Raw genomic sequence first — 72,089 nt, 5'->3', positions numbered from 1 at the left:
GCTTTCGTTGTTTTTTTTTGTTCCAAACATAATGTTCAAATGTATCGTATGAAAGACAGCACAGTAAGACCCTGCAGTACGTCGTTCTAATCCTCTCTGAGAAGCACAATTAAAAAACGATAAGTGGCAAAAAAAATAAATAATCAATTAAGTTTGCACTGCCGGGATGGGATCATTATTTCATCGGCAATAATTTGAATGATAGCATAATAAAGAGCATTTTATTTAGAATTAGGCCAGAGCCCATTCAGCAGGAGAAGATGAATGTGTGCAGATAGACGGATCTAATTAGCGGCATGTTCGTTTGCCGCATCACTCTCGGCGGCTTTCTGAGCCGCTCTCTGCAGCACGACTTAGCGCAGCTAATCCATGTCCACTCCTTAATGACTGCAAATCGCAACGATCACGAGCTGATGAAACACTGAGGAGATTAATCCTGCGCTCGTTCGCTGGAGGAGAAGGACCTCAGTGCTGGATGGAGTGGAACAATGTGGATCGTTTTTATCTTGTTGGGAATCCGTAAATTTTTTTGATCTGACTTTACAGACCTACAAGTACTAATAAACTGAAAACAAAAACCCTGCATGTTAACCCCGCCCCCTAACCTGAACCTTATTCGTTGTCACGTGTTGTGGTGTGTGTTTAAAGTTGTTCGTCAATCAACATACAAACACGGCATGTTCAAAAAATAGCATGGAGAGAACTGGATAACCTGGAGAAAACCATGTGGACATGAAGAGACGCCACAGAGACCGGAATCTGAGGTCAGGACTGAACCAGAGACTCTGATAAGTCATTTAAATAAAAAAATATATAAATAAATTATAAAATATATATATATATATATATATATATATATATATATATATATATATGTGTGTGTGTGCATGTGTGTGTAAGAAATTTAGGGGAAAAAAAAGCACAAAAAAAAGTTAAATAGATTTATGTTCATTATAAGTAACCATATTTATTTATTTATTTATTTATTTATTTATTTATTGATAGTAGTATTTCTAATAAACATATAAATATTATAATATGCTATAAGTAATATTTGTAACCTTTTAAAAAAATTTCTCTTTTGAGTGAAAAAACATTTTAAGAAAAAATAAAACATCATATGTGTACACATTTTTGAGAAAAAAATCACAATGGCTCTAGAAAAAACTCCATTATTTTGAGATTAAGCTCATAACACTGTAACAGAAAGTGAGTATATATATATATATATATATATATATATATATATATATATATATATATTTTTTTTTTTTTTTTTTTTTTTTTTTTTTTTTTTTTCCTCCCACTCATATCTGTTTTATAAAAAAACTACATTTTCAAAAATGTTCTTAACATGGTGATAAAACGTAGTTGGGTGGAGCTTAAAAAAGTAATAATCATAAATATGAAGGTGGAAACAAGGAAGTGAACTCGCACCACGTTTAAATTTAAGGGTTAAAATAAAAACGAAAAAAAAAGATGAGACTTTGGCCCCGTGCCAAGATCTGCTCTTCTTCAAATTTACATCTGCCTACTCTGCTTCTTAAATCTACTCATTTCTGTGCGGCTGAGCTTTGCTGACCCCTGCACACACACACACACACACACACACACACACACCGGCCGACTGCATCGTGGCTTTTCAGGAGAATAAATTATTATAATGTCGCTCTTCAAATGATGCTGTAGCGGTATTTCCGGTCCGCTAGGACGTTTTTTCTCTCTCAGACATTTCATCTCACTGTAACCACAGTCCAATTTTTTTCTTTTACTTTTAATTATCTTTTCTTCCTATAAAGTGCTTAGCAGTTCACGCATGATCGTGGCTTTCACCTGACCCTCATTTGGCTGTTTGTATCTCCTTTTTTTTCCTTTCGGAAAGACAGAACTTAATTCCGCTGCTTTCGAATGCTAATGCGTGGCCTCGCCGGAGAGAGAGAACGTATTAAAGTGATTCATTTTTTATTACCCGGCGTCCTCATTACAGCCGCGGTGAGAGCCCCGGCCGCTGCGTGGAGATAATGAGGGAGCATTAAGCCACCAGGGGGAGGTAGGGGCAGCTGTTTGAGACACAGAGACGTCTCGTACGGGGGTTAGACTCACCTGGAAAGCCTCCAGGATGGCCTCGGCTGCTAAGTCAGGATTACGGATATGCTAATAGTACGCCTTGTGTGTTGAAGCGTCTTTAACCCTCGCTGGCTTTAATTGCTATTTTTGTGGATGAAGCCGGGAATGCGGCGAAGCCCCTCAAACTACGTTGTCAAACTCGCTTTGTCTTGCAGCTGTAATTATGCGTCGGCGTCTCAGAAGTTCGCGGGAAAATAACGCGAACGCAAAACATATTAAAAGAAAAAATTTCCCAGGCTCCGTCGAAAATCACAACATCTTGATGTAACCCTCTGTCTGGCTTCCGTTTTCTCAATAACTGTAATCCTTCTTACATTATATAATGCTGAGATATTATTACCTCACAGTGCGCTGGAATCTGATTGGTCAACACAGTGAGAAAGTGTCAAACTGTTCATTTGAATTTGTATAACAGACTGCGGATTGAAAACCTGTGCAAGTTCCGGTTTCTGTAAAATGGTGTTACTTTCACATTCAGGGAGTCTTCAGTGTCAGTGCTTTGTTCTTTTGGTCCCCTTACCAGAAAATCAAGAAGCTACCTAGAGCAAAAAAGAGTTTGGTTCATCATTATATAATAGTGAGTTATAATTACATCAGAGTGTGCTCAAATCTGATTGGTCAAGACAGCGAGGTGTCGATATTTTTAGGTTTTTGTTCTGCGCATGCGCAAAACCGCTGCCACCTCCTGTCATCATCAACGTTTTACACCGTCAACAACAGTCTAGAGATATGAATTCTTTCGCGTTTTATGTGCAGCTTCAAAGTTTTCTGTACGAATAAGTGAAGAAATTTAAAATCTTTTCACGAATAAGTAATTATCTTGTGTGTTACTTAAATGCAGACATTTCTTAAAGTATACTAGGTCCCCTGGTGGTCTAGTGGTTAAGATGCAGCGCTCCCACCGCTGCGACCCGGGTTCGATTCCCGGTCAGAGAACCAGAACCATCCCCAGCCACTCTTAGTGCCGGTCCCAAGCCCGGATAAATTGGGGAGGGTTGCATTAGGAAGGGCATCCAGCGTAAAACATGTGCCAAATCAAACGTGCGGAGGATCCGCTGTGGTGACCCCTAACGGGAGAAGCCGAAAAGAAACTTTTTTTCTTAAAGTATACTGAAAAAAATTTGAACATTTAAGCATCTTTAGAAAAATAAATATTAAATGTTAACTATTTAATCAAATTTGTCTATTTATTTCATTTTAGTTAATACATTTTATCTATGACAATTTAACCAATTACTCAATTTAATCGATTAGATCTGGTCCACTGTATTATAAATACCGGTAACGACAGTAAATTATTTCGACATACTTCAGACAGGTACAAGACGCATTTACACATATGCGTAAAAGGAGAAAGGAGTCTGCAGTGTCAGCACTTTGTTCTGTCTGTAACTTCAGTTTACTAGAAAGTCAATAAACTGCGTTTTTGGTTTCTTAATAACTTCAGAGAGAAAAAAAAGAGGTTTGTAGAGAAAATAGTTGAGAGAAAGCTTCTTGTTGATTCTTTTTTGATAACAGCACAACGCTGTTTGCATTCTAGCTGGAATTGTTCCTAGCATGCCACGTCTCAGACTCGAAGCCCCGCCCCCTTTAGATTTACTGTATTTCAGGGTCCGGCCCATGGTGCGACGGAATGACAGCTGGATAAATGATTGTTGTTTGTGTTCCTTGAGAAGAGCGAGAGTGATAATTCTGCCCCTTTAAGCTTTAAGACACACAAACACACACACACACACACACACACACACACACATACCACACCACCAGCAGTATTACCTGTCCTCTCCGAGTCACAGGCCTCGGTGCTTCTGTCTGCATGTCATAATTAGAGTTTGTCATTTTCACACTGCACTCTTTAATTACAGCCTTTTAAAGCTCGTCTCCGGGACCCACAGGCTTGTGAGAAAAGTTCCGCAGCTCCTTCGCAGAGCGCTGACAGCCGAGCGCCGCTAAATGGGTGTAAAGCGACTGAAAATTTTCAACTCGGCCCGGCAAATTAGACGTCTCTGCGCTGGCCGCAGATGGGTGCCATTAACCTTCCCGGACACAGTGTCACGGCGTGGCGGCAGATCCGGCGCACCTTGCACACCTCGCGCTGTCAGCAGCCTTCATTTCAAACCGACGTAATTAGGGAAGCTCTCTCTGTGAAGAACAGATTACGGGAGTCACTTCACACTCTCAAACATTTCCATAATTCCGCAGGCCGGAGAGCCTGACATTTCCCTCGGCTCCACGTGTGCCACTGATAGAAACAAGTGCAAGAACTTCCTTTTTTTCCCCTTGTGTGTGTTCACTCTTTCACTTTTTCTCTCGTTTTGGGGTTTGTCTCAGTGAGAAGGGTAATACATAGAGCACAGAGGTCATGCTTTAGCTTTAGGATTAGCTTATTAATTGTAAGGGTGTAATATTTCCATCAACACCACTCATTAATATAATATGACAAAAAAAGACTAAAAAAAAAAATCTCATAAAAGCTGCTACCGGCTTCGATAACCAGTCCGGTCTCATGGCATTACGTGTTCATAGACACGAATTTCCCACTTTTTTTTCTATATACTATATAATATAATGTATTTCAATAAGAAGTATTTTTGGTGCCTCCGCCAAAGTTCTCTTTCGGCTGCCGGATGCCACAGACGCTGTATAGTTTTTCCTCCTGTTTGTTATTGATTGTTTAATCAACAAGCACTATAACCCAACATTTAATCAGGAGATTTTCATCCTTGTTTTTATTGCTTTATATTCAGTAAACTACTCGCTATTATAAACCGTCCTCAGTGGACACACATTTATTACAGTATCACTCTAACTTTTACCCTAACCATATATTTTCTGCCTTATTCTCTGATAAAAAGGGGGGAAAAAGATTACCTTTGGCATTTCTGTCAGCATTACCCATGATCCTCTGCCTCCGTTGCTATGGAGAGGGAGCCAGACGGTGCCAGTCGTGCCGAGTGACATGAAAAAAGAGGGAAATTCGTGTTCATGAACACGAATCACTACATTAAAGTTTGTGACTAGAAATGCCATGAGACTGTGTTGCGATAACACCAATATGACCAATTCCACCTAGCATCCTTCTTCTTTTCTGATTGATTTGTCACATCAATGTTCGCTCATATATCCCTTCTAATCTACTTCCTGTTTGGTCTGGTGGCAAAAAAAAGTCTGAAATATCTCCACTGTAAAAGCCAAAGCAAAAGCACTTAGTCACTGCTAATTATAACCTGGCTAACAGTTTGAATGCTAGTTAGCTTGATGAGGCCTCATGCTACTGGTAGATAAATATGAGCACATTTGCTAGCAACTTTGGTTTTACACAGTCAACATTAAGCTAGCATGAGTTCATGCTCAACTCAGACATAACAATTAGGCTTTGTTTTGTTGGTGATTTTGGATAATTGTTAACCATGCCTAAGAAGTACAGCCAATGAGGGAGCATTGGTTAGCTGAGTTAGCTCCTGATCACAGTCATCAGACAACCCATGATACAGCTCCCTAGAGCAGATAGGGTTAAGGTGCCTTGCTCAAGGGTCCAACAGTTGCAGCTTAATGAGGTATTTGGTGGTTTGGACCCCTGACCTTCTGATCAGTAAACCAGAGCTTTAAGCTAATGTTTCACCCTCGTAGATGTAGCTTGTATATAGCAGCTAGGTGTAGCTAATAAAAGTACAGTGATGTTCAAGAAAGTTTAAAGGTTTACACAAATATACAAATGAAATATATACTGTATATATTTTAATATTTTTGAAAGGAGTCTCCAGTACTAGTGCTGTGTAAAATTTAGATTTAAGCCTGTGCATCTTCAATGCAGCATCTTTTCTTATTTAACTTTTTTTTATTATTTAACCATTGTTTAAGAGAAATTACACTTTATATTGTTGTTGTTTTTTTATTAAATAAAAATAACTGCAAAGGAAAAAACACATTAAAAACACTGTCAAGTTTATTTCTGTAGTGCTTTTTACAATGGACATTGTCTTAAGGCACCTTTACATAATTTAAGGTGAACGATGTGTATTTATCGCTGATTAGTAGCCATGGCGACTGTGGCGAGATTATGAAACCAGGAGCTACTGAACAACTCATCATAGATAAAATCATCATAGATCCAACATCAGCTTCTTAACTCTCAACTCTACATGAAGTCTACATGAACATTAATATGATTATCATTCATAAATAATAATTCTTTATTAGGAAGTTTAATATAAAAAAAAACATGAAATAATTAAATAAAATCATTGGGTATTTTTCAAAAACAAATAATTAGAATAGTTGCATTAAATCAAATAACAATCATTTCAAAATATTTCAAAATATTAAAAAAGCTAAGAATTTTATTAATAATATTAATAATTGCTAAGAAAAATTTGTTTAATTATGTTTAATCCAGACTTTGTAAATTGAATGTTTTGCAAAAATTCATGTTAAATGTTCCTTCATCATAATTATATACCACACACTTATGTTACACAGTCCAAGCCACGCCCACTTGCCTCTTTCATTTGCAGATTTTTTTTTCTTTTTTTCTGAAATGTCAAGCGTGCTACGTCCAAACATTTGGGTTTGATTTGTGTCCAGGTTTTCTAACATTGCGTTATAAATCTGTCACCTCCGGGACATTCCAGTGCGAGAATTCATCCACCTTAGACATCTCTGGTTGAGAGCGTTTTGGAGCGAGTCCAGGAAAAGCCACTTGAGGATAATCTTAAGGTTTAGCAGGAATGATGGGTGAATTACTGGCGTCTGGAGTGAGGAGACGTATCACAGCGGCGGCTTTAATCTCCTCGCTCACACTGCTTTCTCCTTTCGCTTTCACATACTGCACTCTCACACACTCACACATGTGGAGGAAATATGATCCTGGCCAGTTTCAGCCATTCGTTAGTTGACTTGGGGGTAATCACGCTGGTGATTTATTTCCTGACGTCAGCGGTAAGTGGAGCAGAAGGTGCTCGGGCTTGTCCGGCGGGTTTCCTCTGGCTCACGCTCGCTCACGTTCACGCAGAGACTCGGGTTTTAATCACTCAGCGTGAGGCCGCCTACAAAGGTCAGCTTTCGGTGATTAACTGGAGGAAGCAGGACTTGTCATCTCTCATATGACAGATAGATACAGCGTCCAGGGAGAGACACTAATCAAGCGGCCCGGGTTTTTAGAAGCGCGTTAGACCACAATAGTGAGGAAAACTGTTCCAAGAAGAATTTCTCTAATTGGAAATGTCATTACTAATTGACTCGTAGTGCAGCTCGTGGAAAATAATCAACAACGATGTTGAGAGAGAGTTTGATTCCACTGAAATGCCGGGACAGAAGTAACCCATGTTTAGTTTTTATTTTTATTTTTTTTACATTTCCATTAAACATGTCTTACTTTTTCTCCATGCTGTGGAACATCAAAGAAACCTCATCTTTCTTTCTTTCTTTCTTTCTTTCTTTCTTTCTTTCTTTCTTTCTTTCTTTCTTTCTTTCTTTCTTTCTTTCTCTGTCTCTATTTGTCTCTCAATCTCTGTCTCACTGCCTCTGTCTGTCTCTTTCTGCTTCTTTGCTTTGGCCTCTGTCTTCCTCTGTATTTGTCTCTTTGCCTCTCACTCTCATTCTCTGTCCCCTTCTCCTCTCTGTCAGTCTCTCTCTCTTTCTGTCTCTCACTCTGTCTCTCTCTCTTTCCTTCCCTTTCTTGAAAGTTAATAGTAGGACAGAAAACATATTTTATATTACTAAAAATGTGTTTCAGCTGTTACACAATATTGACACTGGAGACTCCTTCCATTAATGTTATAAATGTCTGGGTTTGTGACGTGAACACAGTTTGTTTCTGTAGGATTTTAAAGCAAATATTGCAAAGATTAAACTGCACTGTAACCCTTAAGTGTAAAAGTTCAGACACTGGACTTTTCCAGCAATATTTGTTATTTCTGAAATTGTTAGCATTAACATGGAGACACAATTGTATCGGACATCTTTGGATGTGGTAGCATGAAATTTGCCCTTTACCCCTGGCATGAACCCTACTGAGCACCTTGATTGAATGAATTAATGAATGAATGACACCTACATCACTACCTGACTTTACTAACACTCTTGTGGCTGAATGAATCTCCACAACACTCCAACATCTAGTGAAACATCTTCGCTGAAGAGTGGGGCTCATTATAAGAGCAAATGAAGACTAAATGTGGATGGGACGTTCAAAAAGAAGCTCATACCATTCTTATAGTCAGGTGTCCACAAACGTTTGTAGAACACTTTTATCATCCCGGAAGGAAATGTATATTTTTAATAGCAGCTATAAACGCTCTGTATGCACCAGTGTCTCTTTTTTCGGGTCCCTGGTAAAAAAATTCAGCTTGTCATGTTTCTGAGAAAAAAAAAAAAAAAACGTCCGCGCTGGGAAGCACTTTGTTCTATTTTCCATACTGTCATTATTTCAGACATTAAGCAGTGAACTTGCTTTTACGCGATGTTCGTCGTGCTCACTTAACATTTATCACACCAGAAAGGACAAGTCCAAAAAAGACGACGACGCCATAAATTACAGCACTTACTAGCAGTTAGCATGGACTTGACCTTTTCACAGATACGGATACCTCGCCTTGATGTTTCAGAAACTTCATTCATGTACGTTTTCAGATACGGATTGTCTGATTCCTGAAATTCCCGATATTCCTTGTTAGAAAGGAAGAAGAAAAAAAAACACTACATTGAACCTTGCTTGATAACGAAATGAACGCGATTCTCTGAGCTTCCTGTACTTCGTCTTTCTCTCGTTAGGTCTCTTGAGGGTTTTTTTTGTGAAAATTCATTAGGAATGCAATCACACTCTCGAGTGAATGACCATATCGGCTTACCAAATGCAAATACCAAAACATCTGTAGAGAAGGGGGAAAGGATTATGTGGTTGGTCTATTAACCTCCTGGAGAGATAACTGACACCTTATCTCGCCAAAATGGCAGGAAGTGCTCGACTGCCATCAGGCCCAAAGGTTTGACACAGACAAAAAAGGAAAATTCGACAATAATTAATGGGATCAGATGAAATTTTAAATAGGCCTTTAGGTTTCTATTATGGGTCCCCAGGGGTTGAGGAAGCAGGAGCCGGAGAGCTTTCTTTTTTTCCTCCAGCGCTCACTCTCTACGTCCTCTGGCTTGCGATTACATGAAGCAGATTAGATGGAGAAGGAGTGTCTTTGGTCGATTTCAAGCCAGGTCAAGGTCACAGGCAGCCTGGAGGACATTTTAGTTATCGGAGGATTGGTCAAGTGACACCGATCGATAACAAGACTGTGAGTAGCTTGGGCTTTAGGGTCACATGCGGTCAGGTGGACACTGGAAAGGAGCATCTCTGACTAGCGAAACGTTGCTGGAAAAGAATATAACCTATGTGTGTTGTGCAAATAGACACGCATATAGTATTTGACTTAAGAAATACATTAAACATTTCACCGTTTTTACCCATTTAATGTTGCATGACATGTCAGTTCCTGTTCTTGTTTACACTGCAGCAACTGCGAACAAGTTGTTCCATCAAAAAGTCTCCTGTTTCTCCTGTTCTCTCGCTCTCAAAATGAATAAATTGCATCTCAATTAGAAAATGTGGACATTATTATTATTACCTCTGACACTGGAGATTCCTTCCGTAAACATTAAATAAACATCTTACAGACAAAAAAAAAACAACCAACATCAACAGCCTTTAGTTCTTCGCATTGTGTTTTTTTAATCCCTCAAAAATTTTGGAAGCGCATCAATAATAGAATTTTGTCTTTCAGTCATCCCCGATTCCAAACGATTCCATTTCCTACTCGTAACGTGGAGATCCACATGTTCCCACACCACGTTTCTCTACGCCGTGAGACACTGCTGACACACTGGAGGAACATTCTGGAAAATAGCTCACACTGCTTTTCTTTTTTTTGCTTTCTTTCTTCTTTTTTTCCCCTAAAGGTAAAAGCAAATGTGTGTGTGTTTGAGTGTGTGGCCTTCATTCAATGAAATGTTAGACAAAACAAAAAACTTGTCCATGCAGGTCTGTTCTTTCAGTCTCACTGTCTTTCTTTCTTTCTCAAATCACACATCTAATTATCTATCTATCTATCTATCTATCTATCTATCTATCTATCTATCTATCTATCTATCTATCTATCTATCTATCTATCTATCTATCTATCTATCCATCCATCCATCCATCCATCCATCCATCCATCCATCCATCCATCCATCCATCCATCCATCCATCCAGTCACACACCCATTATCCATCCATTCATATATCAATCCACCCATCCATCCACTCACCCACCCATCCATCTATCCATTTATTCCTCCATCCATTTATCTACTCACTCACTCACTCACTCACTCGTTTTTAGCCTTAGCTAATGCTCTCCCTTTTTGGTGCTACTTTATTATTTTCTTAATAAAACAGTATTTACATTTACATTTGGGGCATTTAGCACAAAAGTACAACGACATACAAAAGTGCTTTGAGTCTCTAGCAATGAATAAATCTACAGTGGTACGCGATTACAAACTTAAAGTAAATCAGACTACAACTCTTGATTTTTACAATGCAAACTCGGTAAGTGCTAATTTACGTGTTTCAGGAAGAGGTTGGTCTTCAACCATCTCTTAAAGAGAGCCAGGGACTTTAGGGGAACATCTAGGGGAAGTTCATTCCACGACCTCAGTGCCAGAACAGAGAAGAGCGTTGACGTATACGTACCTCTCATTCAGTATAATGCTGTTAGAATCCTCTGCTAAACACTCTGCTGACAGTACTTCATCCATTTATATCTTAATTAAACAAGGTAAAAAATCCCCCAAAACCTATTTTTTGGGGGATAAAAAAACCCCAAAACAATTTACTTGCCCCCAAAGTGGCAAGTAAATTGTACTAAAAACTTTTGTCTTGTATATATTCTTTGTAACTGCACTCGTTTAATGCTAGAGTGATTGAAACGTGTGCTCAATACAAACACAGTGCAACTTGCCAACGCACGGACGTTTTGCATCGAGAAATGTTTTTATTTTATTTTAGCGGCATTCGGTGTACCCCAGGCCGAGGGAATGCGGGGTTATCAGTGCACTCAAGCGTTGTGGAGGAGCTGTGATCAAGGCCATGCTGCGCCACTAAATAAACAGTGACAAAATGGTGGTTGTTAACCCCTGCTAGCTAATTTGCTGCCCAATTGGTTTAAAAAGACGCCGCATGGCATGAAATGATTCCTGCAACGAGCTAGGGGGAAAAAAAGAAAGGAAATCAGTATGCTCATTTACAGGGCTCATATACACACACACACACACACACACACACACACACACACACACACACATACACACACACAGGCCAGAGAGCAGCCTGGGCCTGTTTTATTTGCCGTTATCACTGCAAGAGCTAACCTTGTTATAAGTGCTGCTGAGGACAGAATCGTGTGTGTGTGTGTGTGTGTGTGTGTGTGTGTGTGTGTGTGTGTGTGTGTGTGTGTGTGTGTGTGTGTGTGTGAGACTCATTATAAGTATGCCTTCACATATTTTGCCCCAGACACGCTATTTAGAAACTTCCAAACAAAACATTTCTTTATGTCAACATAAGATGCGTGAATATTCACAACACGCTGGAGAAACAGTAGAAAAAAGAGCTCACACCGTCTTTCTTTCTTTCTTTTTCATTTTTACCAAAGGATGAGCTTGTGTGCATTTGTGTAAGTGTGTGTGTGTGAGTGTGTGTGTGAGTGTGTGACCCTCTTTCAAGCAAATTATAGACAAAACAAAGCACTTGTCCATGCAGGTCCTTTATTTCAGTCCTCCCCGATCTCACTGTAATACAGATCTATCCATCTATCCATCCATCCATCCATCTATCCATCTATCTATCCATCTATCTATCTATCTATCTATCTATTAGACGTCTGAGATATATATAGTACAAGAATAGGTTGATGTCACAGTCACGCCGACCCCACGAATAACTCTCCCCCACCCCCCCAACACCGCCACCCTTTCGTCTGTCCTCCGGCCCTGAGCCCAGACAGCCTTACAAGTCATTACACACCTGTCTAGATGCCAATGAACTTGAACACTGCTCCTGGGTCATGCACTTAGGCACACTTTAGAGCCTGGGCTTTACTGTGAACTTTCCACATTCCACAGCAGCTTAAAGGGCCAGTAAACACACACACACACACACACACACACACACACACACACACACACACACACACACACACACACACACACACACACAGACTCCAGACATGCCACCACTACAAGCTCTCATTCTTTGTGCAGGCAATGGATTAATCCATTAGTCCATTAGTCTGGTGAAGAAACAGAAGCAGACGAGTGACAGTTTTGGAATAATTTATGAATAAATAAATAATTCTCGTTTTTGGCTTTGTTTTGAATCATTGCATTGTTTTTTGAAAAAGTAATAAATGTTAACATTTAAAATAGTTGAATGAACAGTATGAAAGTTATGCAGGTACTAAGGTATGTTATGAATGGGCTAGGAGCTTTGAGTCTATGCATATTTGTAGAAAAATACTGGTAAAATTGGATAATTGTATTTTTTGTAAAAGAATATTAAAGTACATAAAATATTTTGTATAACTGTTGATTAGCTGTGTAGCATAAAGACACTTAATATATATATATATATATATATATATATATATATATATATATATATATATATATATATATATATATATTTATATATGTGTATAAATATCCTCAGTGTCAATATGTGTGTGTTCTGGCACAGTTCCTCAGCCTCAAGTACCTCACTCCAGTTCACACCTGGTCTCTGGGGATGCACGTGCAATTCACATGACATTTAGTGTAAATTCTACTTAACCAATTTTGTTGATTTTATTTACAAAAACATAAATAAATTCACAGTTCGATCTCCCTGACCAGCATTTACTAAGGATGCTGTATTTCTTCTTATGTTTCGAATGCATGAGCAGATTTGTATTTGTATCTGTTTAAACTACATTCATCTGTACATTCAGATTCAAAGAACACACACACACACACACACACACACACACACACACACACACACACACACACACACACACACACACACACACACACACACACACACACACACACACACACACACACACACACACACACACTTCCCCCTTCAGGTCTCACCTGAACCACCTCACCTGAGCCAGACTGTGTAACAGGTACTTTTCACAAGCCATAAGACTCCTTAATATAAAGGGATTGGACTGATTTACACACATAGGTTTACATGTAGACTATTTATTATTAAATGGTCAAACTCATTTCCAGTTTTAAATATATTCTGTAGTCCAGGGGTCACCAACATAGTGCCTGCGGGCACCAGGTCGCCTGCAAGGACCACATGAGTAGCCCACGGGCCTTTTCTAAAAATAGCTTTTAGTAGAAAAAATAGACGTCCACTGTATGTAGTGTCCTATTTAGTTTTGTGTTCACTGATGTTGTTTCATCTAGCCTCCTGGTCCTGGAGGAACCCGCTTCATTTTAATTCAGTTCAATTCATTTTTCTCTGTAGAGAACCTTCTAACAGTGGACATTGTCTCGAAGCAGCGTTACACAGATAACACAGTAATAAACTGTGTACTGCTCTGTATATGGGTAAAAAAACAATACTGCCACTTGTATCCATAGAACGTGGTTTGAACCAGTGTTTCCGTCTGTGCCACCACTTCGCTCCTAAAACCAGACGCCGATTAAAAGAAGTCCTCGATCGCGAGCGAGTTCGAATGAGCGAATTTACTTTTTACGAGACGGATCGGCTCGTGAGGATCCGACGCTGGGAAATTAATTATTCCCGCATTCCACGTATTAATTCTGACATTTACACACCCAAAGCTCTCGGTGTGCTCAGTGTGCCTCGGTGTGCTTGAATAAATGGCAAGACACTTAGCCGCGGCGCTCTCTCTTCAACAATCGAGGGCTTTAATTGGACGAGGTTAATTTTCTCTTTAAACCCGAAAATGAAACCTTGGAAATGAAACCTTTAACGTAACCTGTCACTAATGTAATGGGAGAGAAAGAAAGAAAGGGGAAAAAGAGAAAAACCTCTGCACGTCGGTGTGCGACTTCTCCGTCCTAATTAAAAGCGGGGGTCCTCTGAAAATCTCGGAAACTTCGCTGTTGTTCAACTGAGCTGATGGATAAATGAAGGGCGCAAAGTAGTCGGGATTTCAACACGTCATTACGGAAAAATTTGATCACGGTTTCCAACTTCACATCACGCAATCGTCCCTCCTCTTCTTTTTGTGTGTGTGTATACACATTAGAGTCACTTCATGGATACTACACAGCTCTTATATCTGATTTGTGAAATAAATATGTGTTGTAACTACACACAAAGTGTTCCCCAAACTGTCGGGATGAATTTAGAATTAAATTTTGGCCTTCACTTGAACTAGGAGATCCAAACAATGCCCCTGTGCACAAAGCCAGCTCCATTAAGCTCTTCTTTACTTGGGTTTAAGTGGAAGATCTCCTGCTATAGATCTCTGACCTCACCCCTATTAAACAAATTAATATGAACGCTGTTTGATCCATCTGTACCTGACTTTACTAACACCCTCGTGGCTGAATGTTCACACAAATCTCCACAAGCACACTCCAAAATCTAGTGGAACATCTTCCTGGAAGAGCAGAGGTTATTATGGTTATATTAACAGCAAATGGAGACTATTTGTGAAGTGGGACGTTCAAAAAGAAGCACATATCAATCTTATGTTCAGGTGTCCACAAACATTTCTTTATATAATGTATATAATCGACAAGAAGGTCACAACAAGGTGGTGTGATGAAGCAGCAGATGATTTTCAGAATGAGCCAATGAGCAATGAGTGATATCTACCATATAGAACAACCTGTCCAGACACTGCACCTACATCCTATTGAACTGCTCTGGAATGAACTGAATCGGAAAGTTAGAAAGAAATCACCAACTAGTGAAGAAGACTTTTGGCAAGTTTTACAAGAGGCACATCAAAGTGTTTCAGGTAAACGTTGAATGAATGTTGTTTATCAAATTGGGTTGTTTCTTGGTTCGTTTCTCCATTTGAGAAACAACATTTATTCAACATTTAGCTGAAATATTTTACTGTGCCTTCACTAGTTGGAGGATGTTTCACTAAAAATAAAGTGGAGCATGTGGACATTTAAAGATTTGTTTGGTCAAAATAAGTCTCGATACAAAAGGAACATGCATGTGTCTCTCAAAAACCATAAAAGACTATGTGTTTTCAAACTTTTGACAGCAGTATTTATAATTTATTTTAATTTGATTAAAATTAGCTACATTAATAGTATCTTTGATTCTTATTAGCATGGTTATGAATTTGGTTCAACCATTAAATCATTTAGTTTTTATTTTTACAGTTAAACCTAAACTTATGAAAGTGTACGAATAACCATAGATCCCCACACAGTGTTCCAGTGGTGAGTTCAGGATCTGAAAACAATGAAGTCGTCTTCAATTTAATTCTTGTTCTTTTAATGTAATTACACTTTTCACTGTTGCGTCCTGAGAAAAGTCTTGAGCCTTTCACGTTATCTTTCCCTCACACCACTACTGCAGTTTTATGTTTTTCTATATATTTATTTCTTTTTTGTTATTGTTTGTTGCTTCCTCAGGACTTTTCCTGCACAAGAACGAGCACAAGATCTATAACACCAAATTCCGTCGCACCACTTCGGCTCATGAATCTTGAGGGGGGGTTGGGTTATAGACTGAGATGAAACAGAGGTCAGAGGTTATATTAACCATGGGAATACGTGTCGAGCCGCCTCTCCCTCTGGGAGTAAACTTGACTCCTTTCTGATCCTCACTGAACTAAGGGAGGGAGAGAGAGAGAGAGAGAGAGAGAGAGAGAGAGAGAGAGAGAGTGAGTGGTCAAGAAGCTGTTGGCTGTATCTCTGTCGCTTGAACGCTCTGATCTGCCATTCATCATGCACACTCCATTTCGCTGGGCCACTAATCAGACCTGCCACCTATACACACTATTGATTTACTGTTCAGCTGAGTGTGAGGATCCCTGCATTAATCACATAAATTATTATTTTAAGTGGCGTTTCACTTAAATTATTACATTAATCACTCATTATTATTATTATTAAAATAATTTTTTATATATATATTTTAATTAATTTTTTTAGCATTTGAAATTTTCAATATTTAAAATGTGTTATTAATATTTCAAATTTAATTAAGAATTATTTATGGATTTTTTTTTTATTATTATAATCATTTTCTTTTTCAAGATGATTCATTTGAATTTTTTTTAATAAGCCCATGCATCAGAAAGCCAATTCCAGCTTTTAAATATATAAGATGTTCAAGAGTTTATGTCTATTAAAAGTTTTACCAATAACGAATATCAATGTGTTTTTCACAATAAAAAAGACCCCCTCCACCCCATCCCCCCAAAAAAAGGCCTGTTCTGTTAGCCAGGTCCCATCCTGAGCCGAGCATTTATCAGCCCCCTAAGTGGCTATAACAAAAGCAATGCTCCCTGGGAGAGAAGCTGACAGCAGTTTTCCCTCGGATCGATCTCGCCGCTGCCTCTGAGTGCTCCAGTTTATGACAAAAGAGTTCACGACACCGCAGTCAGAAAGTCAATACCGTGATAAATACTCTCCTTCTGTTGGTCCCTTGTCCGGCACTTTACCAGGCATTTGCCTTGACAGTTATTACTACTGCAGTAAATCCATGGAGTAGTTCACAACAGCTCGGAGAGATAGAGAGCAAGAGAGAGAGAGAGAGAGAGAGAGAGAGAGAGAGAGAGAGAGAGAGAGAGTGAGAGAGAGAGAGAGAGAGAGAGAGAGAGAGAGAGAGAAAGGGTGAAAAAAAATATTCACTGCAAAATTTATGAGCCCCGGCTTCTTAAGTTTACTTAATTTAAAGACTGTATATATACGACACGTGGTCAGTGTGTGTACGTGGAAAATTTACTGTGTGTGTGTGTGTGTGTGTGTGTGTGTGTGTGTGTGTGTGTGGTTTCTTCAGGGCTGGAAGGGGATTTTCCCATATTGACTCCTGGTTCACAAAAAAAAAAGCTCCAACCTGATTGAGAGGATTTTTTTCAGGTTGGAATCAGTTCATTAAATGCTGTATTTATATAACACACTTACTACTACACTACAACTACACAACCACTACACAACTACTACACTTTTAATACACAAATTCTACACAATTACTTCAATACTACTACTACATTTCTACTACAGGACCGATACTACAATACTTCTTCACTACTGTGTTGCAACTTCACTACTTGAAGTTAACACTACATTAATGCTACACTACTACAATACTGTTAGATTTCTATTACAATACTACTACACTTCTTTCTGATCCTCACTGAACTGAGAGAGAGAGAGAGAGAGAAAGAGAGAGAGAGAGAGAGAGAGAGAGAGAGAGAGAGAGAGAGAGAGAGAGAGAGAGAGAGAGAGAGAGAGAGAGAGAGAGAGAGTGGTCAAGAAGCTGTTGGCTTCTAATGCACTGCTACTGCACTACAATAAAACTACTGCTACACTACTACCATACTACCATATGCTACTCTTACTTTACACTTACTACTAATACATTACTACACTCTTAACTACTACAGTATAAATACAGTTCTATTGTATTTAATACAACTACATAACTAATACATTACAAATTAATTTACTACTACAGCTACACTGTTACTACATTACAAATAAATTTACTACTACTACACTTACTTCTACACTACAACTACACTACTATTATACTTACTACTACTACTACTACTATTACACTACAACTACACTACCCTACTACACTACAACTACACTACCCTACTACAAGACTTACTACTACACTATTACTATGCCACTACTATACTTACTACTACACTACTTCTATACTACTACTACACTACTACTATACCTACAACTACTACACTACTTCTATACTACTACTACACTACTACTATACCTACAACTACTACACTACTTCTATACTACTACTACACTACTACTATACCTACAACTACTACACTACCTCTATACTACTACTACACTACTACTATACCTACAACTACTACACTACCTCTATACTACTACTACACTACTACTATACCTACAACTACTACACTACTTCTATACTACTACTACACTACTACTATACCTACAACTACTACACTACCTCTATACTACTACTACACTACTACTATACCTACAACTACTACACTACCTCTATACTACTACTACACTACTACTATACCTACAACTACTACACTACCTCTATACTACTACACTACTACTATACCTACAACTACTACACTACCTCTATACTACTACTACACTACTACTACTATACTTCCACAACACTACTGTTAGACTGACAACTACCCCACTACTAATATAATTACAGCTACTACGCTACTACATCTGCACTACTACACTACAATTAGACTATATAAAGCATAATATACTAATACCCTTTCTGTAGCTTTACTACTGCTACACTGCAACTACACTTACTTCTAGACTTCTACTAAACTACTACTACACTGCAACTACACTTACTCCTTGACTTCTACTACACTACTACTACACTGCAACTACACTTACTCCTAGACTTCTACTACACTACTACTACACTGCAACTACACTTACTCCTAGACTTCTACTACACTACTACTACTACACTGCAACTACACTTACTCCTAGACTTCTACTACACTACTACTACACTCCAACTAAACTTACTCCTAAACTTCTACTACACTACAACTACACTGCAACTAAACTTACTCCTAGACTTCTACTACACTACTACACTACTAGACTTACTACTATTACAAATTCATTAGATTTACTACCATACTTCTATCTCCAGACTTACTGTTACTACACTACTACTACTTCTACAACACTACTTCTAGACTTAGTACAACTACACTACAGCTTCTTTCTGACTATCCGTGCTGCAAGTTTAAATATCATTTCTAACAATTTACACAATTATTTATATTTTAACGTATTTATTGTTGTTTATTTGTTTGTCTAAGCGAAACACCTAATCCCGAGCAAACTAATAAATATTCTACAGCTAGCACCACATGTCCATGGTAATACTCTTAACACATCACATGGAGTACTGGAGAAGAAAGAAAGAAAAAGAAAGAAAGAAAAAGAAAGAAAGAAAGAAAGAAAGAAAGAAAGAAAGAAAGAAAGAAAGAAAGAAAGAAAGAAAGAAAGAAAGAAAGAAAGAAAGAAAGAAATGCGGGCCTCATGGATACTCAGATTTGTACAAATATTTCACATTAATTAAGAAAACAGCCAAGCTTTAATCCAACGCAAATCCATTTAGGGTTAAAAAGTCCATGTCCCTGCGCTCGGAATCATATTAAGATTAAGCTGATGAACATAAAAAAAAAATGTAATGTATAAAAAAAAAATCATACAACGTGTGGATGTGTTTGTGGAGAAAATCACATTAGAGTGTGTGGAGTGTTTATCTAAAGCCTGCTGATCTACAGAGTAATACATGTGAGATCTTTTAGGCTGGAACATGATGTATGTGAAGATGTTAGCGTGTTCAGAGATGTGTGTGTGTGTGGAAAAGACGTGGTGAAGATCAGCTCGGTGTGTTCCTGTGGAGAGAAGCTCCTCACAGTGGATTTATTCCAGTAGAGAGGAGGGTAACTACCTGGAACGGCTTCCTGTCGGGAAAAGTGCTCTGCCTAATGTGAACCGCGCTCACACCATCACTCCGCTAAAGAGTGTGTGTGTGTGTGTGTGTGTGTGTGTGTGTGTGTGTGTGTGTGTGTGTGTGTGGAATAGAGTGGGAACACACACACACACACACACACACCAGCACACCGTCTAGACTGAATAAATCTGTTAATAATGCCGTTAAGTCCAGCACTAGACGCTGATTGATGAGATGATTCCACATGATTTGTTATGATTTATTATATTTCTTTTCCTAGTTAATCCTCACGATTCATGACGATTGTGTGACAAATCCTTCTGATTGAAATGTCGGTCAGTGTTCTAATTAAAAGGTTGTAAGTTCAAATCCCAGCTGGGCCCTTGAGCAAGGCCCTTAACCATCAAATACTGGGTTGTAATCTGGCGTCTCCTAAATACCAGATGTAAATGTTATCGCGATGGGTCCTAATAAAATCGTAATGATTTAACAGTTCCTAATAAATCTTCTCATTCTTCTAAAAGGGAAGAATTGGTTTTAGACCAACAAAACATGTCCAGACCTTTAGACCCGAACAAGTACAATGAAAATAACAGGTTTATATTAAAGTTCTCATTCTGATGTGTTAATTGTCTCTACAGTAACAATAGAAACAACGAGCACTGGTGACTCCTTCCTGTTTCTATAGTAACAACCTACACAGGAAGGAGTCTCCGGTGTCAGTAAAATTGGTCGCATTATTTTCAAGTCAGAAAAAAAAGACTGTGAATTTCCTAATTGATTTACCATATTTCGTCATTGCCAGGTTCTTTGTCCCATCAGCAGATGGATAGAGTATATACCAGGAAGGGGGAAAAAAAAGAAATAAACAAGCCGCTCCCCAGCCGAGTATTTGGTTGATCGTCAGACTGAGTGATTATTTTGCGAATGTAACAGCTGTGTGAGATGGAGTGAATAGGGCAGACGTGCGTATGGCCATTCCTGCCACGCTGCCACAATAATCTCAGAGTAATAATGGCTACAGAGCGTGTGAGGAGTGTGTGAGTAGGCGGATCAGGAGGTGCGGGGAGATTAGGCCTTCGGTGGCTCAGCCGTGCCAAAGTGTAGCCATGCGTCACACCGCCGCTGTTGTTCTCCTCCGTCTCTGGAGTGAAGAGGGACACTCATGGCTCCCACTGATAACTTGTCTCACCCGGCAGACAAGCCAGGCTTACCTCAGCTCCTCACACACGCACACACACACACACACACACACACACACACACACACACACACACACACACACACACACACACACAACACATCATGGCGTATTAACTCTCTCTCTCACACACACACACACACACACACACACACACACACACACACACACACACACACACACACACACTCCTCAAGTCAAACTACTGTACATACTTACCTTCAGCATCAGAGTTTTTAATTAAACAGTAAATGGTGAAATATTCAAACATATCAAACAAATCTGACTTTTAATCAACTCAAAATCACATCGCAATTGTTTGTAAAATAATTTTACTATATAAATTATTATTAGTAATATTAATATTTAATTCATATTATTAATTAATAATAAATAACAAATAAATATTATTTATTTATTAATAAATAATAATTAATATTTAATAAATATTATTATTTATATATAATACTTATATAAAAAATATATATATATATATATATATATATATATATATATATATATATATATAATTTACTTTTTTTTTATAAAAAAATGTCAAACAACAATGTAAAAAGTTTAATAAACAGCTTCTCATAAATTTATTAAATTGGTAATAGGGATAATTACTACTTAAAACAATATCTTTTTAATTTATTAGTAAACAAATTCATATTAATAAAAAATTTTATTTAATAAAAATATACCCTTTTTATGTATCGAAAGGGGAACACATTTTTCTTGAACAAGTTTAAACAAAATGTATTTTTTGCTAAACTAAAATAATTGTAAAATATTAGTATTATTTAATGGGAAAATAAATAAATAAATAAAGAAATAAATAAATAAATAAATAAATAAATAAATAAATAAATAAATAAATAAATAAATAAATAAATAAAAGTATTTTTCTAATTGTAAAATCACCGGTTTCATGGGAACAATCACAATATTAAAGCCTTATTCTAAATTTAACAGCTTTTTAAAAAGTTGCAATTATTATTATGATTTTTTTTATAGTAAATATTATTATTATTATTATATATTTTTTTTAATAATGGCACCCAAAAAAAACATTCCATGACATCATTTAGCACAATATCATCAGTTATATATTTATGCATTAATGTTATTAATGTGAAAACACTGGTCACTGGCAGACGGTTTGACGTTATGATTCTTTCCCTGAAGCTACTCTTTCAGAAGTGTTTTTCCTGCAGCGTAGCAGAGCAGCTAATCCACTAACCAGATCCACTCACCTCTCTAATCCTCCTGTTCTTCTTCCCCTTTGTCACGGGCGTCTGACAGCACCAGGTCCCAGAAGAGCAGACTTGCCCTCTAACGTACACCCCGTCCCCTCTGAAGGCATCCCACAATCCTGTGCACAAAGACATGGGGGTGAAGGGTCACTGTGTGAACAGAGGAAAAGCCTGAAGGAGAAGGTTTTGCTCATCACTCGCTCTTCTCTGATGAACACCAGACTTATCTGACATTTCACAGCACAACTAGGAACATTTTTTTTTCTTTTTTTTTTTTTATGTCAATCTATCAGGAACACCGTTGGTGCGGAAATCTAAAGGGGGCGGAGTTAGACTCATCCATTGTAAAAGCTGTTCCATAAACACACACATACACTTTCTTAATTTTTGATATTTTTCCACAAGAATTTGACCTAAATACAGATTTAATGTGGTACGTAATTTCTGATCTCTCTGCATTTTTTCTATGTCCATATCGTTTTTTTTACTCATTTTTGCCAGATTCCTAAAATCGATAGACTGAATACTTTACCTGTGAATTTCTGAATGATGAACTGGCAACCCATTCAGAGTGTAAATCCATTCCTGGGGATCAACCCTGACCAGGATAAAGTTCCTGAGCATGAACGAATGAAATGAAAGTGGAATGATGTTATTTTAAAATGCCACAATGAAATGGGGTGTGGTTTATGTTTAAAAAAAAAGCTAGTCACTCATCCAAAATGACCACCTTCCAATAATGTTCCATTGTCGGTTTTCCATGTGACAGTGGGAATGAAGTTTTTGAGGTTGAAATAGACCATTGGGGCCAAAGATATTGTCAAATGGCACACAAATGCATAGAAAGAATGCAATAAAAGTCAATTGCGCCTTCGCTTAAACTTAGAGCCCCAAACCTGTTCTGTCATGATGATGATGCACAAAACCAGCTTCATGCAGATATACTTTCCTGGGATGGAGTGGAAGATCTGCAACCCTAATCAACACCTTTGGGATGAATGCACCTCACCTACAATACTACCTGATTTTACTAACACCATTGTGGATGAATGAATCTCACATACATCTAGTGGAACATTTTCCCAGAAGACCCTCAATGCCAATTGAACGATGTTTAATTCTATTGAACATCTTTCTATTTTCGAAGTTCTGGTGCACATCAAACACACCTGCCCTTATTACCTGTGTATGTCGCCATACAAAGTTCCTCAGTAGACCAGGTTCTCTTTAATTACACCATGAAAAGGTTTTTAATACTTTTCTTTTTTTTCCCAAGTCAAACTATGACCCAATCTAGGTGTACTCTGTGTTTACACCCAACTCAGGTTCTCTCTATTTTTTATTGTGGCTCTCACATAGCAATTAAACCTGTCTCTTAACACTGGTTGGCAGGAGGCACTAAGACAGGTTAAAAAAAAATCTGAAAGGGAAAAAAAATGCTTCTGGCTGAAGGCTATAGCACATATAATTAATTACTCTCGACAGGTATGAATTGAAAACATGATTCGCGGCTTAGAGTTATTCCGTGGTGAGTATATAGTCAAATAGGAAAAGTTAAAGCGCCAGGTTTGTGATGATGTTTGAATGGAATGAAAACCTGAGTGGGCAGGAAGGAACGAAACACTGGTCTGGTGGATCAGTTGGTCTGTAAAGTTGCAGGGGTTGGAGTTAAAGAAATCAGTTCCCATTATTTTACATTTACTCTCTATTTGCTGTTATAATACCCTCCACTCTTCCGGGAAGATGTTCTACTAGATATTGGATTGTGTTAATAGTACCATAATTACTATACTTACATATGAAGTACTTGAGAAATCAAACTGAAGAAAAATATCTCAGAGTACAATACAGGAAATGCTAAAAATGATCAAATATTTGACCTTTACATTAATATATGTGCATGAAAGCCAACATGCCGTTCCACTAGATGTTGGAGTGTGCTTGTGCACAGGGGTATTGTGATGCTGGAACATGTTTGCTCATGTTAAGAGAGACCTTCGATACAATTATGGACCTCTAACGCTGTGGGGAAAAGAATCACACGGCTGGGAAAGTCAGGTGTTGCAATACTTTTTACCATATTGTGTATCACAAATCTTTTTTTTATTAGATTAGTCTTAAAGTAGATCCATGTGTATATATATTTAAATAAGCATATCTAAAATAATATAAAATAATGCAAATAAACAAATTTTATTACATTCAAATGAATTAGTCTGAACAGGTCAGAGCAGTTTATGGGGAACAATATCGCAAGATATTTATTGGACATTTGGGTTTTTAAACTAATGTCGAGATCAGGGGTCTTTTACACAAAGCACCGGCGTGGGTGCGGGTTTTTATTCCAACCAATCAACTGCCACAACTGATAGTCATTGGAAATGAAAATCATTAGAATGATTAGTATTTGGTGTGGACTTGTTTGGTTGGAAAGAAAACCTTCACCCACATCAGCCCTTTATGTAAACGATTGGACACTCCCTAGTTAAGATCCTTTAATTGTAAGATTTCAATCCTGGTTAAGGCCCTGATTCTTTGGTTTGTATACTAAAAGTCAATTTCTGGTATTTAACGCACAACTGTGGTCCTTATGGTTTTTATGTGCACATTAGCTAAACAATTAGGTTGCAGACTGAGTGTACTTGTGTTACGGACAAAAGAGGATAAGCAAAGGCTTTTTTTTTTTTTTTCTCCTGAGATTTACCAGACACTTCCTAAATCAATCACGTTGATTTGCAGACAAGATGAAGAGAAAGGGAAAAGCCCATTCCTCCTCCGCCACCCCTCCCCCTCCTGCACAACTTACAGGCCTACATGTTTAGAGAAAGTGTCTAGACGTTTATTTGTGTGTTGTGTCTCTGGAGTGCTCTTTGAAAGCTCGGGGTGGCCCCTCTGTCAGGTGGGCCTGTCTGCCTTTTGGCTTGGAGGTTCCAGGTGAGCTGGATGGGGGTGTGGTTCTAATGGTGGAGCTTTGATGTGGTGCCCGTCTTGGCCTGTTCTCTCCTCGAGCCTTTTGGCTGCCACTCTGTCTATAGCACCAGACCAGACCAGTCCAGACTGGACCAGGTAAACCTGAGGCCTCTTCTTACCTCCACACACACACACACACACACACACACACACACACACATTTACTTACTTGCTCTTTTTTATCCTCCTCCCTTTCTTTCCTTGCAGCATGACACAGGAGGTGCCGAGCCATTTTCGAGGCTACAATGGGAGTCTTGTTGCTCTGCCGCCCGCACTCCCATTTCTCTGGTTACTGACAAGACAGCTCGGCAGTAATTTCATAGTTATTATGCTTTGGGCAATAACCCGAGCGTCGAAAAAGAAAAAAAACGAAAGAAAGAAAGCGACGGCTCAGGTATAACTCGGGTTGAAGGTTATGTAAAAGATAGCGTGATGAATGAAGCGCAATTATACACTGTTATTCTTCTTCCAAGTCCCCTCGCTCACGGATTCCAGGGCCTCCAGTGCGCTAATAGGAAGTCGGTAGCGTCCAAGCTTTCAAACCACAGGTTAATTTCTTGACATTTCCATTCCATTAACATAACACAGATGGCCAGTGCAGAACTTAATTCCTGCTATGTTTACTCGGTTCAAGCTTCTGGTTCCCCGCTGGAATCAGCTGATCCGGTGTGGAATTCATGCACACAGGAGGGGAGGGGGTTTGGGGGTAAGGGAGAAAGGAAGGTAGCTACGTGTGCCTGGATGCAACGTTTAGCATCCAGCTGAAGAGAGCGTATATTTGGGCGTTTAGCGTATGTTGTTTTAATATGAACACCTGTACCCCTGTTCATTCACGAAAGCATCAGCACAACGCATCATATGTTGACATCCAAAATGTCTCGCAAAAATGTCTATTTTAAGCGTGACAGGATTTTTTTGGCAAAAAACTACTCTGGGATTTTTGAACGGGGCAAAAGAGGAACATTACGGCACTTTCTGGTGTTCTGAAAGGCTCCAGTATCTGACCTACTAATTACACTTTACAACCATGGTGAGTAGAAAAGCACCCCAAAAGAGGTGAAACATCACACTGGGTTATACTCCTGTCAGTCAAGATCTAAGCCTATAATGAACCTACATCAGGCTGAAAACTAGACAGTTTTTTCTCGGTTCCCAAAAAGTGCAGTAGTTCCTAATAAACTGGACGTTTGATGCACACACATGCCTTCACACTTCCACTGCAATTTTTTTTTGCACAATAAAGATGCAGAGACAGCAGATGTGCATCTTCCAGATATCTCACGAGTCTTACAAAGTATGAGCACTAACATTTTCAACTTTTTTTTTTTCCCTTCTCACCTCTACTTAAAGATGCCTGGAAGATGAAAGCGTTCTGGTCTTGCCTTATCACTGTCTTTAGAGCTTCCCAAAACCTTTGGCAGTTCCCCTCTTCCAGGAGAAGCAGCGTTTAGGATTATAGTTCTAAGGACAACCCTGACTATTCACACTTGGCATTAGCGAGACAGCCTCACTACAAGAAGGATATTTTTTATTCCTTCAATTTAACTTTAATTACCCAAATCTCTGTGAGGGCACACAAGAAAAGCCCAGGCATTTGTGTCAAGGAGATTACCAGACTGCCCTGCCAAGTCCGCGCGACGCTGCATCGTTAGATAGAATTCAAATTCAAATCCAAGCTAAAGACAGTGCAGCTGTCGCCCCCCCGGCCTGCAAAGCCCCGTTTGGATCAAAAATTAGCTGTCCTCCCTCTGCCTGCTCCTTCCTCTCATCTTCTTCCTCTTCCCCCCAAGGACTTTAATCCCCCTCCCTCAAAGCAGTCTGACAGCTAAAATAAAGCCATAAAAATGCCAAAATAATTAGTAATTAAAAATAAATTTCAGTGTTTGTTTTTATATCTATTCCTAGTCAGCTGGTTAGAACTGCATAGGTGTCCTGCTACATTAGCCCCCAACCATGTTTGATTCAACTCAAGTGATATGTCTGTGGTAGGATCATCTATATCTTACGGTTATTTGAAGACAGGTGCCCAAAAACATGTCAAGGGGACATGGGGAGGTAAAACATGGAAGCACTTCAAGATATGAATCTTTGTTGTCTCCAGTACAAGAAATGGATCGTATACAATTGATAAAAAAACCTCTCATCTTTGCAATCATGAGAGAACGGGATGGATTAACATTTGCATTTGGATTATCTACATCCCAGAGCCTGGTAAAGGTAGCTTTGCTGCCTCATAGCTCTCGAACCACTGGTTCTGGGAAGTGCTAGCTCAGGGGTTTAAAAGTTGGACTGATAATTTGTTGGTTTCGAGTTCAATAACCAACACCATGAATTTCCACTACCGCTCAGCTGTATAAATGAGATAACTGTCGCTCTTATATTTAGATTTACAGCATTTAGCAGACGCCCTTATCCAGAGCGACGTACAAAAGTGCTTTGAGTTTTTATCAATGAATAAATCAAAACTCGCCAGATTATAAATTTAAGATATCAACCTAAAACTCTGTTGAGAGGATTTCTAGCATGTTTTTTGTAATAAATAGAAACAAAGACAAAACAAAAAAAAGTGCTAGTTTAAGTGTGTTTTACAAAGAGGTAGGTCTTCACCAGTCGCTTGAAGATAGATCTGGAGAACAGCATCTGCAAAATGCTGTGATTGCATACGAAAGAGTCACTATCTATGTGAACTTGATCATGTCCATGTGTCTTTTCTCTGGGTTTTCTGGTTTTCTCCAACCTCCAAAGAACATAACATGGCTATTCTAGATCACCCCGTGTGTAAGGGTGTGTAAGGTGTTCTCAACCAGGGACCCTGTATGAAATAAAGCATCTGCAACATCTACATACAACATTTTATTTCGCATTTTTGGGACCCCTGTTTGTTTTGGTTTCAAGCTCAAATACCTGCAGTGGACCAGGTACTGAAAATTCTTCACAAACAGCCCAAATAATTGTCCTACAATATTCCAAAGACACCTTTGTGTCCCAGTCATAACTATCTAACTTACCTTATTCCCTATTTCCAGTACAATTCTTTACCATGCACCAAAAAAATTATTAGGGAACAAAATCCTAGGAATAACAGACCCGAACACCATTTGGTTAGCTTCTGAAGAAGTCGCATGTTTCCGATAATTCAAGGTTGCACTGCGAGTTCCAGGAACCTTGCAGTGTTAGTGCATGGCATGAGCTTGAGACATCGTCTGGAACAGCCAAGCATACAAGCTCTGAATACAAGTTCAAAGGGAAGCACTGACCTGGTCCTGATTAAAAAGCCACCCATCCCGGGGCATGTTTTTTTGGCTGAAGTCTTATAGGCGGCGCTAAATAGGGTAAACAGATTTGCACTATGGGACGGAGTCATGGCATGGCAAGCTGATTATAAAGTTCAACTGGCCAATCGTGGAGAAGATATGCAGTGGCAGAAATGTCATGGTGCAAATACACCATGTCAAATGAAGAAGAAGAACACGAAGAAGAAAAAGAAGAAGAAAGGAGCAATTATATCCTGGAGGAGTTTCCTTTCTGCTTTGCCTTGACTTCTAACGAGCCGCAAAAGCCAACTTAATAACCCTCCCCCTACCACACACACACACACACACACATACACACACACACCCTCGCTGTCTCTTCTGGCCTCAGGGAGGGTGGGCCGATTAATATCTGCCTACCTTGTTACCTAATTCATTATGGAATAGTAGTTAATTTGATTTGATATTATTTTAATAAAATTCTGTAATATATTAGATTGTTTCAGGCTATCAAAATAATTTTCCAATTATTACGGTTACTCAACCAAGGCTCTTTTTTTCCCCCCCTTTGTGAGCGGCAGTGGGTCTGACTTGGAATACATTAGCTCCTACAACTCCATCCCCGGCTGAAGGAAGAAGAAATATATATGCATGATTACACCAGAAATGTTATTACTGGTAATGTGCTGCCTGCAGTACTCAGCAAACGGCCTTACAGATTGATGCGTGATTGGCACAACATGGAGTCATGGGAAAAAAAAAGACAATTCGATTATGTCCTCTTGAAAAAAAAAAAACATCGGATTCACTTTTATGCTAATAAATGAGTCCTCGTGCTTTTTTGCGTTTGTTAATTAGGGGACCGCTCGAACAACTCTGCCCTTCTGGTCGCATCATGGCAATGTGAGCTTCCGCTCGAACCGATTCGGCTGATGACCATCCAGGCTCACGTTGTCAAGTCGACCGATACTGCGTTAAATCCCAACCTTCATTGAACGTTTGAGGATCGTTGCACTTACTGTGTATTTTAGAGGTAAAAACTCTACAGTGAAACTCCTCCTAAACCCTGATACTGGAGACTCCTTCCAAAAATCTGCTTTTATCTAAAAATAAATCTCTTTTCTGACAAATCAGAACTGAGTGTTGGACAATTATGTGTATGATTTTCCAGCTCACTTTCTTTTTTCGCCGGACTCTGTTCGTCCCGTCTCCCGAGGCTCTTTGGCGGACATCGCTTCCTCAACTGTCCTCACGGTATAGTTTAGTCTGAGAACTTTATTTTGTTGGATGCAGACCAGAGAACAGTGCACAATAAGTGACTACTAATTAACACCCTCTCATTGCTGTAACATTGTTGGAATCCATTTTCATTAAAACTCTTCTGCCAGACTGGGGACCAACGTTTTCGGAAAAAAGATCCTAAGAGAGCTGCTTAAGAATCGTCATGGGGAGGTCACGATCCTCCCAGTGGACACTCCCTCGCTTTCAATTCCGACCTCTGGTCTCACACAAAGAAATGCCCCCCTTCTCCAAAGCGGAAAGCGCCAATTTCCGCAAGTCTCCTGCTGAAGTACAGACCATTTGGCAATGAAGAAACGTCTTGTTTTTCTCTTTTTGATGAGTGTTAAGCTGGCACTGCGTGGACTCTAGCTCCATAAAATCTGCAAAGGAAGTGATTCTCTATCAATTAATTACATATCTTTTTTACTTTCTTGAACATTTCCTGCAAACTTTTCTCTTTTTTTTTTCAAAGATGTAATGAACTTGCAGAACCACAGATAAAATGAAGAACGGAAAATACAGTAGATTAAGGTTTTAAGGCTGAAGGAATGTCCATGCTACTTTTTTAATGGCCCAGTTTTCAGTGTTATTTTTATGCTTTTTTTTTTTTTTTTTTGCTGTGATTAATAGATAAATATCTTTTGGTTCAAACTGGGTTGTGTTCAAAATCTAAAATCAGGTCATTCATCCTGCTATCGATAGCATGCACAAGGACCTGTCTGGGTCAGCAGTATATTTACTAATGTGATCGTAAAAAATAAAGAACAAAAGATTTCAATATTTTTTTATGCCACTAACGAATCCATTTGGGTGACTTCTTAATAAAAAAATCCTGCGCTGGACAATACCTTCTCTTTTTAATACATATATTATACAATCTGAATGTTACATGAATATTCATTGCCTTTACACATGAAACAATAAGAACTGATGACTTCTAACAGAAAGTGTCGGTTATTAAGGCTCTGGTTTACTGATCAGAGAGTCAAGTTTTTAATCCCTGGCACCCCCCAAGCTGCCACTCTTTGGCCCCTGAGCAAGGCTCTTAACCCTCTGTGTTCTGTGTATTATGGCTGACCCTGTGCTCAAACCCCAGATTCCTAACATCACTGAGATATGCGAAGAAAGAATATCACTGTGCTGTAATGCACATGCCACATGTATAAAGTACCTTTAGAACAGAAAAGGAAGGTTACGATATTAAAAGCAGGACTGATTGCATGAACTTTGATAATCTCTCTAATATGGTCATAATAATACTGCTGATATCATGTCTAATTTGCCAAGTTCAACTCATGAAACTGATCAAATTAAGGTTATCTATCCAGCTCCAGAATCTTTACATCTCACCTATAACCCTATGGAGTCCAGAAAATATGTGGGACCTCATGTCCCTGTCAAGCTGGATGGGAAAAAAAAGAGCTGCAATGTATTATTCCAATGACACACTCGTTTCTAAAGTAATTTTTCCACATGGCGTGCTGTTTTTTGAAGGCAACTGCATGCTCGAGGATAAGACCCTTCGCCAGGCTTTCCTCCTCGGCCTGATTTGAATAAGGAGCTTTGAATTAAGTGGACAGGCCCCCTTAGACAACCAGGGGTGTGCTTTTAAGAAAGCGACCGTGTCAGACAAAGTAATTTTGATTGACGTTATGAGGAAATTTTCAGGCCGGCTGATTTAATTGTGAGTGCCAGGGGGTATCATTGGGGGCCAGGTAATGGCGCTTTTTTGGAGGGATGTTTTGATCTGGGCTTCTCCCTGTGGCACCCGTCCGCACGGGCACCGCAGGCCAGAGGGCAGGAGAACAAAGGCACCTTTATGTCTGTGAATTTCACGTCCTCTGCTTTGAAAACAAATGGGCAGTTGCAGTGCGGAATGGATTCCCAAGCCCATTTGATGTGAAGTCTTTAGTGTCAAGAGTAGCATATTCATTGATAAAAGGACAGCAAGGAGAGGGAAGGAGAGCAGGTGAGGGATGGGGTAAGGGGAGGCAGCTGCATCTTCTTACAAACAGGCTTACTGGGGTCTTGGACGGAAGAGGTGTGGATGGGTTTTTTTAAATGGGCCTGGAGAATTTGGGTGGAGAGTTCAATGCGAGACAGATTGAGCAAAGCTTGGATGGAGTGGAAGTGGAAAAGCTAGAAAAAAAAACCTGGACCTGATCTTTTGAGATCAACCCTGTGTCTGGAGATTATAAGTTCACAAGTCTCAACACGAATCAGGGCTGACCTTGCGATCGACTTAGTGGCCAGTCAAACAATCTTACAGCAAAGGGTTCGAGACTAGTGAGCACTTTCAGCTAGTGCTAATGCCTCAAGATACACAAGTACACTGACACATGAGCATCCAGTCCATAAACATCTATGTGGAATCGCATAGTGCTCTTGAACACTTGCCCAGAAGAGAATGGGGGTCCTTATTTGTGTAGGGTTTCTCTTAAGATCTTTTCCTTATGTCATTTTTCTTACTATCACTACCTCTTAAATGCTTATTAGACATCTTAATTTCTTTTTTTTTGATGGAGGTGCAGCTCTTAGCTAAGGGGCCAACCGCAGTTTTGCATCTTCTTCCTCTAACTATGCAGATTCCTCTTGGTTGTCTGGATGAACCCCAGCTTCTCAATTGCTCCGAGGTGTAAAGACATTCCTATGATGTTTCGCAATTGATTGGCTTCTCATGCCAGGTGTATTACCACCCATTTTCACATCTACAACTTGTACTTCACTTGTAATTAAGTGTACTTCACTGGCCCTTGTTCTGAAGAACCCCTGTCCTGCACAGTTTCTTTTCTCTAACACACATTTAATCTTTGGGAGGGCTATTAATTATTTGGTTATTTAGATCATGTGTGGTGGGAGCAGGGGACGCACTACCATACGAGGACAGAGGATCCTCCAGGACAGTTAAATTACAGTTGGTCTGTAAATGTATTTATATTCCATTTTTGTGATCTCTCATCATAGTATCATGGGAAGTAATCATTCCCGTGTGATCTGTGTTTGTTTTGAAAGAGTGGTTTTATTTTATCTCCAGTAGTCATCTCATCATGTAAAATATCAGAGCAATTTTTGACTCTAATGTTGCCAAGACCTGTGTAAGATCAATTGTGGACAAATTTCACATTTGGATGTAGATTTATGCATAGGTTTAAAAATGAGGTTTTGAGTGTATTTTGTCACAGAGACTGTTTTGTACTTATTGCAATTTCTCCATATGGAGGCTATATAAACAAGGTCTTTTGGAAAACAATCAAAAACTTAAGCAAGAGGAAACTTCATATGTGGAATCAACTTCACAAAAAATAGTTTTTACATTCAAAGAGAACTTTACAGAAGACCAGTAAGGTTGGGATGCTCATTGAAATCACATCGGGGACCCTGATCAATGGGCAGTAGTTTTTGAGAATGTGACTGGCAACCATTCCATTGCTGCAAAGAAAAAGATGCGTTGTGCACTGTTGCTTGGTCCTATGGTGTTGTAGAATTTAAGCATTAAGCAACAATATATGGTGGAAGGAAAAAATGGTTATATATGAGATACACTCTATGGGCAAAGTATTAGGACAACTGACATATTCATGTTCATATGGTCATATGTGTTTTTTCCTCTAACTGTTACCACAATGTACAAGTGTAGAGGATGCCTCTGGATCCTCTCGGACCCAAACCTGTTCCAGCATGATGGTGTTCCTGTGCACAAAGCCAGCTCCAGAAAGCAAGAAGATATGATTTACATCGGTTGAAGTGAAAGATCTCCTGCTATAAAGCTCTGACCTCAACCCTCTTAAACTCTATAGTTTTTTAATCAGTATTTGACTTTTCTAACACTGTGGCTGAATGAGCAAAAATCTCCACAAGCACACTCCAAAATCTGGTGAAACATCTTTCCAGAAATTTGGAGCTTATTTTAACAAATGGGGATTAAATGTGGAGCAGGTTGCCCAAAATGTACATACTAATCTTATGGTCAGATGTTTAGACCTTTATATAAAACCTTGACTAAAACAAAAACAACATAGGTTGATGAGAATGGACAGAAATTTACCAGAACTGGGGCCAACCTTTAGCAAACCTTTAGGGGCAGGGCTTCAGTTATTACCAGTTTGGTGGACATTGAACAACCTAGATGGTTTTACTGTTGCTGAGGGTTCATGAGACCCTAAAAGTCTATAAAAATGGAACCAATATTACACTGACGCTTTTATCCATTTTCACCTGTTGTATTCCGTCCGGGTTTATTAGATAAGAACAAAATGCAGTTAGCATTAATACACAATTTCCCAGACGTATCCTTAATTGCTTCCCATTTTGACGTGGGGAATTTGCAAAGCAGTTTTGCAAAGTGAACAAAACGTCTAACACACCCATCCCACCCGACAAAAAAAAAATCTCTTTCAAATCCATCTAACACCATCCTAAATGTGTGCCTCGACTTCAATAGAGAAATTGTCTCATTTCATTTGATTATTTTTGGATGGCAAAGATCAAAGCCTTATTGCTGGCACCGCATCGCCAACCTTGTAACGCGTGTAAATGCGTTTTGGAACGTACGATTTTAGCCTGTGATTATTTAACCGGGGCCGCGTTGTTGATTTTATTATAATAGTCAATAATCTTCTCTATTCCCCAGATTTAGTTAATCTGCCTAATTACAAATTAGCATTCTCCGCATACCAGTCCTAGATTTCCAAATTAACACCCCCGCTTCCAGGGGATGGTGAATCAACCACGCTTGCTAATTCCTCCGCAGACCGCGTGATGCACGGCAGATCGCTCTCCTCCTCCTCCTCCTACTCCTCCTCCTTCATTCATGCCCTTCTTTTCTGATTTTCTTCCCCCCCTCAATTGTTTGCTGCAGAGTGATGAAGGAAAACATGAGGAGACTCCAGTGTTGGCATCCTCACACACTCTTTTGCTCTACACACACAGACACACACACACATTAATGCATGTGAGTGCTTCGATCAGGGGCATTAATAACAATTAGGAAGCTAAGTGTTGAGGTGGGGCCTGAACGCTGCCTCTCGACTCTTAGAGGTTGGAATATTGGCAGTGACTGACGATCGTTTGGTGGCGTAGCCTCGGAAATGTCTTTAATTAGCAAGGAAAGAGGAAAATCCAGGCTGGATGAAGCCTGTGGTTCGTTCGGAAAAGGAAGATTATAACGCTGAATGCTATGAAGCTTAATCGATTTGGAGTTTAATATGTATATACACAGTGTTTGTGTGTGTATATATATATATGTATATATATATATATATATATATATATATATATATATATATATATATATATATATATATATATATATATATATATATATATATATATATATATATATACAGTGGGTACGGAAAGTATTCAGACCCCCTTAAATTTTTCACTTTTTGTTATATTGCAGCCATTTGCTAAAATCATTAAAGTTTATTGTTCTTCCTCATGAATGTACACACAGCTCCCCATACTGACAGAAAAACACAGAATTGTTGACCTTTTTGCAGATTTATTAAAAAAGAAAAACTGAAATATCACATGGTCCTAAGTATTCAGACCCTTTGCTGTGACACTCATATATTTAACTCAGGTGCTCTCCATTTCTTCTGATCATCCTTGAGATGGTTCTACACCTTCATTTGAGTCCAGAAATTTTTGATTATACTGATTGGACTTGATTAGGAAAGCCACACACCTGTTTATATAAGACCTTCCAGATCATTATGCATGTCAGAGCAAATGAGAATCATTAAGGTCAAAGGAACTGCCTGAAGAGCTCAGAGACAGAATTGTAGCAAGGCACAGATCTGGCCAAGGTTCCAAAAATTTTTTTGCTGCACTTAAGGTTCCTAAGAGCACAGTGGCCTCCATAATCCTCAAATGGAAGATGTTTGGGACGACCAGAACCCTTCCTAGAGCTGGCCGTCCGGCCAAACTGAGCTATCGGGGGAGAAGAGCCTTGGTGAGAGAGGTAAAGAAGAACCCAAAGATCACTGTGGCTGAGCTCCAGAGATGCAGTCGGGAGATGGGAGAAAGTTGTAGAAAGTCAACCATCACTGCAGCCCTTCACCAGTGGGGCTTTATAGCAGAGTGGCCCGACGGAAGCCTCTCCTCAGTGCAGGACACATGAAAACCCGCATGGAGTTCTTCAAGATGGTGAGAAATAAGATTCTCTGGTCTGATGAGACCAAGATAGAACTTTTTGGCCTTAATTCTAAGCGGTATGTGTGGAGAAAACCAGGCACTGCTCATCACCTGTCCAGTATAGTCTCAACAATGAAGCATGGTGGTGGCAGCATCATGCTGTGGGGGTGTTTTTCAGCTGCAGGGACAGGACGACTGGTTGCAATCAAGGGAAAGATGAATGCGGCCAAGCACAGGGATATCCTGGACGAAAACCTTCTCCAGAGTGCTCTGGAACTCAGACTGGGCTGAAGGTTTACCTTCCAACAAGACAATGACCCTTAGCACACAGCTAAAATATCGAAGGAGTGGCTTCACAACAACTCCGTGACTGTTCTTGAATGGCCCAGCCAGAGCCCTGACTTAAACCCAATTGAGCATCTCTGGAGAGACCTAAAAATAGCTGTCCACCAATGTTTACCGTCCAACTTGACAGAACTGGAGAGGATCTGCAAGGAGGAATGGCAGAGGATCCCTGAATCCAGGTGTGAAACACTTGTTGCTGCCTTCCCAAAAAGACTCCTGGCTGTATTAGATCAAAAGGGGGCTTCTACTTAATACTGAGCAAAGGGTCTAAATACTTAGGACCATGTGATATTTCAGTTTTTCTTTTTTAATAAATCTGCAACAGTGTCAACAATTCTGTGTTTTTCTGTCAGTATGGGGTGCTATGTGTACATTCATGAGGAAAAGAAATGAACTTAAATGATTTTAGCAAATGGCTGCAAAATAAAAAAGAGTGAAAAATTTAAGGGGGTCTGAATACTTTCCGTACCCACTGTATATATATATATATATATATATATATGGCAGCCTGAAAAGATCTTACTGCAGGTGAATTTTGGCGAAAAATAGGCGAGATGATGACGAGGCTCGTGTTTTAAACTCTCACTTCCTGTTAGAAACTAAAATTAAGTTTCTTTTACATTTGTCAGATTTTAGTGAAACTTGAAGAAAATACATTAGGATTCATTATAGAAACATGAAAATTAATAAGATGTTTATTTGACATCATTTAAAGAGTGTCCAATATCAGTGCTTCCTAACAGTCTGGAAATGTTTCAGACGAGAAGAGGCTGGTGAGGAGCTGAAACTCAAAACGTTTCGAGACTCGCTCTGTTTACAAGAAAGTACATCATTTATCTACGTTTCCACACTTTCACCTTTAAAACAGTCCCCTTGCACAGTAATATAGCGCCCCCAGCGTTCTTCTCGAATGTGTCCGGGAAGTATTCTTCTGTGTCGAGCACCTTCTGCGATTCACGCCGGATCACTGCAATCAGTGAGTTTTAAACTGGATCTCCATCTTTGGGAAGAGGGTGAAGTCCGCAAAAGAATCTGGCAAGTAAGGTGGGTGCGGAAGTGAGGTCGCATTATTTCCGGTAAGAATGGAGAAGAGCATTGGTGACAGGGTGCAGATGTTCTAAGAATAGCAGATGTGGTAACTCACGTGATCAGAATAGCACCAGTTGCACAGCTCCTGATGCACACAAGACGACTGACTTATGAAGGTCGGTGCTTCCTGTGACTGTGCATGCAGCCTAGTGCTGCCATCTGTTGGCGAATTAAAAAAGGAGTCTAGAAACATTTTAATACCGCCTCGTACTTTGAAACACTTCAGCATGCGCTGTTATAGGGAAATAATTCATTTCAACGTTATAACATCGTATTGTTCATCTTTTACTTTCACCTTGTGGATGAGATGCACATAAAGGGAAAGTAAAAATGAGTCAATCAGGTCATCCTTTTCTTTATCGGCTCAGCACTGAAATAAATAAGGAAAGCGGGGGAAAAAAAATCCTGTACACCAGTGCAGTATATGTTGCCTTGCGTTATCAAACATCAAGCATTAGCTTGGCTGTGTTTACACTGTTTGCAACATCCCTCCTGCGGCCAAAGTGTTTGATTTGCTCCAGATCTGACGGTCAAAAGATTGAGCTTTTCGCCGTTGCTCTCTGTGCAGCCACAGAGCCTCCAAATCCCCACTTACAGCATGAAAGTACGAGACGGTAGAAGGGAGTTTGAAAAAAGGGTTAGAAAAAAATCCCATCTTCGTGGTCCCACGTCAAATACAGATTCGAGGGCAACGAGAGGAGAGATAAACAGATTTGAAAAAGCAATCAACATTTCCCTAAAGCTCGGAAGCTGACTTGCATCCGATTCCGAGATCATGTTTTATTTATCAGTAATCACGACCAATCAGGGGAGAAATTAATCAATGAAGGCGCGAGCAGCAGCGATATCCGGCCATCTGGGGGGTCACACTTATCTGCCGCTCGAGCCCCAGCACAGTCGGCTCACTCCTCCTCGCTCCTGGGCGCCCACTCCTGCCTACATCACCCTCCCCCTTCTCTTTTTTCCGCTACGTTTGTCATGGGCCCATATTTAGGTGACTGATTTTTTTTTTTTTTCTTTCCCAATGAGCTCTAAGGAACTCCATATGGCCAGGATCAAAGGTGTTGCTGGGTGCATGGTTCTGCTTTATTGCCAGCCGCTGCTGTTAATTAGAAAACAAGATCAGAGGCAGTATTAAAATCCAATTAAATTGATATGAACAGATTGCCAAGTGATGTTCGCTAATGTATAATTGAGCACCATGCAAATTTCACTGGCTGCCTTTTGTTTTTCCGTGTCTCCCCGTCTATCTCTCTCGCGCAGAATGAGCAATGGAGCTTGAAAGTTTTTTTTTGTTTTTTCTTTTTCTTCTTCCTCCTTTTTCTTCATCTTCTTCTTCTTCTTTTCAAGATAAACAAGTTAATGCTTTGAGATGGGGGTGTTGCTTTCATCAGCCAGGTTATGAGTGATATCCTCCCTGATGGCAAGGTGATGCGGAGCATGCGGTGGCTCTGAGGCGGCATTAACCCAGCATTCCACGGGATCTCGCTCACAAAAACAGAGACTAAACAGAGACGTGCGTGGACATGCCTGCAGGACTGAGAGGCCAGAGAGCCCCGGGGGGACTTCGCTTGAACCGTGAAGTCGAACCCACAGACAAACAAACACACATGAATCGGATGAAACTGAGCTGATATTAGACAGGGCGCTTTTTAAAAAGAAGGGAACTTGAACTGATAGTGCACTGTGAACACTGTAATTACAGCAAACAACTGCAATGTATTAGATAATATATAATAATACAATATTGCTATAAGGTTAAGCTTCTTACTTTAGAGACACAAACCATGGCATGGATTCAATAATACAACCTTCTGATATCTAAAGCAAAGTCTTAAGCAAATCTCTTGTGTGTGTGTGTGTGTGTGTGTGTGTGTGTGTGTGTGTGTGTGTGTGTGTGTGTGTGTGTGTGTGTGTGTGTTCGTGTGTGTGTGTGTGTGTGTGTGTGTGTGTGTGTTTTAAATTAGTAAATTTAGTAAATATATTTTTTTTAACGTAGCCAATTACTACATGTTCCTAAACTACAGGTTGTCTCTCACATCGAATGACAATTTACATTTAAGCACAGCCATAACCTGAGAGAGAGAGAGAGAGAGAGAGAGAGAGAGAGAGAGAGAGAGAGAGAGAGAGAGAGAGAGAGAGAGAGAGAGAGAAAGATCACTGTAGAGGAATGAAACACATTGCAGGTGCTTTTATAGTAAAATATTTACCAACAAATTCTTTATATTACAATTGCATATTAGTGCCACGTAAAAAAAAATTAAGTCGCGGCAATATGAGAATTAATTCGATATATTATAATTTTTATATATATATATATATATATATATATATATATATATATATATATATATATATATATATATATGGTGAGGAAAATAAGTATTTTAACACCCTGCTATTTTGCAAGTTCTCCCACTTAGAAATCATGGAGGGGTCTGAAATTGTCATCGTAGGTGCATGTCCACTGTGAGAGACATAATCTAAAAAAGAAAAATCCAGAAATCACAATATTTGATTTTTAAACTATTTATTTGTATGATACAGCTGCAAATAAGTATTTGAACACCTGTCTATCAGCTAGAATTCTGACCCTCAAAGACCTGTTAGTCTGCCTTTAAAATGTCCACCTCCACTACATTTATTATCCTAAATTAGATGCACCTGTTTGAGGTCGTTAGCTGCATAAAGACACCTGTCCACCCCATACAATCAGTAAGAATCCAACTACTAACATGGCCAAGACCAAGGAGCTGTCCAAAGACACTAGAGACAAAATTGTACACCTCCACAAGGCTGGAAAGGGCTACGGGGAAATTGCCAAGCAGCTTGGTGATAAAAGGTCCACTGTTGGAGCAATCATTAGAAAATGGAAGAAGCTAAACATGACTGTCAATCTTCTTCGGACTGGGGCTCCATGCAAGATCTCACCTCGTGGGGTCTCAATGATCCTAAGGAAGGTGAGAAATCAGCCCAGAACTACACAGGAGAAGCTGGTCAATGACCTGAAAAGAGCTGGGACCACCGTTTCCAAGGTTACTGTTGTTAATACACTAAGACGTCATGGTTTGAAATCATGCATGGCACGGAAGGTTCCCCTGCTTAAACCAGCACATGTCCAGGCACGTCTTAAGTTTGCCAATGACCATTTGGATGATCCAGAGGAGTCATGGGAGAAAGTCATGTGGTCAGATGAGACCAAAATAGAACTTTTGGGTCATAATTCCACTAAATGTGTTTGGAGGAAGAAGAATGATGAGTACCATCCCAAGAACACCATCCCTACTATGAAGCATGGGGGTGGTAGCATCATGCTTTGGGGGTGTTTTTCTGCACATGGGACAGGGCGACTGCACTGTATTAAGGAGAGGATGACCGGGGCCATGTATTGCAAGATTTTGGGGAACAACCTCCTTCCCTCAGTTAGAGCATTAAAGATTGGTCGAGGCTGGGTCTTCCAACATGACAATGACCCGAAGCACACAGCCAGGATAACCAAGGAGTGGCTCTGTAAGAAGCATATCAAGGTTCTGGCGTGGCCTAGCCAGTCTCCAGACCTAAACCCAATATAGAATCTTTGAAGGGAGCTCAAACTCCGTGTTTCTCAGCGACAGGCCAGAAACCTGACTGATCTAGAGAAGATCTGTGTGGAGGAGTGGGCCAAAATCCCTCCTGCAGTGTGTGCAAACTTGGTGAAAAACTACAGGAAACGTTTGACCTCTTTAATTGCAAACAAAGGCTACTGTACCAAATATTAACATTGACTTTCTCAGGTGTTCAAATACTTATTTGCAGCTGTATCATACAAAAAAATAGTTTAAAAATCATACATTGTGATTTCTGGATTTTTTTTTTTTAGATTATGTCTCTCACAGTGGACATGCACCTACGATGACAATTTCAGACCCCTCCATGATTTCTAAGTGGGAGAACTTGCAAAATAGCAGGGTGTTCAAATACTTATTTTCCTCACTGTATATATATATATATTTATATATATATATATATATATATATATATATATATATATATATATATATATATATATATATATATATATATATAAATATATATATATATATATATATATATATATATATATATATATATATATATATATATATATATATATATAAAATTCAAAACTATGAGAAGAAATTCTAAATATTTCAAGAATAAAGTCAAGATATTTTAAAAGAAAATTCTAAATATTTTGAGAATAAAGTCAAAGATTTTTAGGAGTCAAAATTATAAGAATACATTTTAAATAGTTTGAAAAGAAAGTCGAAATTATGAGAATCAACTCAAAATATTTTTTGAATAAATTCATAGCAATACGAGATTAAAGTAGTAATATTTTGAGAAAAATCACAGAATTGCAATAAACATTTCGCTGTTTTGTATAAATTGGATGTTGAGGATTTAGTTAAATCCTATTTTAGATTCGGATTTATCAATAAGGAAATTCTTTGTCTATTGGCGTATAATCTGAACGAACATCACAGCTTTTGTGTAGAAAACTTAATTCAAAAATGTAAAAAATCTGACTGAAGGAAATTGCCTCATTTATGAAGTCTGAAATGGCGACCACTTGTTAACTCAAAGGATATCGACAGTTACATCTTTGTGCTGTTCGAAGCTTGCTTTTCAAGTGATTATGATGAATTGAAGACTTTATTTTTTTGTAAATGTGACTTTTCCTCAAAATATGAGACTTCATTCTCATATTGCTTTGACTTTAATCTCGCAATCTGTCATCATATACAACAACAACATGACGTGTGGATTTTTTTTTATTGATTACAGAGCAGCAGATTGAATTTTATATCCATTTATAGTTACGATTACTTTTGCCATGTCATTTAGGAAGATGGAGGATGTAAATGGGGATAAAATAAACAGGCAGAAAAATCTAAAGGTAATTCAAGTCCGTGAACATAAAACAAGCGTGGGTCAGGAGATGAGCAAACAACATCAACTGGGCAAAAGATGTGAACGAGAACGTGGAAACCAAAACCAAATTCAAAAACCACAATGAGGCCTTGATAAATGGTAGAAAACAAAATCCACTGAACGAATTACTTTGCAAAAATTATCATCAAACCCAAGAATATAAATACGCAAGTGAGAACAGCTGTGAATGGAAAGACGCATGAAGATGGACCAATGAAAAGACAGGGTTGCAGACATTACATAAACAAGAGTGCATGGCAATACAAAGAAAGACAGGAATATGAAAGTCGCTGCGAGCTAGCATTTGTGCTACACACTGGAGAGGACGGCGTGAGAGTTCTGAGGTTTTGACAACTTTCCCTGTTCTTTCACAAGTGTCGCTTTTTAATCGTGTTAAAAGTTTAGGTAAAAGCACATAAAAGCCATGAAGACTGGGACAAAGTTTAGACTCCTGGGCACTCTTTCCAAAAATCGCCATATTTACAATTAGTTTGTGTAGGATTACCACGTCGTAACATATTACAACAAGTAAATCGACCGGCCTCTGTGGAATCAGATGCAAAAGTTTGACGTCGCCAAGGAATTTATATGATGAGGAGATGGATCAGGGCCAAACATGAGCGCGATGTCGCTAGTGACAAAACAATTTCCAAAGCTTGTGCCTGATCAATGGATATATGAAATCGCATTAAATGTACACTATAAAGTTCGACTGGTGCTAATAAGGAGCATTGTTCAGGTGTGAATGCGGCTAGTGAAAGCCTTAATCCTAAATCTGTGTGTGTGTGTGTGTGTGTGTGTGTGTGTGTGTGTGTGTGTGTGTGTGTGTGTGTGTGTATGTATCCCTTCCCCAACGCCCCAGATCTGCCCGGGCACTGCATGAAGCCAAAGTGCATGCAGCTGGAGGGCTTTGTCTCTCCGTCCCTCCTCCACGACTGCATCTGAAAGGTCCTCGCAGTCAAGTGAAAAGGAGGCGAAGGGGAAAAAAAATCCTTCAAGTCACATAATAGCATGCTAATGTGATTGTCAGGAAATAAAACTTGAGTATCGGAAATTGCGCCAAAAGCTCCGCCGTAAATCGGCCCCAAAAAAGGGAAAGATGCTCCTCGTTTTTTATGAATAGCAATAAAAAAAAAACCTCGATAATTCGCAATAAAAGGGGATAAGGGAGTATGTAAAGCGTGTACGGGTCGACACGACGTGAGCCCAGTCAGGGTTTTTTTTTTTTTCTTTTTTCATTTACACAGTGATACGGATATCACAGAGAGAAATCAGCTCTATTCACACACTTCACTCGTTACTGTTCTGGAGCGAGCGGAGGAATAAAAGCGCGCTTGACTCGTTACATAAACGAAGGTGTATTACACTTTGAATGCCTTTAATAATAATATATTTCAATGATAAATAATGTCATAAAAATGCATTCATATTAAATGTTAAAATCATGTAAAATAACTGCGGGTACATAACAAGACATCAAATGTGTTATATGATTTAGCAGTTTTATTAAATTATTTTATAGAATCACTTTTGGAAGTGAAGTACATAATCTTCATAGATGAATTACCATGTAAATGTAAACTTAAATGAGGAAAATATATTAAATATGCTATGAAAATATATTAACAATAAAGTATATAAGTAGTGAATTATACAGATCCTGTCAGTGAATAACTGGAAGAAAGTTCCATTTTTGCTCTAAGAGAATAATTTGTGTAAGATGGAGAACAGGAGAGAAGATTTGATCACACTGCCTCACAGCTTAATGTTTTGGGCTTGTTTTGGAGCAAGGAAGTTTGGAGACTTATTCTAGGTGAGAGGAACCAACATGGCAACCATTGCTTACTTCAACATACACAATGCAATTCCGTCTAGACTGCGGCTCATTGGAACCAACTTCACTGTACAACAAGACAATGACCTGAAGCGTACTGCCGAGTTCCGTAAGCAAGAACTCAACAAACACCCCTCAAAAAAGTTATAGGCTGATTTATTTTAAATTGTAATCTAGCGTACCAGTGTAGATTTATTCATTGCTAGAAGCTCAAAGCACTTTTTGTACGTCGTTTGGACACTGGTCACAAATGTGAATGTAAATGTAGGCCTTATGTAGAGATCAAACAGTCATCTGGAGTTTTATCTATCATGGAACGACCTGCCCGGTCACTGCACCTCAATCCTATTGAACTGCTCTGGGATGAACTGGATCACAAGAAAGAAAAAAATCTCCAACTAGTGAAGAACATCTTTGCCAAGTTTTACCAAAGGCACAGCAAAGTGTTTCAGCTAAACATTTGGAGAAAAACGAACTGTCCGGATGCCAAGAGTGTGTAAAAGCTGTTCTTCATGCTAAGTGAGGATTCTTCATTGAAAATTAAGTAGAACATCTGGATATTTATCTGTAAATCTTTATAGCGTTACATTACCGATTTTGTTGCATAGAAACAAACATGCACATGTCTCTCAAAAACCATAAAAGACTTTCCAAACTTTTGACAGGCGCTGTAACTTAGTGTTATAGTGAAGTATGTTGTAAGTACAGTGTAATAGTGGTGTAATAAATTTCAGGTAACACTGAAGTATATTGTGAGTACAGCGTTTTAGTAAAATGTACCTTATGTAGAGTGCAATAGTGAAGTAAAGATAATAGATTATTGCGTTCTGTAAAACACACATTTCATTTCTCTCTCTCTCTCTCTCTCTCTCTCTCTCTCTCTCTCTCTCTCTCTCTCTCTCTCTCTCTCTCTCTCTCTCTCTCTCTCTCTCTCTCTCTCTCTCTCTCTCTCTCTCTCTCTCTCTCTCTCTCTCTCTCTCTCTCTCTCTCTCTCTCTCTCTCTCTCTCTCTCTCGCCCTAACCCTAGATAATACAAAGTATAAAGTATAGTACAAAGCCAGCTCCATGAAGATGAATGGATTTCCTGTTACAGAGCTCTGACACCCACCACCCTATTGAACACTTTTGTGATTAAGGTAAACGCTGACTGCACCCCAGGCCTCCTCACCTCACCTACCTGACTTTACTAACACACTCGTGGCTGAATGAATTGTTATGCAAATGCGAATGATGGAGCATCAGCAGGTGAGGACAATGTAATGACTGAGACTCTGCCTGTGGTGAATCCTTGTCACTGTACATCACAGGAAAAAAAAAAAAACTGTTTCTGTGGCCTCCAACTTAGCATGCATTTCACAAGTCCTAATGTATGGCTGTAGCATGACTGTACGGCCGATATCGCTAAATTATGCAGCGGAAAATTCTCTCTTTATTAAAGTCATATTTCGCCGTGGCAGATGGTTTCGCACCGGGCCAGAGCGGGGAGTGTAATTAAACGCGACACCTTTGCCTGCTCCAGTTTCCTGTGCAGGCCAACGTGACGACGTGTGTTAGCTCAGGTGCCGTCAGCTCTGTCACCGACGCCTAACGTTCCTCGCTGCACTGCGCTGCACTGCTCTGTGTGTGTGTGTGTGTGTGTGTGTGTGTGTGTGTGTGTGTGTGTGTGTGTGTGTGTGTGTGTGTGTGTGTGTGTGTGTTGTTTTTAAGAATAACTATCAGCCCATTCATGTTGTATAAACCAACCATATTACTTACTAAAGCACATTATAAAATGCTGTGTGATGAAATGTATATCGAAATATACAACCCATATCTGTTACACATTCCTAACTGCTTCCGAGGGCATTTTATAATTGAATACACCTACGATGACAATAAACGGGCTATATTTATGCAGCGTTTTTAAAATAATTGCTCCTAATTAAAGAATGTCAAGCAGCTCCCAAACTCCCCTCCACCTCCTGAGATGAAATTTCCCACCGGAGAGATGCACTTCAGAAGATGGGAACACTTTTAATAATCTGTTTTGATCTGTTAATACTGTATTATCTACCTAAATGGGGGGAAAAAACCTTACAGTTGTTATATTTTTTTGAGTTGATTAAGCAAAAGCGTTCGAAAGGCCCGCGTGGCAATAAAAGTATATTACGCACACGTTTATTGCTCTTTTTATTCAGATCATTTGACTTTCGAGACCCTGGAGCTAATAATGTGAGACTAATATTCAATAGATGGAGCTTTTTCTCAAATGAGTATTACAATGTAAAATGGTGATTGCATCAGATTTTTTTTTCCTCCCTCTCTCTCTCTCTCTCTCTCTCTCTCTCTCTCTTTCTCTCTTTCTCACTCTCTTTGCTCATCTGTGCTATATTTTTTAAATTAGTTTGTGGGGTGACCTGCTCGGCTTTGACCTTGACAGACCTGAAATGACAGTTGAGTGTTTCCTATAGCTTCAATCGTTTATATTTACTAAGTGATTCGGTGTAATTACACACACACACTCACACGCTAACACTAATTTTTCCCTACCTTACACACACACACACACACACACACACACACACACACACACACACACACACACACACACACACTGTAGCTTATTTTCTGTTTGCACAAATGTGAGACGCTCACCCCCTAAATACGGCCGAGCAGCAAACAGAGATGAGGAGAAAATGGAAATGCGAGTACGACGCGTGCTCAGGCACATGATATGACACCTGATTGGCCCAGATATCAACGGATAAAATATTCATAAAGTGACATAAAAAAAGAGAGAATTTGGTTTCGCTATAATGAGGTTGGAGTATTTTATCCTGCCATCACTGCCCCACTGACACACTTAACAAAAACCTCAGTGCCACGTCCCACCCAAAGTGTGTGTGTGTGTGTGTGTGTGTGTGTGTGTGTGTGTGTGTGTGTGTGTGTCAAGTGAGGTAACCTCACAAAGACCTAATATAACTACAGGTTTTAACACGCCAACTGCTCCTGATTGACCTGATCGCGGGAGCAACTTTTGATCAAGCTTTTTTTTTAAGGCCAAAAAATGAAGAAGATGTAATTAGTGAATCATCAGAATTCCTACAAAAAAAAGAATTCTGGGAGAAAAAAAAGACTTCAGCCCCCCAGTAGACAGTAGCTTGTTGGCTAAACAAAGTTAATACTGTTACCCTTTATTTTTATTCCACATATGGAACATCCTGAAGTGTTTTATTGGCAACTCGCGATCTAATACATGTTTATTGACATCTCATACTTTTCATCCTGCAATAGTTACATCAGTTAGATCAAGTGAGCATTGTAAAGCACTTGCATTGTAGCAGCTATAAAGTAGCAGCTGAAACCTAAAGGCCATCGCCAGACCCCAGTATTATTGTTTTTGTTCTTTTTAATTTTAACTTATAAGAGAAAAACGGGCAGGCATAAGGATTTCCCAAGGGTTTGACAACGGCCAAATTGTGGCGTCTAGACGACTGGGTCAGGGCATCTCCAATACTGTGTTTTGTTCCCGTCCTGCAGTGGTCAGTATCTATCAAAAGAGGAAGGAATTGGTCATGGGCATCCAAGGCACATTGATGCACGTGAGAAGCGAATGCTGGCCGTGTGGTCTGATCCAACAGATGAGCTCCTGTAGCTCAAATTTCTGAAGAAGTTAATGCTGTTAATTCTCGTTGAGTCGCGACTGTTTTAGCAGCAAAATATTAGGCAGGTGGCATAATGTTATGCTTGATCAGTGTATGTTGTTTATATGGTTAAAATGACAATAAAAGCTTCTTGACTTGAACATAAATCCTACTCTCCGAACTTCATTTGACTTATCAAAATCAATGATTAAACAGCAGGGGGATGGATGTGTTACTTTCCTGTAAAAAAAAAAGCACAGACCACCAACCACCACCACCAACCCTGCATATAAAGTTCATTTGTCTAGCGTACTTTAAATATGTCGTTTGAGGAAAGTTTTTTTTTTTCATGGGGTGAAGGAGACACAACAATCTCCATATATGCTTGAGCAGATTGTCTAAACTGGATGGAAATGGAGCACATTCCTTTAAAGCTTTAAAGCCCCCCTCCCCATTCTCAGTACTGTCCATGCGTTTTTATCTAAATAAAGTTTGAAGGCTTTAGAAAAAAGGAATGAAGCAAGAGGGATGGCTACCAACTGTACGTTTGGCACGGTTGGCATGTTCGGCTGTCCCCTTGTTTGCCAGCACTCGCAAGACAAGTCCGCTCGATCTCCAGGTGCCTCTGCCCAGGAATACAGTGCGTTCTTTTGGAAAGGTGTGCTGACTGAAATAACTGTGGGCATTTCTGCCACACCTCAACTGGCACGGCTTAGCGCTGCTACTTCCACAGACGAAAACAAGAAAGAAATTCTCGGAGGCTCATACTAGATCTGTCTTACACACACACACACACACACACACACACACACACACACACACACACACACACACACACACACACACTAACAGGCATCTCAGGAAGCCAACGATCCAGCGACAGTGCCAGGGATCGGGTGCGGATGCCAGACTGCCCCCTGCTGTAATAATCTGGAAGAAATACACCAAGAAGAGGGGGAGAAGGAGGGCGGCTGGAGAAAGATTTTTTTTAAAGGGATATAAAACTCTGCCTGGCAAGCGCATAAAGCTCAACATGAGTGTGTGGCTCTCTCTCGATTCTGCATCACAATGAATGACATCACGCGCACACACAAAAAAAGACCTGGCGATGGCTGAATTAGAGTCTTTTGTGAGGACAGACCTTGGCACATTTCACCTTAATGAGTGGCTTCCAGCTCTGCGTCACTCAATAACCCCCCCACCCCCCCACCCCCAACCCCCCACCCCCCAAACCCCTTCAATTTTCTTCCTTTTTTTTCTTAATGGATTATTGCTTTTCTGATTTGCCTGAATCCTTTGGATCTTGCCCCAAGCTCTCCATGTTACCAGCTTGGCCTTGGTCAGCCACAAAAAGTGTGTGAGACCAAAATTTGCTCCAAATGTACCACAGGGGAATAAAAGGGAATGCTGGGGGAAAAAGTAAAATAAAAAACCACAATGGCTAAGCTGCTTTGTTGTATCACAGTAATTAAATTCATTTTTTTTTCCCTTTGCCTTTTTTTTTGTTTCCGTAAAACCAACCATCGTAAAATTTGGCCACATAATGTGTGCCTGGTGGACACAACTGCAGCCAAAACGCACCCAAAGGAAGCTTCGGAGCTGACATCCAAACCGACATGTAGCAGAATGTTTCAGCATGAGCACTTGGCCTTGCTAACAGGGATACACGCGACATGCTATGCATATAGATTCGAAAGCGTGTCGTCGCAACCTCGTCCTTCGCCTTTGCATTTGTTGCGATCACATGATGCAGGCGAGTCGATTCACGGCAATGTTTTGACTATTTAATTGCTAGCGGTAAAGCATGGATCGGGGTGCGATGCTCAATCCAGGTTCTCCGGTGTAACACAAGGTGAGATGCTGCCTCAGCGAGTGTTCGGTCCGACACAAATCTTGGCACAAGAGCTTAACTTATAAGGGCCATTAGACGCTGCTGTGTGTGTGTGTGTGTGTGTGTGTGTGTGTGTGTGTGTGTGTGTGTGTGAGAGAAAGAGTGCGAGAGCACGGCAGGGGCAGGTGCAGCGAAAACACACTCCCGCCCAGGCCATTTCCACCTGACACTGATTTCTTCATCTGACAGTAATTTCAACCCTCCCAGTTAATGAACAATGGAATAAATGGGCTTAAATTTGGGAGGCAGAAGTCAGTTTAACATAACCACTGCCATCAACGCTGACATTAATTGCTCCCTAATTCTGGCAGTCGTGCCTCCAAGAGGCCAAGAGGAAAGAATAAGTGTTTGAGAGGAGAATGGATATGAGACCCTGACACACTGCGAGAGTGACGGCACAGGCCGGGAACTCGCACACGGAAGAGAAGGGCTATCCACCATGCCAGCTATGTAAAAGTGGGCAGAATTAGCATTGACCTCTCTGCTGGCAAGGTGCCAGGATTAAATAAAAAGTTTTTTTTTTTTTTTAGCAAACCATTTAGCAAGCTAGCGGCATCAGGGGAGAGCTCGTCTAGTATGGTCGGTGACATTAAGTGATGTTAAGTGGTTAAAGTAGGCCTCAAAGGTAGCAAGACAGACTTTGAGAGCTAGAATTATAGCTGATGGCATTGCTGCCATGTTGTATTTTTAAACACGTTTCAAAAACCGATTGGAAGTTCGGTGTAGATGATGTTAGCTACCGTTTACAAATGGCATAAATTGTAAAGTATGTTTTATACATTTTCTTTTCAATGAGTAAATAAAACCAGGTTGCATTTTAAAACAAATATGATCCGATTCCCTGGTTCTCCAAGTAAAGGGCTGGTGGACCTAAATCATTCTTGCTTGCTTTGGAAAAAAAAGAAAAAACATTTTAAGACAAAAAATTGTCTGATTCCCTAATTCCCCGACTAATGGGCTGGTGGACCCAACTCATCCTTACTTGAAGAAATTAACTTCCTGCCTAATTAGAAAAGTTGTCATGTCTGGCAAAAAGGGCAGCCCAGTGGGTCATTACACATGGCCCATTTTAGGCCACTTCCCTCTGGCTCATTCCTTGTCAAATCAGGCTATTTGCAGCTCCTTCACAAGGCCATTAAATGTGCCCCCTACCCAGGCTGGAATCGCCAGAGATGGGCCTCAGATGAAGCCAGAAACTCTGACAAGAGTACGATTTGTCCAGACCCAGAGCTTTGGATAATATTGCTGCCCTTTGATGGCTGCTAAAAGGGCGTGCTTGAGTCAAGGGCAATTCTGCAGACGAGACAGTGTTATGAATACTTTAACATAACATACATTATATTTGAGCCTTTAGCCGATCCCCCACCTCATGCATTCTGAGTTCCATGTGGCAGGGCAATTATGCATAATTACACTGAGAGGTTAATGCACAAGGGCTGGGAAATACTGCGATGCTAAGCGTGCCTCCTTCCATTCTCACCATTTCCAGCTCTCAGATCTGAGCTGTGGTCCGCTGGTAGGATGTAGCAGTCATTGTCATGACAGCAGGGTTGAAGAAGTTCAAGGTGCTCACAGAGCGAAGGGGTCACGTTGGCCCAGAAGCCTCCAATCTGGTGATCCGACACCTCTTTGACCCGATCATCTGGTTCTGGCTGTCCAAGTGCGTTCACGCTCTGTTTCCTGATACGCTAAGACAAAGGGGCCAAGATACGGATCTGACTGCTAGTGCGTGCCGAGCAAACACAAGTGATTCGCAGCCCCCGGAGCTCTGACTACTTCCGCCCATGAACCATGCGAAGGTGCCCTGTCAACACTCACAAACATGCCTACTGCAAAAACAAGATTCTCAATACTCTAAAATCCTGCGCTGCTTTAAAATGAAAATGCAGTCAAATCTCCTTATTCTTCTCCTCACACACTCTGAAGTGCACCTCAGTCTTCCCTTAACCCCGTGGATGAAAAGCATGTTGTTTGTGTCTGCACATTTCATATGCAGATTGTGTCGTGCACCAGGGCCATATTAAAGGGCTAAGCATTTGCTTTTTTGCATAGTTTTTAGGACCCTTGCCTCGAGCCAAGCCTGGTGCTTGGTGCCCAGGCAGGACAAATAGTACAGCTTCAAGGTGGCACGGTGCAGTCTGAATCAGCGCTCACCTCACGCCCCACCAGTCCCGAGGGCATCTGCACCAAGTCCGCCTTTATTTCAACCACTGCCACAGGAGCAAAAAAGGGAACGAAAGAAAGAAAGAGAAAAAAGGCACTGATGCCGATGCAGGGATTTGAATAATTCTGCATCATAGGCACACAACAACAGAGGTGGGAAGGAGGGAGCAAAAAAAAAAAAAAAAATATGGGAGCTCAAATTTCGCAAGGCATCTCTTCTTTGCTATGCTGAGGCTTACCATGAAAGCGGCAGGCCACGTTTCAGGTGCAGCGGAGAAAAGCTGATAAAAGCAGGCGTGGGATTACACTCCATGACCAAAGACATTCATCTCTCCCATTTTCTTCATTTCTTCTTTTTTTTTCCAAATGGCATCCTTTAGCTTTCTTCTGTCAGCTCATCAGGGCAGAGCCACTCAAGCAGAATGCTTCGGCTTTGCTTGTATAATTAGCTGGACAACTCTTTCACCTTGCTGCACAGATAGCAGAGTGTATGTCTCCTGTCCCCTGAGGCATGTTAAACCTCCCTTCTTCTCCTCCTCCTCCACCACCACCCCAACAATTCCCTTCTCTTTCACGACACAAAGAGCACAAACCTCGTCCAGATCACTATACACTCAAACACTCAGACACCCCAACCCCTACCCCACCGTGCCCCCCCACCCAAACCCAGCTATTCAGTAAGACATATCCGCACCTGTCTGACCAACACATACCCCTGGAAAACAATGCCACGTTATAACGACTCAATTAAGAAGTCTTAGCGTGGCAGGTAGCATCACGGAGGTGCAGAGGCAGTTCAGGGGAATTATGTTAATGCAGGGATGCTAATGCAGGATGGGCTGCACTCCTCAGCAGGAACTGTGCTGAACTGACAAACCCTCAACCCTGCTGCCAGTCATGCTGTAATGGATCATCCTCCTAGTAGCTCCAATCGCTTTCTAAACAAAATAACTATGGCAAGTACAAGTTTATCCACATTCATTCTTGTAACCCCGTTAGCCGTTTGCATCTTATGCACATTGGTGGCGGATGATGCTGCAATGCTTCCTGAAAATATGACTACAGTAAAAATAAGTGTCTCTTTAAACTTTCACTTGAGGAAAGGCACATAAGTATTTGCCTTCATATTTATGTACAACAATCATTTTTGTCACAAGACAAAATCAACTTCATCAACTCTAATGTTACTTAATGACTCTAATGTTACTCTTAGTACACCAATCTATTAACAGAATGATATTAATGACTTAAACACTGATTGATAACTCTTCAAATGATCATGAGCCCAAAACATAATTTTTTAAGAGTTTCTTCTATCATTTATTCTTCTCAATATGTTCCGCTTAGTGTTGAACCGATGCTGAACTGAATAGATACCTCCAAGCAGCAATCGAAACAAGTTCGAAACAGAGCATGCGATCTACCCTAAATGGTGGCTTTGCTGCATGTTTGACCAGTTATTTTTTTTTCACTCATAATTAAAAAGGAAAGACTGAGTTGCAGATACGCAATAAAGCTACTTAAGTACAGTAACGAATTACATTTACTATGCTACTGTCCACCACTGCTCATACTGATGTCATGGTGCTGCTGTGTCAGGCATTCAGGTTTCATACATTACTTTTGATTTCATTTAAAAGATACCTGATCTGGTTCCTCTCAAGGTTTCTTTCTCATGCCATCACAATGAGTTTTTTCTTGCCACAAACACCACTGAGTCACTCATTAGGGACAAACTTACAATTCTAAAGAACGAACTTATGCAGTCTTTTATAACCACTTTATCTCCACAAAGCTGCTTTGAGACAATGTCATTTGTTCTCTATAAATAAAAATGGATTCAATTGAATAGATACCTTTTTTTAAAAAAAGATAGGGTTATATTAGCAGTGGCAAGACTTAAAATGTTTTTAACAGAAGATCAAATACTTATCCATGAAACTAAAATTTTTAACATATTGACATATTGGCTGACTATGACATGAAGGCGTTAATGCTGGTCTAAACAACAAAAATTAATAAAGAGGAACATAATGGCGCTAATTTGTATTTTTTCCAGCATAGTATGGTTAGCATATGTGCCTTGAACCCGTGCCAAGAAGTGCATCTTCAGGGACTTCATTAAATTTGTAGGGAAAATTAGCTTAATGCTGATGTTGTCAGTCACAAGCTCAAATAACTGTGTACATGGACAAAGCGATGACCATAGAAAAGGTACAGCTAAAGTTAGAAACGCTGTGTTCGCTCAAATTAAAGGACTCGCGTGACTTAGGTGAGACATGCTATGATGGCGAAGGAGAAAAATTCACCCAAGTGCATCACCTCTCCCTGCACCTCTCCCTCCACCATGCTCCCAGTATTTTGCAAAAAGGTAAGGGATCCATTATGACAAAAGTCTGCCTCCATTCATTTTTACTCCACTGCCCCAATTTAGCATTAAATTCTACGCACAGCACCTGAGCGACTTTCTGACTTCCAACTCGTCAATACTGAAATAAACAGTCAGAGTGAACGTTCCTTAATTCCAGAGTAACCTACTCCTCAGCTTTGCTAATGCCCCGCTCTATTGATGTTTCTTTTTCCCAGGGAGGAAGCCATGCTAACCCCTTAGCCCCACCCTCACCTCTTCCAACAGCCAGAGAAAAGGCCTGCAGTCCTTTGTCGTGTCTGCATCAAACAAGAAACATGTTCAGGGGTGTTTTAACGGGGGCATCATCGCGGTCAGGATGAGAGCAAGGGAATGCTGAGATGGTTGTCTGGCTGGGCGTTTGTGCCCAGGGAGACTCTCCTGTCTGGGCACAGCTTGAAGCCGAGCCACCGTGTATGGGGCCTGACCCCCGAGGTCATGCTCTGGGTGCAAATTCAAAAGCTTGACATCTGTTGCCTGGCTTTTTGATCAAGCATAGAAAGAAAAGCTTAGGCCGCTTGTCAACTAAACACTGGTTCTTGGGTGAAATAATACCCCAGCAAGCCACCTAGACTACAATTTAGCCTTTTTTTTGTTTTGTTTTTGTGCCTTGGCCTGTATGCCTATAAAGAACGATTAACTGAATAGGAACAAGCAGAATGGGTTCAGTTATTTTGCGCATTTTCATCTTCTTGTGGGAAAGATGCAGATGAGTGGAAGCTTGTTTAATGTAGGATAATCAAGACCGGAGAAGTGGACAGGTTTCTGCAGGTTTCACCGAGTCAAATTTGAGACTTTTTAAAATCATTAAGAATTTAATTTAAGCCCTATTGCATGAAATCAAAAGCACGCACACAAATATGCTGTTAGCAAACTGGCCTTAGCCAAAACCTAAATACTTTTTTTTCAAGCCAAGTATTGCTTAACTTGCACTTCCTTCCCCATAGCTGAAAAATAAATTCTGCTTTACATCTGTAGTACAATCGAATAGAGATTTGCACTAATAACAGAAAGGTGATTGGCTGTTGCACGTCGGTCTCATTTGAGGTCGTAATACAGCAAATTATATTTGGACCAGCAAAAGAAAGAACTGCAACACCACAGAAACAACAACAACAAAAAAAACACTCTGAAGTGCTGTCGGAGCATTTCAATGAGCGTTAGAGGGAGCATTACATGGACGTGGGGAAAGTAAGAACCGTTTAAAATCATTTAAGACCTTAAACAGCGAATTTAAGATGTTTTAATGTCTATTTTAGGAAAGTTGTTTGTACCTCTAAAAGCTCACAGCTGACGATTTTTATTGAATAGTAAAAAGCTGTTTTTAACGTATACTCTAATATGTCATATGTGATCGGAATAGAGGGTTAAATCGCATGCATTTGTGTTTTAATCAAAATAACCGCTTTAAATAGGCTTTGTTTTAATTTCATACCTAAAAAGCCATTGACTCTATTTATATGAAAATGGGGTTCACAACAAAACCCCTGATCAAAATAATGTTTTATAACTTTTCCTCCCAAAATGAGAGGCTTAGTGTGTTTTAGGAAGTGATAGTCTTATATTTTGGCATTCAAAAGCTCCTGTTCTGAGATGCAGAGCCATGTAATGGGTTCCTGATGCAGTTGGCATGGTGACAAGTGAGAGAAAGCGCCAAGTTAAATCTGGTGGCTGAATCTCCCCAAAACCTGCTGTAATCTTCGGCCAATCTACGTATTAACACCCAACTTCTGCCTTGCGCTGTCTTTATTCCCGAGCCTCGGTCCACTCCCCCTGCCGCCACACAAAGGGCTTTTCTAACAGGATAAAGGGTGTGAAAACATGCCCCCGGATTCACTCCGCACTATAGCTTTTATATTGCCCAGTGCTTGGCATTTGTCTTTTTAATTTAAAAAAGAAAATATCATGTAGTCTCGGCCGCCTGCTGGGATGTGTTGTGTCAGGTCCGTGATGCGAATGATGAAAATAGAGACGGGAAAGATTTAGCGCGGTAACCTGGTATGATTAAAAAACATATTGAAATGACATAGGTGATAGGAACATGTTCCACCTCTCAAAGAGTCAAAGAGCCATGTTTTTATTATCGGCCACTGAATGCGACAGTCTCTTTTTTATAATAAACGATAATACACGCTCAGACCGACGCTACATTAAAGGTTTAATAGTGACATTCTGCAGTTGCACATCCTTTTTTATAGCAGAACTGCCTGATTATGAATGTTATAGCAGTTGGGAAGATGCCAAAACCTTTACCAGGCTTTAGCCTTCCAGGTCTACATGGCATTTAGATATGAATGAGTTCGAATATAAGGATTGTTATGGATTACTTTTTCTTTTTTTTTCAAGTAAATGCTTCATTCTGCCAATGGTTGTGGTGGAACTAAAAAATTCTTCCACCTGGACAGAGTACAGCATTAGTGTACGATGATGTAGAAATGCAGAACTGTTCCTCCACAAGATATTCCCTCAGCTGTGGGTTGAGATTTGGTGAGAGTGAAGGTCAACGCATATAATTCACATCTAACTATTTGATCAATCCCCATGCACTGTAAAGGGGGCGGAGTCAAAGTACAATTGCTCACATCCTCCAAGATAGAAATAGTCCATAATACTATAGGGGTAAATGTGGTCAGTTTGAAGAACTTTGATGTGCACTAATTCCTCCGAACAAGTGCAGGCCAGCTATAAGAGCAAAAATAATTGTAGCATAACAATGCCACCAGACATTTTAAACATCAAAGTTTAACTTAAAGCAATGGAGCCATGGGTCAGTTTATAAAAATGTTGTTTGTTCCAGTAAAAAGGTACCAAATGATTGATTTTGCCCTTTGGCTATACTCCCAAATGCTCTTTTTACAATAATGTTTTCTTTAAAAGTATCTACTAAGCATACAAGTGCAGCTGACATTCCTATAAGGCACTTTATCCATAAATGAAGTTATCGTTTCCTAGAAAGCCAGAAAGCAGGTCACACCGAAGGCGTTCGACACGACTCTGACACTTTGGGTCAGGAGTACAAGCGGAGCTCGAGTCTCAAACGCAACCTCCAGGTTTCAACCCTCGGAGCTGTAAAAGTGCAGGGAGCATCACAGGTAAACAGCAGTCCATATCTGAATAATATATTTATACATTCAGGTTGAAGGGGGGGGGGGGGGGGGGGGAACAGCTCTCCAGCACTCCTCAGTCTGTCCTGTGCTGCAGCTCTGTTCATACAGTGACAGCTCACCGGGAGCCGGCAGAGTGCAAGGTGAGCTGCTTATCACCAGAGTCTGCCCATGTCTGCTTCACAGTAAAACACACACTGGGAACATTCCGCAAGAGTGTGAAACAAGGTGGAGAAGATTGCTGCATTCGGGTATTAAAATCCTCCAAACTTTAAATGGCGCTATTAAACCCGTTCTTTCAAAAAATGGAAAGAATGGAGTCATCCAAGAGTCATTGGAAAAAGGGGGATTAGTCAGAAAAGCAGCCAGGTGGTCAGTGAAGGTTAAAGGTCCCTGTTATTTCATAACTAAACCGTAACTGAGCATATTCCAGACTTCCCGGACATTCCAGGACTAATTTACCCCAAACAAAGCGTGAATATTTATCCAATCACAAATCAGAGGGTTAAAGGGAAAGGGGTGCAAATACTTATGCAAGACACATGAGAACAAGGTCAGGACAAACGCAGTCAATCTCCAGAGCACTCAAGGTCACTCTTTTGCCAGTCATCTATGTAAATATAGCATTTTTATATAGTATTTCATTCATCTGCTTTGAGAAAAGGGCACTTCTCATCTTTGGCATCAATTTGAATGTCACCGATTTCTCAGGATTGACAAAATAATATGCACTCATCTTTTTCGCCTAGAAAAAAAAAATAAATAGGGGACGTTGCACGTCGGGTAGATTTTTTTTTTCTTTCTCTCTTTTTTTTTTTGCTTCTTTTTAATCAGTGGAGGACGAGTGACATGTCCAATCATAACAAAACATCAGCTGTTAAATGGGCCTTTGCAATCACTGTCAAAGCCAACCATTAGGAAGCCCTGCATCCATGGACATCAATCAGCTTTTATAAAGTTATTTATTCATCATTTAATTATATAACTCAGCGTTTTATCTATTTATTTATTCTAATCAGTCGAGTTCCTCACTTTGTGTATGCCCTTGTCCAATCAAACAATGCCGGCACGAGAAATTGCTTGTTTGCACATCTTTATGTTTAGGAAGAGATCGTTTTATCTAGTCTTGTTTTTTCTGGTATACGTTTGAAGCTTCATAGTGTTAAATCAAGACCTTGCTTCCTTAATTGCATATAAGCAAACATTTTTTCCTACAACAAGTAAAACATTTCCTTGGATTTAGCACCAAAATATCTCTTTTCTAATTTCTTGTTGCTTTTAGAAAAAAAAAGCTTCTTAATCAAGAACCGGTAACACCAACATGCGAATTATATGCAAAGAACAACTGTAGCTGAAATGAATTATTTCCTCAAATTAAGCACATTAGCTGTGAAATGATTTGCTTTTCAATTTAAGAAGCCGTGGAATCCGATTTTAATGTCACACACCCCAAAATTCGAGATTTGCTGCTGATCCGCTGGAGCAGAACACGGCACAAAGAAAGCAGTAGGTCACCTACATAAGTGCAAAAAAAAAACGATCAACTCAGCATGAAATTTGTTGTAAACAACCAGCTTGGTCCAAACTCAATGCATTGTTTATAAATAGAGGAATATTTCAACTAATTGTAGGAATTTTTTTTTAAAGGAATTAAAAAGAGTGGGGAAAAAAATTTATAGATGTTTAGTGATCATAATCTAAAGACCTGAGGAACCACTACGCTTACTTCTGAACTAATCGGGTAGCATTAGGGTTGCGAAATTCTGGGAATTTTCAAGACTGGAAACTTTCCATGGGAATTAACAGGCATTCATAGGAATAAACTGGAAATTTACAAAATTGACAGACAGAACTCAACTGATCTTATCCAGGAGTTAAAAGACCACTATACTTAAAAATAAGGGTTGGAGAAAGTTCTAGAAATGTAGCCTTGCTTTCACAAACTAAAATGAGTTTGAGCTCATCATAGATAAATAAATGGATGACTTTGATGAACTTACTTCCATAGTATGTCATGTTAGTAGTGCCACCTTTAGCACTGGAGCATTCTCAGGGGAGCTCGAAGGCACTTGATGCTGTTTTCATGTAATTGCAGTAAGTTTGATGAGACCTTAATGAATTTATTTTGTGAGAATTTGGTTGTGTACAGAGCCAAAATAAAGACGCTAAGCTGATTAATTAGCATGCTAACAGTTCATAGCTTATGTGAGTCATTCCACATACAGGACTGACAGAGCAGTAAGGTTAGTGAGACCTAGCATGACTAGCTTTCTGTTATACCCTCCTCAACAGACAAGATGTCAATTAATCACCGCAAAGTCACTGTCTCTCATATTCTCCAAGTGTCATGAGACTCTTTGGTGCGACGCTTCAGCACAAAAGAAGCTATTAAACATATCATAGCAGGGGCCTGTTCGCTTCGGCGTCATTTCCATGTCCTTGTGTCGCTCTAAACTCCGGCTCGATGCACCGCTAATTCTTCAATTAAATCGATATTCAGCACGAAAAGAAAGGCAAGTACTAGTACAAGTGCAAGTGTACATCGTTGAGCAGCGTCTGCAAAGGTATTTTAACCTTCACCTTCAGGTTTCGGGTGGAGATTGTGGAACGGACCACAGGAGCTAACCTCGAAGACCTCAGAGACCCTTGGGAAAACTTAAGGCCATGTCGGAGAGGGGGCTGGCCCATTAAGAGCTCTGAAAACAAACATAACACCTTAAATAGGACCAGCCAAGGAAGAAGATCAAACTGGGGTGAAAATTGTGAGAAAATTTGGAGCTACATTGGGTTATGAGGTTCGATAGTCAAACAAGCTAAAAGCTACACTTTGTTCACAAGACTGTTTCGACGACGTAGGAAAACGTGCCAGACAGAATTGGTAATTGTCTTATTTGATGCCAGAAGGCCTACAGAACATGCAAATTTTCCACTACTACTTAGCATATGTTTTACGGCAGATGTTAGATGTAGATAATACGTGCTTTATGAGAACTGTCAGAGCATATTTCACGCTCAATTCCGATTGGTTGACAAGGATCTATAATTTACTTATTTATAATGTCGATCCGGTCAAACGTATAACTGCAGTTCATTCATTTGTTCGTATATCTGTATTTTTTAAGCTCCAGTTTCCCGGTGCTGTTTTTCTCCTGCTTGGTTTATTTTTACACAAAATATAAAGTTAATATTTTCCCAAAATGTCACTTTCATCATTCATTGCTTTAAAGAGGCATGTGTCAGGAAATAGGGCCAAAAATCCAGGACGATTTCCTATATCCTAGTATGCATCTCTAAATTCCAGCGAGCTCCTCATGATGTTCTGCAGCCTGTCGCACTGCTATCGGTACTAATCATTACCCAGTTAGACTGGCCTCCTCCTCTTTCTTCGTTTTTTAAATAAACAAGATAATTGGCTATCATTGTCTGGCCGTCTCTGTTTGGTGAGTGGAAATGAGAATGGCAGTGACCAGATGCCTGGCTCTCGCTCTCAAAGCTCTTTAATTAGAGTGGGCTCGGTGAACCTGAGGACCACGGCACGACAAAAGCAGGGAAAAGGGCAATTAACGGCCGATCGGTCCCCTCTCCGTCCATCTGTCGGAGCGCAGGTGAAAGGATGATGAAGGAGCTCCATCCACATGGTCCCATATGGAGACCCTTATGGGCGAAAGACGCTCTCGCTCCTCATTTCCTTTAAGACCGCCTTTTATTTAGCTTCCGCTGACATCAATATCTGCCTGGGAATGCAAAGGGGCAGCTGCACAGATTGTCTGCCTACCTTGTTATGTAGTGAATGTGTAATTTAGGTCCTCCCTCAGCATGCTATCCTTTTTTTCTCTTCCTCCTTTTAGGCTGGCTCTATAGAAAAGATAAATATGAGCAGCCCCCAATGGTTAGTTGCATTAATTTTGTGTCTGGAAACGGCTTTGCGGAGCTTTTCGTATCAATGTTTGTTTGAAATGTAACATTTTGGATTAGAAAACTTATTATTATTTCAATTATTAAAATTTTTTTACTGAATTCTCAAATCTGATTGGTCAGATGATGTTGATTACATTTAACAACAGCTAGACTGATTTAAGATTAGTAAAAAAGTATGAATGAAAATAAAATTTATTGACTATTGTAAAGTATGAAAAAAGAAGGAGTCTCCAGTGTCAGCACTTAAAAACAGGTTTTTGTTGTTGTTGTTGTTTTTAAGGTTGCTTTAAATTTTCATTACCAGCTACAGTTGCGTGCATTCAAATGTTTTATTTTCTTATTTTCTTTACGCCTGCCAAAGTTTTACTTCTAGATAGTTTGAATAAAGTGTTGCATTAATGATGCAGATGCATTAAATAAGATAAAGCATTTCCAGGTTACGTTCTAATTTTAGTTATTTGTTTGTCTGGAGAAGAGCATACTTTTCTCAAGCCATTGAAATGCATTGTCATATGCCATCAGGATAAACTAGTGATATTCAGATGACCCTTTTTTCATATTTTCTTGGCATCCATTGAAATGTCCAGACTTTATTAAAGCAGACTGTGATGTAAATTTGACATGAAACAGCAAAGTGCTTTCGGGTTTCTGCTTTTATGTGGAACGTTGCTGTGTGTTGTGTTGAATGCTTACATACTACGCTCTTGCAATTAAACCACTCTTAAGCAAAATGTCTGAAAATGTCGTAATGGAAATGTCCTTCAAAATGTTCTTCAAGGGTTCCTCCAATGGTTAAGGGGTTCTTAGCTTTCTAAAGAAGCTCCTATCATTATAGGTGAGGTAAGGAGGCCTTGAAGTGCAGACAGTGTTCAAGTTCATCCAATAGTTGTTTGACTGGGTTGAGGTCAGACCGCTATAGCAGGAGATCGTCGCCTAAACACATGTAAAGCATATCTTCATGGTGTTACTGTATATCTTACACAGTGGCTGTGTGATGCTGGTACAGGTTTGAGTCTCCTAGTTCAAGTGCGGGAATAATCGGCATCCAAAGACGTCCTTTACAATTGTGTGCCTCCAACTTTATGATAACTGTTTGCGCAAGAACCACATCTGGGCGAAAAATCTCCGGTATCAATAATTATGTCTTTGTAGTGTGTCTACTCTGAAGGTAATCACATTGAATGGTTACATAAAGATCATGATTGATCTAGAACTGTTATATTCTAATTCGTTTAATTTTCTTTAGTTGATTTCGATGATTAGCAATCATAAAAAAAAAAAAAAGATTCCCCTAGGGGGGCCTTCAAACTTTTTCTTAAACCGCAAACCTGAACAACATTGATGACATTTGGCAGACACCCTAATCCAGAGTGATTACACTAAACTCATTGATAAAACTGAGCAGGTGAGAGTTAAGGGCCTTGCTTAAGGGCCACCTAGTGGCAGCTTGGCATTGCTGGGCATGCCACAGTGCTCATGCTTGCATTTATTGAGCTAGAGGGAGCCAATCAGCTGATTATTAGCTTGTTTATAACCTCAGATAATGACAGCAAACTGTACTTTCCCATGTCTCTGGAGTTTTTCTGGGTAGGTGCACATGGTGTATTTTGAATTAGCGTTTAGAGTAAAGCTTTAGAGAAATATCAGTAGTCCTAAAGGTCCAATTATGTACTGAAATTTTTAGGGATGCCGACTGAAAAAAAGAAGACCATTTTACTTTGTGCATGGCAGTGAGACAGTGTAGTTCCAGCCACGATTCCATGCTCTAAAAGACTGATCGCTTTCCATTACATTGGAGGATGAGTTACAGGTACAATCGTTATATTTGCGTAATCAAGCTGGTAACAGTCCAACATGCCCTCACCTGACACAAGCAAATTCCTGAATCAACCCCACTGTGCTCCTGCTTGCTTTTCTGGCATCGGACTCGCAGGATTATGAAAATGAGGACAAGAAGAGCTCTATGTCCGACTAGTGCAGCTCCAGTCTTAGCCATGATAATGACCTGGAGGAAGGATTCACCCTTGAAGGAAACAGCCTGGACCTATATATCACTCTAATTGCACTAGGCAGGTCTGGGGCCTGCATGCGCCGGGACGGTCTGAGTAAGGGAAAATGCAAGCAAGGCGAATATTAATCGCGCTGCATGCTCGCTGACATGGGATACATTTTATTATGAAGACTAATGGTCCACTTGAGTGAATCCGCATTCCAATATTCCGGCTTGTTTGACCCTAACTGGCTGGTTTTGAATATAATGTTGGAGTTCGGCTAGATTGCGTTCATGGAAATTTTCAATAGAATTGTTTAAGTGCTGAGAGAAGTTGGTTGTCAGCGGAACGGTCCGCCATCGACGGATGCTTGTCGGCAAACGCAGCGTTTTGTAATGCAGGGTTCATGAAGGCAGGGCACAGGTGCGCAAACCCGAGGTGAAATTTATAAAACTATCAAAGAAAAGCAACCTGACAGCAAAATAATCTGTATCCAGAAACATACTACAGAGACGGAAAAACCAGAAACATTTGATCGCGAAACAAATGTCAGCACTGAGCGCTCTGCAAGATTCATGATATGACTTAAGAACTAGCGATCATATCAATATGAAACAGAGAACAGTTGTACACGTTAAGGTAACAAACCAATGAGAATACAATAGGAATTGCATGAGAAAAAAATTTAATAATAAAATGCATAGAAATAAATGGAAATCTGATGTGTTCTTTAGGAAACTCTGAAATTGCGTTTTGCAACCTCAGAACTATCTAGCAAGCTACATTCTGTACGTTAGCTAGATCAATGTATGTCTTTATGATGTGCACACATTCTATAATTATGACAATATTATATTTAATTACAGAGAGATATGTGGTTTTGTTGCGTTTCATGTAAAAAAAAATGCTTGTTCGATGAAACATTTTCTCCCTAAAGAAATATAAGAGCCGTGTTCAATCCCAGCACCGCTGTCTGGTCTTGTTCTCCTGGAATGTCGTTGCAACCAGAGAAAATGGTATGCAGAGGTCTGAGAAGGAGGGAAGGGAGCGGTGGGGTTGGGGCGATCGAGGGAGTGGTTGTGGCACCAACTTGCTCTAGGAACTCTCGCTTTAATAGCCTTTACTGTACAACAACATGCACAAATACCACAATGCGTTTTTTTCCTCTTCTTTTTTTTTTTTTTCTACGTATTTTTAATCTTGCTACATGAGAATATTTCAATAAGCGTTCCATCTGATGCCGATTCTGGAAAGGTCAACTTATCTTTCAGACACATATGCAAGTGATGGCAAAAAAAAAAAAAAAAATGTATATATAAATATATGTATATATATATATATATATATATATATATATATATATATATATATATATATATATATATATATATAAAATTCGGTGTTCAAACAATGATCTGCATAAAAAAAAAAATTAAAAAAAAGATTTTATCATGTGAGGTATTGAGGGTAAATGCTACGACTTTATCAAAAAAAAAGAATCACAGAGACTGAAAGCTCGGTAAGCGCCCCCATTCCCGCTTTTAGGAAGTTTTCATTTGACGCTAAAAGAAAAGATGTCTAGATAGCTTCACACCTCAAGGTCAGATCATTTTTACGCACACACAAAGAAGAAGAGGGGTCCTCTTTTTTGCTTACCAAAGGTGGGAGGAAGAGTTAAGGTTGGATCTTGGGTTTCACTCCCTCTCTGGCCCTGGGGCGAGCTGGCTGATATCGAAATGAGGTATGTAAACCATCAGAACAGGTTGGAGCAGTTCGCACGCCGAGTGTCGGCCTTAACCCCTCGTTTTCTGCCCTCACACGTTTACATCCTGTCGCTCCGAGGGAACAAAAAGGGCTGGCGGTCAAGTGCAGTCTGAGCTCCTGACAAGTGATCCCGAGGTCGCTGGGGAGGAGAAGTGTGTAGGCGAAAGAATGCAGGATCTCTGGGTGAAGAACACAGAAAAGAAAGAAATCGATATTCACACCAGGTTGAAGAAAAAAAACATTGAAGCTGATTTATTAACTCGGGTTTACGAAAGGCTGTGTTTTTTTAGCTCGCATCAATTCCAGGGTTTGCAAAGGTGCCAGAATTTGTATCTGATCCACATTCGAACAGTATTAAATGAATGAAATGTCCTTTGACAAATTAAACCAATGGTAATTGGTGGATTTCTGCTGCATAAGAGGAATAAAACACTTTAGCAACCAACCGAACGATTTAAACTCTTTTCGAATGTTCTAATTCTACTAAACCCATGACCCATTTACACTTCAGACATTTATTGTCAAGTTTACTATGTTTCCATTAACAAAAATGGAACTGGATCTTCAGACACCAAAATCTGTTTTTGAACAATTTATAAACGACACTAGATTTGAGTTTGAGAGGTTAAAGTAGGGGAATTCTGGCTATCTCAATAAATGAATGCATTGGTTGAGTTTATGTGTTTAAGTCTCCAAACTAAGGATTTGAGGATTGAGTCTCCAAACTACTGAATTAAGTTTACACCATAGGTCAGGATGGATCTCTTGCTCTAAACGAGTCTGTGGAAATGCCACGCAAGCGAGCGAAATAAAAATATTACTCTTTCTTTCTTTATCACCGCCGCATTCGTCTGACTGCCGGACCCTGCAATCAGGCAGTGCCGACTCCGAAGGGGGTCGATGCCCAAACCTATCAACCGCTGTGATGTAAAATGTGAAAGTGTGCTGAGTGCCAGAGAAAGCATCAAATCTTTCTGTGAAGCAAGCTCGCTTTGGCCTTTGAACGGACCACAGGAAGCCCCTTCATAGCTCCAGTAAACACAGGCATCCGCATGTTTTCCGACCGGCTGGGAGTGACGCGAGCCGACTTACAAGATACAAAAGGAGGAAAGTTTCGTCTCAGAAAGCCGTGACAGAGGCTTGAATGGCGATGGGGTGCCGCGGGCTGACCTAAATGACAAGCCACAGTAAAACCAGAGCCCTGCTGAACCCGGTGTTCTTTTAAGCCTGCAGCTCTGGATTCAAACTCTGAAAGTCTGTGCTCTGTGTGTGGGTGTGGGTGTGAGGGTGTGGGTGTGAGGGTGTGAGGGAGTTGACGAAGCCTGCTTGGTTGTGCGCTCTGTATCCAGTTACCAAACATGCCTTTCATGGCCAAATTCTCCGTCCGGCCTATGAGCAAATGAGGTAGAACTGGCAGCTGAAGTTCAAGAGTACTTCAAGAGGAGTTGAAAATCGGCTGGCCGGGTCTGAGAAACAAAAGATAAAACATTGAAACCTGCAAGAACATGAGAATCAGAAATGTATCATTTGGATACATTAACATTACAGTCTTTGGATGCAATAGCATGAAATTTTCCCTTCACTTGAACTAGGGTTAGGGTTAGAGACAATGCCCCTGTACATAAAGTGAGCTACATGAACATATGCTTTACATAGGTTCAGAGTTGAAGATCTCCTGCTATTGACCTCTGACTTCAAACCTTTTGAACAGAATTAATGTGAACACTCACCGCACCCCAGGTCTACTCACCTCACCTACATCAGTACCTGATTTTACTAACACCCTCATGACTGAATCTCCACAAATCTTCACCAGCACACTATCTTGTGGAACATCTTCCAGGAAGAGTGGTGGTTAATATAACAGTAAGTGGGGGATAAATGTGGAATGTTCGGTGTACAATAAGTGTGTGTGTGTGTGTGTGTGTGTGTGTGTGTGTGTGTGTGTGTGTGTGTGTGTGTGTGTGTGTGGAGAATGAATGGAGAAGGCATTGGTCAGGGTGCCATCAGCCCACGGCTAAAGCTCTCCGGTGTAGAAGTGGGAATGACAGAAAATTAATAGACATCAACATTTTGTATGTATTTTGTGCAAGACAGGTTTGTGCCTATCAAGGCCATCTGGACTTAATAGAACATCAATTGATATGAACAGGAACAGAGAACAATTTGTTTTCTCGCTGGGGGGCACACACACACACACACACACACACACACACACACACACACACGCATATACACGCATATACACACACAAGTAGAAAAAAAACAGTTGGCAGTGTAGCGTGGTGGTTTGTCAGTAGGAAGGCCAGAGGCTACCTGGATCCTGTGTGTGTGTGTGTGTGGGTGTGTGTGTGGGTGTGGGTGTGGGTGTGTGTGCACGCATGTGTATGTGCCTACCCTCGGGTTGCAAGTGAATGACACACCCAGCATAATTTGCAAAACAGCTAGGAACACCGCTTTGTTCTAGCAGGATCTATTAAAAACTTAGCATAGCTAACACTACCTAGGAACTAGATGACCTTCAGTCTGCAAATAAATAAAGTGCTGCATTTTGTTTAAAATGTACATTCACACACCTAACATAACCAGCTGCTAGTTAGCAAAAAACTCTGCACTGTGCTAGCATATGCTAATAATGAGTTATTTTCTTAAGCTAATTTTATGTTTTAATCTATCGCATAAAACATGCTAGCATACTAGCAAATGGTAGACCAAAAAAAAGTTTTGCTAGCAAGCTACTGTTAGGGTCAGATAATTATATATTTACAGTTGGCATTTATTTTGTGTGTGTGTGTGTGTGTGTGTGTGTGTGTGTGTGTGTGTGTGTGTGTGTGTGTGTGTGTGTGTGTGTGTCAGAGGTGGGAAGTAACGGAGTACAAATACTTCGTTACTGTACTTAAGTAGATTTTTTTGGTATCAGTACTTTAATCCACTATTTATTTTTTAGACAACTTTTTACTTTTACTCATTACATTTTTACACAAATATCTGTACTTTTTACTTCTTACATTTTCAAAAACCCCTCGTTACTTTAGTTTTAATCCATTGATTTGGTGAAATATTTTTTTTATTTCCACTGCGCGCCGATTTCACCCGAACAACCGATTTCCTGTTACTGCACGTCTTTTTTAATCCGCTGGTGTATAAAGTCCTGACTCTCACTCACCACAGATGTAGACTAGTTCCTGATCATCATCATCTTTTCTCTGCTTGTGTTCTATATGTGGATCTTCAGCCTGGACACATTCATTAGGTAACAACATTTTTAATTCGTTTTGTATATATATATATTCTGTCCCTCAAAGACCTGTTAGTCTGCCTTTAAAATGTCCACCTCCACTACATTTATTATCCTAAATTAGATGCACCTGTTTGAGGTCGTTAGCTGCATAAAGACACCTGTCCACCCCATGCAATTAGTAAGAATCCAACTACTAACATGGCCAAGACAAAAGAGCTGTCCAAAGACACTAGAGACAAAATTGTACACCTCCACAAGACTGGAAAGGGCTACAGAGAAATTGCCAAGCAGCTTGGTGAAAAAAGGTCCACTGTTGGAGCAATCATTAGAAAATGGAAGAAGCTAAACATGACTGTCAATCTCCCTCGGACTGGGGCTCCATGCAAGATCTCACCTCGTGGGGTCTCAATGATCCTAAGGAAGGTGTGAAATCAGCCCAGAACTACACGGGAGGAGCTGGTCAATGACCTGAAAAGAGCTGGGACCACCGTTACCAAGGTTACTGTTGGTAATACACTAAGACGTCACGGTTTGAAATCATGCATGGCACGGAAGGTTTCCCTGCTTAAACCAGCACATGTCCAGGCACGTCTTAAGTTTGCCAATGACCATTTGGATGACCCAGAGGAGTCATGGGAGAAAGTCATGTGGTCAGATGAGACCAAAATAGAACTTTTGGGTCATAATTCCACTAAACGTGTTTGGAGGAAGAAGAATGATGAGTACCATCCCAAGAACACCATCCCTACTGTGAAGCATGGGGGTGGTAGCATCATGCTTTGGGGGTGTTTTTCTGCACATGGGACAGGGCGACTGCACTGTATTAAGGAGAGGATGACCGGGGCTATGTATTGCGAGATTATGGGGAACAACCTCCTTCCCTCAGTTAGAGCATTGAAGATGGGTCGAGGCTGGGTCTTCCAACATGACAATGACCTGAAGCACACAGCCAGGATAACCAAGGAGTGGCTCTGTAAGAAGCATATCAAGGTTCTGGCGTGGCCTAGCCAGTCTCCAGACCTAAACCCAATAGAGAATCTTTAAAGGGAGCTCAAACTCCGTGTTTCTCAGCGACAGGCCAGAAACCTGACTGATCTAGAGAAGATCTGTGTGGAGGAGTGGGCCAAAATCCCTCCTGCAGTGTGTGCAAACCTGGTGAAAAACTACAGGAAACGTTTGACCTCTGTAGTTGCAAACAAAGGCTACTGTACCAAATATTAACATTGACTTTCCCAGGTGTTCAAATACTTATTTGCAGCTGTACCATACAAATAAATAGTTAAAAAATCATACATTGTGATTTCTGGATTTTTTTTTTTGGATTATGTCTCTCACAGTGGACATGCACCTACAATGACAATTTCAGAACCCTCCACGATTTCTAAGTGGGAGAACTACTAAAATAGCAGGGTGTTCAAATACTTATTTTCCTCACTGTATATATACAGTACAGACCAAAAGTTTGGACACACCTTCTCATTCTAGGAGTTTTCTTTATTTTCATGACTATGAAAATTGTAGAGTCACACTGAAGGCATCAAGGGCTATTTGACCAAGAAGGAGAGTGATGGGGTGCTGCGCCAGATGACCTGGCCTCCACAGTCACAGGACCTGAACGCAATCGAGATGGTTTAGGGGTGAGCTGGACCGCAGAGTGAAGGCAAAAGGGCCAACAAGTGCCAAGCATCTCTCGGGGAACTCCTTCAAGACTGTTGGAAGACCATTTCAGGTGACTATCTCTTGAAGCTCATCAAGAGTGTGCAAAGCAGTAATCAAAGCAAAGGGTGGCTACTTTAAAGAACCTAAAATATGACATTTTTCAGTTGTTTCACACTTTTTTGTTATGTATATAATTCCATATATAATTCCAGATGTGTTAATTTATAGTTTTGATGCCTTCAGTGTGAACCTACAATTTTCATAGTCATGAAAATAAAGAAAACTCCTTGAATGAGAAGGTGTGTCCAAACTTTTGGTCTGTACTGTATGTATGCATATGTGTATGTATATATATATATATATATATGTATGTATGTATGTATGTATGTATGTATGTGTATATATATATATATATATATATATATGTATGTATGTATGTATGTATGTATGTGTATATATATATATATATATATATATATATATATATATGTATGTATGTATGTGTATATATATATATATATATATGTATGTATGTATGTATGTATATATATATATATATATATATATATATATATATATATATATATATATATATATATATATATATATATATATATATATATATATATATATGTATGTATGTATATGTATATTTGGCCGTCAAAAGAAAAATTATTTTAAATGCCATGAAATTTTATTAACGCTATCAATTCAGGGCGCATTTCTGTTTCACCATTTTTATAGAAAATGTAAATACATAAATAAATAACTAAATAAAAAAGGCGAAATTAAAACCTACGGAAAAAAAATCGTTTATCCACGACCTCCTTTCTTAGATATAAAATAAATAAATAAACTCCAGATAAAAATATTTTTAATCAGTAAACTTTTGTTTTATTTCTGCACCAAGTCTCAAATCAAACACCAAATCCGCCATGATTCACACAATTTACCCTCTGGGTGGCGTTTTGTGGGTTTTTCCCTCATAATGGCGACCCAAACTTAAATTACTGTATTTATTGATCGTACAGATAAAAACAATACATCATTTAAATCTGTAAAATGTCTATAATTTTATATATATAAGCTTCCTGACTTGACTTGAAGAGGTGCAGTTTCTCTGGTATCACCTCATTAACTGTCCATGTGGAAACATAGCAAAGGCTCTTAATGATGTCCACACGTCTCTGCACTGATATAGCCTTTATATTCAATCACTGTACATATGCTTACATACATACCACATGCTGTAAATATGATACATGTTTAACACATCCAAGCTGCCAGTTTTGGGCACCTGAGCAAACCCTTAACTCACCACAGCTCATTTAGTAAATGAGATCATTAAGAGTCGCTCGGGATAAACACTTCCAACAGGAAGTGGCTATATCTCGCTATCTTTGTCTCTCTACTCTATCTAATTGTCTCTGTGTCTCTTTTAGTAAATGTCTCTGTCTCACTGTATATGTTTCTCTCTTGCTGTCTCTCTATTTGTTTCTCACTCTTTCGAAAGCTGTGTCTGTGTCTGTGTCTCTTTGTCTTTGTCTCTTTCCTGCTTATTTACATGTCTAACAAAGTTTTGAGTTTTGAAGTAATGCCATTAGCGATCTATGATTAAAGACTTTCCTGGTTCGATTCTTACCTCTAGTTTCATATTAAACATTATAGGAAGTTTTTAAAAACAAAACAATAAAAGGTCATTAAAATTCATCATCATCATCATCGGTCGAGGTATAGGAAGTTGAAGGGTTGAAGGGTCCGGAGGCTTCTTCGGTTTAGGCACGACGAAATGTTTCCTCCACAGTTCCTTGTTCTTCCCTAATGCTCGAATTTCCTCGGTGCTGAGTGGCTCCTCGCCCTTAGGAATGAGGTATGACGAGATCTGTTGTCGATACGTCCTCCTTGGCGCACCGGGTCGAAGTGATGGTCGAATTTTGGACTCGTACAGGACGAAACGATTGACTGGTTCGTCTTCGGCCATGCGGATGCAGTTGCCGGTAAAGTTGAGCTGTCGCTGATGGATGGTGTCGTGCAGTGGTAGCTCATTAACTCATTTGTAGAGTGTAGAGTTCCTAACTCGGTCTACGGATTGATTGATACCCAGCATTGTCCGGTAGCATGCCCTGGCGTATTTGTCGAGTCGATCACTGAGCGTTTCCGTTAAGATCCAGGTCTCG

The 72,089-nt window shown here is 39.8% G+C and overlaps 2 long non-coding RNA genes across 3 annotated transcripts; one reads left to right on the top strand and one right to left on the bottom strand.

Moving 5' to 3' along the window:
* Window positions 1–20,080: 20,080 nt before the first annotated feature.
* On the bottom strand, window positions 20,081–65,187 carry LOC310731484. Of its 2 annotated transcripts, none has more exons than XR_014535215.1 (3): window positions 64,905–65,187; window positions 22,291–22,409; window positions 20,081–21,052 (listed from the first exon to the last, which is right to left on the bottom strand). It is a non-coding gene; the product is annotated as an uncharacterized lncRNA (long non-coding RNA). The 2 variants fall into 2 exon arrangements; XR_014535216.1 differs by having other exon boundaries at window positions 20,334–21,055.
* On the top strand, window positions 59,346–61,606 carry LOC310731489. The gene is made up of 3 exons (XR_014535222.1): window positions 59,346–59,433; window positions 59,632–59,852; window positions 59,926–61,606. It is a non-coding gene; the product is annotated as an uncharacterized lncRNA (long non-coding RNA).
* Window positions 65,188–72,089: the final 6,902 nt, after the last annotated feature.

This window comes from Silurus aristotelis (genome assembly GCF_946808225.1).
Source record: "Silurus aristotelis genome assembly, chromosome: 9".
NCBI classification, from domain to species: Eukaryota; Metazoa; Chordata; class Actinopteri; order Siluriformes; family Siluridae; genus Silurus; species Silurus aristotelis.
The sequence above is the reverse complement of the archived record's forward strand: the minus strand, read 5'-3'. Positions and strand labels throughout refer to the sequence as shown.